Genomic DNA, 72089 nt, shown 5'->3' on the forward strand with positions numbered 1-72089 from the left:
GCATGTTGCAATCCCCTTGGGATGCTAGAACATGCATTGCATGTAGTTTTTACTTCTCACTGTTCCGTTTATCCCCCAACCATTTGAAAAACTATTCTCAGTTTGTGGGCTCTACAGAAACTTCCAGCTGGCTGGATTTAGCAGTGGGCTTTAGTTTACCCAACCCTGAATGGTTATCTGAAAAAGCTCCTCTGGCTGCTGTGGGCATGGTGTGGCAGCATATATTTGAAGGCGTGTGATCCTACACCCCAAAACATACAGTGTTGTAAAGCAGTGTTAGCTCAATTTTAAAATGAAACCATGACAGAAAACAGAAAGAACCGACTAAGGTAGGGGACTCCCGAGAACACGATGTGGAAGTTGTGGTGATCTTTTGTGTCCATGTGACTGGGCTCCAGGGTGCACTGATATTTGGGCAAATCTTATTCTGGGGTGTGTGTGAGCATGTGTTTGGATAAGACTAACATTGGAATCAGACTGTGGAAAGCAGACTGTCCTCCCAACATGGGCCGCACTCAATCAGTTGAAGGCCAGAGCAGAAAGACCTAGCAACAGGAACCTTCTTGCCTGGCTGCCTTCGAGAATCAGTTTTTTGTTGCCTTTGGACTTGAACGGAAACATCTGTTCCTCTGGGTCTCCAGCTTGCTGACTGGCAATCTTTGGCCTTCTTGGCCTCAATGATCTTTTTTTTTTTTTTTAAAGATTTATTTTTTATTTATACAAGAGCCAGGGTACAGGCCAGAGGAACGGGAAGGTGAGAGGATTCACCAGAGACAGAGCGGGGAACAGAACAGGCTGACTGACGAAATACACTGCTGAGGGGGAGCAGCGGGCGAGACAGGAGAGGTCTGCCACGCCTTGTGGGACCCTCGCCAGCCAGCCGGGATCAAACCGGTGCTGCAGAGGCTGCGGACAGCTTCACAGCACTGTGCTCAACCCGCTGCGCCACCGGGGAAGCCCCGGCCTCAATAATCTTGTGAGCCAATTATCAAGCCAATAATCTTGGAGGTGCCAGTGGTGGTTGGATCAAGGAGGCATTTTTAAATGGCAGCCAGTGTGAGCAGCCTGCAGCCTCCGTGCAGGAGGATAGAAGAGACAGGGATCAGGTTGAGGGGGAGGGGCGCCAAGTCGAGGGGGCTTTCATTGAAGACACAAGATGGGAATCATTTGTGTCGCCATCAGAGATCTTGACAGATTCTGTTTTAGAAAACATCACTCTGGAAGCAAAAAAGGGAACAGGTGGGTGGAAGTAGAGGAACCAATTCAAACTACGGTCTGGCGTTGCTCGTAAGGCGAGGTTTCTGGCAGGTGCCCATCTGCCCAGATGGGAAATCGCCTGCCTGCTCTGTAACATCTTGATCCACTTCCTCTGGTAGAGACTGGCCTGGGTGATAAGAACTCATGTGTCATTTGGGGAAAGGTAGCTGAGGGCAGCAGTAAGCAGCCCAGGAGTTTGTTAACCATGAGGTGCTTATCTGCCTTCCACAACCAAACAGCATGTCAGCCCGGAAGTGAACCCGCAACAATTTCCTGTTATCTACAGGGCAACTTCCCAGTTGTCAGACCTGGCCAGTGCCACCCAGGAGCTTGGATTTTGTTGTTGAAATTGTGATGGTTGATTTCTCGACCCTCAGGGCACTGCTTTTTAGCCTGTTTTTCCTTGCTGACTACTGGGTGACCCATGCCAGTTTTCACAAGGACCCTTAGTTGCTCATTGCAAAAGCAAGGATTCACCCAGAGGATGCCCAGAAGAACAGAGTGTGCCTAGGGGGGGACAACGAGACCGCAAAAGAGTGACGGGAAAGCAGCAGGGCTCGCACAAAGGCAAGGCCGCTGCTGGGGCACTGGGGAGGTGAGGCTGCACAAATGGGGTAGCCTGCCCCCCATTTTCTCCCCCACCCCAGCTTCTGTAGCACTGCAGGGCCCCCACCCTTTTTGCTGTAATTTCTTTGCGTCACCGGGACTAGGGGACCACGAGGCGGGGAAAGTGCTGTTTGTATTTGGAGCTCTAGTGTGCAGGGGTGTGACCGTACACACACTTGGCACCTAGCACCAGGGGAGCACCTCTTCCCCTTTGAAACACCTATGACTGCTGGTCTCTTTCAAGCCTTCCCCATGCCTGCAACTGCCTGTCCGGCCTTTGTCTGAATCCCCTCTCCCAGGGCTGCGCCTAACCCACCCTTCTCATCCCTTCTGAAAACAGGCATGTAGCCTTCAGATCAGCGTAAGACGCCATTAAGAAAAAAAGCTGTTCCTCACCCAAACACGCCCCCGCAACCCCATTTACTAACAGGCTGTTAAAATCAGTTTTCGTACCCAGTTTCATTTCCATGCAATAAAGTAAAACTACACCGAATTTCAAAGATCCTGCCAACCTCTCTAAAACTTCTCTTTCTGCACATTTCAAAACCACCCACCCCACAAAATCAGCAGTGACCCGACCCTGGAGTACCTTGGGGTGTGGAGCAGTTTCTCATTCCCCATTTCTTCATTCCACCTGTTTCAGAAACTTGCAATTGAGGAACTTTGACAAAGCACATTATGACTAATGTCTCTTAGCATACTTCTTCCACCTCGTGGGCGTGTGATACACCATTTGCTGTGGACTCAATTCCTAGGGGCAGACAGGGACAAGGAACGCCACCAGCTGCTATCTTGGACTCAAAACTGGTCACCTCCACCAGGGAGGGACGATCACGTCCATTTCAAACAGAGGCGGGGGAAAGAGTTTAAGCAAATTCGAATATATTATTCCTTATACTATTGACATAGAATATATTTCCCAGTTTCCACGGCCTTCTATTGTTTTAACATATTACAGTCTCATGCAATTCAATTTTTATGTAGCCAGTCACTTCCTTTGTGACTCATTCCATCGCTTTGGGATTTCGTATGTGTTCCCTAGTCTGGAGTCCAGATTAAAAAAAAATGTTTTGTTCTCATTTTAATTCCTTTTCACATAACTATTGACTATACTAAGAATCTATCTGGTGTCACCATGAGGTTCGGTGGAGTCCCTGCCCCAGTCACTTCATGTGACTTCACCTTTCCTTCCCCATGGTCAGATGATGCTTGTTTTAATAATGTCATCATCACTCACCCATGTTAATAACTTCTCTCCGCGTATACAAATATTTACAGGAAATTTATTCAGAAAAATCCAATAAAAGGACCCATAACTGCTATTTGGAAATAGCAACATTTGTGGCATTTATTCTACTCGTAAATACACGCTTCTTATGCATGCAACCTTTAAGGTCAGTCTGTCGAAAATAATCTGCTCTGGGTAGGTTACCCCGCTTCATTGATATTCAGGGTCGTGGGGCAAAGCCTGAACTTTTGTCCAGAAATTCTGACCTGTTATGTTCTTGAGGTTTAGCGAGTTTTCTAGTGGACTTCACCGCCCCCCTAACTTTCTTTGGAAAATGTACTTTTGGAATTGACTACATTTTACAACCTATTTTTAAAATGTTTGCTATTTCATATCCTTTTAAAATCACTTTAAATAACTACAGTGTTTATAACACAAGTGTGGCAAATAAATTACTCATGCAACCCCCTGCAGCTGGACTAATTTTTATTCTTCTAATTCTTGGGTACCTGTCTGACTAGTTCCTGGGTGGGGCAAAATTCTCAAGAGGTCCAAAGGCCAAAAAGCAAGCCTCTCTCTGGAAAGGTCACACCAGTCTGCATGCACTCCCTCTGGCAGTACAGCCAAGGGCATTTTTTTTTTAATGAAAAAAAAGGAAGAAAGGCCACCATCCTGGGCAGCAATTACAGCTCCTCTGAAGGAAAGGTGTGCGCTCCAATCCTGTGGTGACCCAAAGATGGGCTTCGGGTCATCTATATGCTAGCTGGCAGAAAAGGGGCCACTTAGAGTTAACAGATTCCTAAGAGCCAACTGAAAGTTTTTCTGGACACAGAACTCCAAGTACAGCAAGGGAAGTTACTTTTTAAAAAAACGGGAAGTTTCCCCTGGCTGTCTGGGGCTACCATGGTGATTTTTAGGTCTTCTGGCAAAGCAGCAAGGCAGCCAAAGTAAGAAAACCAGCCAGTTGCAAACCCCCCACACCATGCGTCTCCCCGCTGACCGTGGGCACCGAGGGGCAGACAGTGTCTGCCAGCTTCTACTTCCTGCCACAACGGGCTGCCCATGGGCCCGGTGGCCGTTCTCAGACCACAGCAACTTCAGGAGAAGGTATGGGAGTGGGGGAGCGCCCCAGCTGTTCATCATGTTTACAAACGTTTAGAAAAACCAAACGGTGGGAAATCTTTTGCTACAATCACCGAAACGTCATGAGAAAATGTTTTAGTGCAAAAAGGAGAGCAGAAAAAGAGGCCAGGTCACTCAAGTGACCCTGAAAACCTGCTGCTGGAAAGAAAATCACAGGCGAGAAGTTGCTTCTACTAGAGAAAACCACGTGGTCACAGGCCCTCTCCGAGAATCGGCTCACTGCAGTGACGATGGCACAGGGTGAGGCCGGCAAGGAGAGCTCTCTCACCTCAACTATACGAAATTCTCACCCTCTTTGGGTACCTATAAATGCAGCAAATCATCAAACGACAGGACTCAACATGTCTTGTATCTCCCAAGGGAGGCAGTGCTTTTTCCCCCTCTGGTAGAACTGAGGGGGAGAGCTTCCAGAAGTTACATAGGGGGTGGTTAGTCTTGGATTCCAGAAGTGCATGCAGATCTAACCCTGAAAGCACTCTCCAATCTGCTATCTGTTATTTTCTAATAAACGCTATTTTGTTGTTGGGAAAAAAAAAAAAAAAAAAAAAAAAAAAAAGAAATTCTCACCCTCTTTCAAGATTTAAAAGGCCCTCTGCCCAGGCCGCACCCTTAGCGGGGGCAGCGGACAGGCTGGACTCTGGGGCCGAAGCGCTCTGTTTGCTGGATACCCCGACTCCCCCTTTACTGCAGCCGAGCGGCTGACCCCTTCCCCCAGTACTTACCCTTGGAGAGGAAGTCACCTGGCTAGGTCTACGCCGCCAGAGACGCTGCATCAGGCAGAGCAGCGGGGGCTGCCCCTTGAGCCAGCGAGGTGTGAAATAAACACGGACACAGTTTTGTAATCAATGATCTTTTTATCTTTGAAAATGGAAGCAGGTGTTTTGACAGAATACTATGGCCGCTCTATAAGAGCCGATCTAGGAGTAATTCACTGGTTCTCCTCTGGGATAGCATGACTTAAAAAAAAAAATAAAGACAAAACAGGAAAAACAATCCACAACGCTTCGGGCACCGGACTCTGAGCCTGGCTGGGCATCCGCTCATTAAATAAGTCATAAGCTACACAAGACGATCAGGACCGCTTCTCTTGCCCTCCCGCTGCTCCTTCTACCACATTCCCATGGTGTCTCACCACCATCCGCACTTTTATTTTTTTTTTTTACTTAATTTGATATCAGAACCTTTAAAACATTTCTGACTCTTAAAAATGAAGGTCCTCAGCAGATTCCGTTGATTAAGAAACATGTACAGGTCTGAACACAAGTCACGGTAACTACTGCTTTCGTTACAGCTCATGATCCACTTCATTATTAAAATCACACACATGCACACGCACACACCACCACGTCACACGTTCCGATGCCCTGAAACCCTGGAGACAGCGACCCCGGTGTCGGTGAGGAACAGGTACCGTTCCCTGCAGACCGTCCCCCAGCCTGGCTGTCTTCCAGCCCACTGAGCTCATCCCGGTTCCCTGCACACACAGACGCGTCGGCCAGTCCAGCCCCACACCAGCACGTGCGAGAGGCCCCGGGGGGCCCAGTGGCACTGCACGCTTCAAATTCTGTCACAGACGCTCCGTCCTTTCAGAACAGAGGCTCTTTACACCTTGTTCCACAAGCATGCAAAATAAGAAAATGAAAGTGGACAGAAGTCCTCGCTAATCTAGATGGAACGGGGAAGCAGAGCTCGGTCTCGGCCCCCGGCCCCAAATCTGGTCTCTGTGCTCTGACACAGCTCTGGTGAGCTGGAGGGGCAGCAGGCTGGCCCGTGTGGATGGCGAAAGGGTACATGGTCCGGACACACCAAAGCCACCGCAGGGGACTGCACTCTTGGTCTCCCTTCACTCTGCACTACTCTCCTCAGTCTCAGCACCCAGAGCACCCTCGGCTCTCTCGTCTCAGCTGAATGCAGTTGGGGCGGACAGGCAGGAAGGCGAGAAGGGAGCCCTGAGAGGTGTCTGCATACGTGAGGGACAGGGAGGGCAGGAGCTGCGCTGGTGCGGGCCGAGCCCCTTCCTTCCCCAGTGCAGCCCGGGCCAGCAGGGGGCACGGGGATTCCCCTCCTGGGTCCCTAGTTTCTAGTCCCCCATTGGGCCGAGAGCTAGGCAAGCCGCAGGAACGGGCAAGAAGGAACACTCAACAGCACGGGTGTCATCCTGTCCCGGGCACCCTTGTCAAGTATTGACCAAAACCAGAAACGTGACGTTGAAAGTGATAACGCGATGGGTCCATGTGTTTAACAAAACTGCAGAAACACGTGCTAGTTTAGGTTAGATTATAATCATCTGAAGCACAAGGTAACCAAGAAGCAAAATTCCATTCTGATACAACCACCTAATTTCTAGAAATGAGAAAGGAAAGAAAGGCAACGACAGGATATGGACTTTTGGATCAAAGGAGAGGTGACAGGAACCCACGTGATTTTGCAAGCCCTCCTCCGGCGGTGCTGCCGAGCGCGCCGGGCGCGAGCTGCCCACTGCCTGGAGGCGGTGGCCGCGCGGATGGCGCGCAGATGGCTGCTTATACAAAATAATATCTTCATTTAGTTTATAAACATACACAGTGCTGTCCCTTTCAAATTAAAGAAAAAAAAAAACCACACACAAATACTGCAAAGTAGCAAAATACAAAGAAAAAAAGCTACTTTTGGTTTTGGCAACATTAAAAAAGAAGAAATATAAAAAGCAATGTGGCATTGGTCCCTATTTAAAAAAAAAAGTACTTGGGCATGACACTGAATCAGAATTGGTTGGTGTTCTAAAATTGAGAATATCTGGGATTTTAAAAGTAGCACTTTTATCTTTTGAAAGTTCAACAAGTCACATAACACTTAAAACATCAAAAAAGCTTTCTGATAAAAAGCTCAGCTTTTAAATCGCATTTTGTTTCTGTAAATTTGGGAGACGAATTGAGTTCTCACTGGAATGTGGCCTATCGCTGGCTGACAGATCTGAAATGGAATGTCTCCAATGGCAGTGCCTCCGGCTCGCCCTCCCGGGACCACACCAGCATCGGCTGCGAGCTCCCTGCGCGGGGCGGTCCTCAGGCTGCGATCTTCGCCATCTGCTGTTCTAACTTGGAAATGCGCTCGTCTTGATTGCAGATTGTGTCTTTAATAGATTTGATCTCTTTTAAAATCTCATCCAACTTGGCTTCATTTTGCTAAGGAAACAAAAAAGGTGGGGAGAAGATGGTCAAAAAATCTGTAAACTGAGATGTAAAATGTAGTTTTCTATTTTTCAAATGGCCAGCTGCAGCCGCTGGGCCTTGTGAGGGCATAATTTGGCCCTGGGGCCTGCGTGCCCGCCTGACAGTCTCTGGAAACAGGTAAACGCAGGACAAGACTGACTCCTTCAGAGCCTTTCCTGCACCCCAAGAGCCCTAGTGAAAGCTCCACCAGGACTAACCTCTCTGACCAATGTGAGGGGCGACCTTCCAGAGCCCCCACCATCTCCAGGGAGGGTCCTGCTCAAGGGTTAATCCCCGGTCTTGCCACTAACCCTTCTTCAGAGGCCCAGGCTCTCGGAAACCTCAGTCACCGAAGTCCTCATGGGGCTGCCTCAGTTGTCACGGCCCAAATGCCGGTTCCTCCAGGCACTTCACCGCTTCATTCTGCTTACCTTCTCTGACAATTCACAGTGCTGGCCCCCAAAACACCCCACAGCCCACCAACTCCCCATGGCCTCGCCTCTCCCCTCAGCAACGCCCTCCGGGGCTACCCAGCTCTTCAGTGCTGGGTTCTGTTCCCCTCACTCCACTGCCGCAGTCCCCGTGGAGAGGCTATGGTCGCCTCTGCTGCTAAGGCCCACACTGCCAACACATGGCAGCATCACAGACCTCTCACTCCCCTCCCTCCCTGGCGACTGTGACCACAGGCTCCCGGGCTCACTTCTTCCCCAAACAGTTTGAGGAAAGACAGTTTCAAAAACTCAAGAAGCCCTATTGACTCTCAGAGACAGTAGCAGAACCACTTCTATCCCAATCATCGTAAAAGTCAGAGTCAAAGGGCCAATGCGGCACCAAACATGAAGGTGACGTGCCTAGGAGGCTGGTGCAGACAGGATGCACCACTGTTCACTGAAAGCGCCGCTGGAAGGAGCTCCCTGTCGCCCAGGACTGGCAAAGGGACTGAGGGGCACAGGCCAAGCACGCCCCTGACCTCCCACAGGTCTTACCACACTAGCCGTGTCCACGGTTTTCTTGGGGGCGTTGATCAGGTCGCACTTCTTGTTTGCGCTGGGCTTGCTATCCAGAATGTTCTTCTTAACAACCTTGAGATCCCTGTTTTTGCCTGGAATGTAACCGTGCCTCAAGGAGATGAGGATCGGGTCTGCGTTCTTCCCCTCAAACCACTCCTCTGCTTCCAGCGCGGCTTCGGGCCCCGCCGTGTCAGGATATAGGTCATCTTGGAAAAGGTCTGACTGCAAAAGACATTGTGGGGAAACCCTTAGGCAAGGAAGAAGAAAGTCAGGGGTTTAATTTTTATCTCTTCAACACATGGGCTGCCTAGAAAGTCAGGCACTTACCTTCCTGGGGACAGTCATGATAATAGGCTCACACTTTCTCTCATGGAGTTTGAAGAACCTTCAAAGGGAAAGTAAAGGCAAGGCTGCATTAGGCAAAAGAGGAGGCCAAGTAACAGTCACAGCAGCTCTTGTACAGTGCTGTGCAGGCATGAAATGCTCTGCCTGTCACCTCATCTGACCCACCCGGGGAGCAGGCAGACTTAGCATTCCCATGTCTCAGATGAGAGAGCGGAAGCAGGACTCAGTGGGCTGGAGGCAAGAACCAGGCGGAGAGAGGTCTCCCCGTCGTAGTAACAAATTCTGGCTATTTGGGGGCAAATCAAATGTGGTGGAAATGACACCTCCACCGACAGTGAGTCACTTGGGAAGAAGTCACTGAGTCAGTAGAAGGGAACACACGCCTACGTGTCAGATAATATCTGTGCTCGGATGCCAGGATGCCAGGTCTCCTGCCAACTTGAGGAGGCTGAACACTTATAAGTGTAAATATGATTTTTAAAAAGGAAAACCACCCTAGGAATTAAAATTTTGGCTTCCAAGCAAAACACATCATGTCTAACACTCAAGAAAACATTTGGAATTATCCAAAGCGCGGACAGAATAGAACACGAAGCACAAAGCCTCTGAAGCCAGCACACTGGCGGAAATGATCGAGCTGGGTTTGACTTGCACCCACCACGTGCCCGAGCATGTGACAGCTTCACCCAGCCCAGAGCTCCCCGCCAATGAAGTGGGGATAAAGAGAGCTCCCTCAGGCTGTCAGAGGGCAGAGGGGAATCCACACAGCTTCCAGCACAGCGCCTGACAGATGGTGAAAGGCTGAGGGAGGGGGCACCCTGACTGACTGTGCTTATTACAGTCTCTTAAACCTTGGGGGGGGCGGGGAGGGCAGTAAAATAAATGTGTTCCTGATATTGGGTGTAATCTTAAACTCAGGTTCAATCTGTTTTTAACCACAGCTTGTTAGTCTGGTTTAAACTACAATTTTGAATTATCTGTGACAGTTTTCCTTTATTACTCTCCAGCTATTACAGAGCTATGTATTAAAAAAAAATCCATAGCGATTAATATAAAAAATACTCTTATTTTTATTAAGACAGAGATAGGTGTCCATTATTTCATTATGTGACCAGGGCAGACAGCCAGGATGATGTCTGGTGCAAGCACAGCATCACACAGATGTGTGCTCCAAGCTGGTGCCAACTAAGAGCTAACAGTGCTGACTCTTCCGCATTTAAAATGGCCAGTGGTCAGTGAGCCTCACTGATGACCTTTTGTTGACTACTGTGGGAAAAAAAAGGCCTGCCCCTCAGGGAGCCCATTTGCATTAGATGGGCCCATTTGCAAAATCAATAGACAGAGAGACAGGAACCAGATGACACCACAGGTTCCCTAAGCCCAGCTAGCAGGAGAACAGGCCGAGCTGGACAGCACTAGCTTCTCTAGTTCAGTTTAGCCTCCGTGGGGTCCACAAGCCAGTTTGGAATCTGGTTCACCCTCCTGCATTTCCATCCCAGGACAGCCTCGCCTCCTAGGGGACATGGCACAGTCTCAGTCTGAAGGATGGTGATCGCACTGTTTAAGAATGTGCATCTAACTGCAATCCTCGAAGGTATATAATCTGAAGAATGGAGAGGGACACAGTTGGATTAAAAGATTTTGAAAGTTCTTTACTGCTCTGAAACTCTTCTTTCCAAATGTGGGCAGGAAATGAGATATTAATTCTACACCACAGACAAGCAGAGAAAACTTGGGCACTGGAGAATTACTAGAAGCTGTATTGCTCTTCTACAACTCGGACAATAGAAATGATTTGAGTACCTTCCGACACGGATTCTTTACCTGGCAATCTCACATTTGTTGACATCAAGCCCCCTCTTGGACATGTACCCCATGCCTCTCTGAGGCTCCTTGCTGCTGAACGTGTTGAGGTAGTGGACATAAGGGGATTCGTCTGTGATCTCAAAATAGCGGATGCTGCTGTCTCCCTACAAGAAATCAGAAAAGTTTACGTTTAATATCAACTGAAACATCTGGTGTGGATGTGTCACTTCCCTTAAAACCCAGAGTTAACTGGGACTCTGTCACAGTGGCCAACCTCGTCATCCTCTTTAAAAAAAAAAAAAGGCCTGCCGACACCACATGAGTTAAGCTATCACCTAGCGGACCACGGGTGCTGTGCTTCTGAAGGCTAAACTCTGCCCCTCTGAGCCTGGATGCCAAGTCAAGAGTCAGGGCAAACAAAAGTTACCAACTCTGCCGACAAGTGTTCCCTTCCAAAATGGGAGAACACTAGAAGCTGTATTGCTTCTATTCAAGTCCAGCAGACAGACCAAGACCAGGAGGACAGCTGAGAGCGTGACTACGGACCCCACAGCACCATTGGGTTCGCAGAGCTGAGGGCACCACTGCCAGACAAGCAGATGCTGATGAAAAGTAAGACTTTTCTAATTAAGAAACAATTCCTTTCAGTGAGTATCCTCTAACTTCAGAAGGCAGTGCTGCCTCGTCACACATAAAATTCTATGACAACCTTGCTCACAACAGTCAGATTGTTTCTGGAGAGCTGAAGCTGATCCTGGTCTCCTTATGCACAAATAATCATCACACGGTTGCAAGCTGAACAGCGAAGGTGGCCCCGCCTGGCAGAGCGGGAGGCACGTGTCTGCTCCATCTGTACCTCTGAGAAGTAGCCAAACCATATTGCATCCTAACATTCCTCTCAGTTCTTATGATGCGGTCTTGTTCAATGATTTATATATCTAAAGCAAACGGGAGGAAGCTAAACACATAGCAGTTGTTTTCTGCATATTCGAAATAATGTTCTACCTCGTGTGAATAATTTCTGGGGAGCCTCTGCTTGTTTGTGTTGACGCAGCCATGGCAGCACTGGCCAGGGGAGGCCTGTGCACTCAACAGCTGTTAACATCAGAAGCAAGATGACTTTCAAGGAAACAGACAAGATCTTGGTTTCTAAGTAACTTTACATAAAAATGTAAAGCAGGTGCGCAGCATGCTCAACCAACTGTGAAAAAAGTGAAAACATCCCCAGCTTGATCCAGCAAGGGGCAATCCTAACGGCTCTGAGGCAACACATCAAAGCTCCCTGGTTGTCAATTCAGCTGTCTGAACTACAAAAGTTTCTGAGGAACACTGAACCTGTAAAAGAATATGGAATATTGAGGTCACCACCCATCAAAGGGGAATAACAACAACAAAGGCACCAACAGTTAGGCAGAGATCATGAGGCTGGAAAGGAGTGTTGAGTTCAGCACGGCCACGTCTTCCTGCAATAACTGTCACCTCTTGAAACGTTAGTCAGGCCACATATTTTAAGGTCCTGGAACAAGGACCTTCTGGAGAGTCGCTGAGGTCCTGAAAAGCTCCTCCACAAAGCCCTTCTCTCCTCACAAGTCCAGGCCACGCATAGTAAGTAACTTACTGCCAATTGTAGGCTACCTGATCGATTTTAGCATGATATATGGCAAAGTGGTTATTTGTCCCTGGCACCAATTCAGAGCAGCCTAACACCATCAACCACACAGCACCTGTAGGTGAAAACACGTCAGCAGCCTGTACTCCTTCTCACTGAACTGAGTGACGATTCCCGTCAGCGTTTGCCCCAACACCCTGACCCAGCTTCCATCAAAAACACGGAGCACAGTACGTTATCACCACACAAGGGGCAGGCCACACACAGTCCAGTCTGAAGACCGAAAACTAAGCCATCTGCCCTTATTCTCGCGCCACACACACAAATAGACGAATTAAAATATTAAAATGCAGTGTTATAAACCAATGTTACCTTGTAAAAAATGATACAATTTAAAAACAATAATATGAAAATGATTTAACATCCTGCTCATCTTCAAAAGCTCTGAAGGATAAACTCAGCTTCTTGAATTTAATGCCAACCATGAAAACCACTGTTTACCTTTCCACACAAGTAAATGATACTGGTGTCAGGGTCGTAGAAAGGCAGCAACACCCCATTGCTCGTGTCCATTTCATGAAGAGCAATCGGTTCCTGCATGTTTTTCTGGAGAAAAATTAAAATACAGATGGAGACATTTTTTAAAGATGAATTTCTATAACATTATTATACATTCTTTCATCCTGTTAAGTTAGCCATTTCCCTGGAATAATGGAAGTCTGGGCAATGCACATTAACATTCTGGCCTGTAAATAGCAACAGTGACATGAAATGGGCTCCAGCCCACTGAAAATCATGTTCACTGCACACGGTAATTACGGCAAATGTCACTGTGATTTCATGATGGAAATCAGAGAGGCCTTCTCCTTTATGACTCCTTTTTTAAATCTTTTTTCTTATTATAAAATAAATATGTTCCTTAAAAGATATAAGAAAAAAACAACAACAACAAAAATTCCATAATCCCCAGCACAGTGAATAGCAGAAATAACTACCATTTTGGTCCGTTTGGATCTTAGTGTATCTAGTTCAGTATTTTTTATACTTATGCTGTCACGATCATTTTCCCAAGCATAACTATTTTGATGTCGACACTGGATCACATTCTTTATAAAACAGAACCAAGTTCATTATTTTCCAAGTCTAAAACACACAATTCTTCCTGCATTCTTTTTAAAATATACAGTCAACACACACTGCTTAGGAGTACCAAGAATGTGTTTCTGAAATACACTTAGCAATGTTTCCAGTGAGAATAACAACTTCACATATCCAATTTAAGATATGCAGGAGTTCAAAAGAGTCAACCAAGAATCCTCACCCACCCAAAGACCCATCATAAAAGAGAAAGTGCAAGTGTGAGCAAGGGGGGGGCTGGGGAGGACGTACCGGGTTCCAGAGAGCCAGCTGCCGCTCGCTCATGCGGCTGAAACCAGTGGTAAAGACATTCCCATCTGCCAGGAAGATGGCCCTCATGGGCCTTGCTCCTTCATGCGCCTTCTCCTTCTCCTGGGGGCAGGCACATTACACATATTCAAACAGCAAGAAGGAAAGGGGGGGCTCACAAACTGAACCCAACCACACCCCACATGCCATTCATATGAAAGTGAACACACGTGTGAGCGTGCATGAGAGAGAGAGAGAGAGAGAACAGACCACTTCCCCTTCCCAGATGAGGAAACAGACACTAAGTGACTTGGTAAAGGCCCCTCAGTGAGTGAGCCAAGTAGCCAGGATTTCACTTAGAGTCTTACTCCTTCCACAAGGCCCTGCTGCCAAACTCAGTTCTTGCAATGCAAAAACAAACCAACCAACCAACCCACACACACGAATGAGCTCTGCCAAATGTCTGTATCCTAAGAGCATAACAGCATGCAGGCTGGACACCCCTCCAGTTTCTAGCACAATTCCTACTTCCTAGGACAGAAAGTCTGGCTAAGCCCTCCCTCTGCCTCATCTGCTCAGTGATGGCACAGCAGAACCACCCTCAGAGGTTCCAATGGGAAAAGCACGTCGTTGTACAGGGCCAGGCATGATCCTGCTGTTCAACAAGCCCCAGACACGACTGGGCCCAAAATCTTGAGAGGCTACAGGGCAGAGAACCACCATATCTCAGGGAAGCAGGCTCAAGGGAAGCATTCTTGGCTTTAACACTTGTCATTTTAAGCCTGACTGAAGTTCCAAATGTCCACCTCCTGTCATGAAATGTGGTTTTGTTGTAGTCTAGTTTGGGGGCAGAAATTAAAGACATGGAGGGCCTCCCCTGGTGGCGCAGGCGGTTGAGCGCCGCGCTGTGAAGCTGTCCACAGCCTCTGCAGCGCCGGTTTGATCCCGGCCGGCCAGTGAGGGTCCCACATGGCGCAGCAGACCTCTTTGTCTCGCCTGCTGCTCCCCTCAGCAGTGTATTTCATCCGTCTGCCTGTTCTGTTCCCCACTCTGTCTTTGGTGAATCCTCTCACCCTCCCGCGCATCTGGCCTGTACCCCGGCTCTTGCATAAACAAACAAACAAATAAATAAACAAACAAACAAATAAATAAATAAAAAAAATTAAAGACACGGAGCTGCTGAGAGGACTTACGACATTCTCGTAAGGCATCTTAATGGTTTTTGGAACAGGGTGGGGAACCAATCGATATTCAGTACTTAAGTCAAGAGCTGATCTAAACGGCTAAACTCTTAAAGATTCTAGTGCACTGATAAAAACGTTTCTTTGTGAAAAAATGGTTACCATGTAAGAAATAGGACTTGGATACAGGCGAGAAACAAACATCCCTGAAAAGAACTGATTTGAGATAGTCAGAAGTCCCACAAGCCCTTCCCGATGCCGGCGTCTGCACACCCAGGGTCCACTGGTGGCCGCCAGCCTCGCCCGCCCACCTTGATGCGTAGAAAGTTCACACTCACCAAAGTGCTACACATAGTCAGGGTTTTGGCCAAACAGTACTCACAGCGACAATTTCTTGTTTCCGAGGATCGATTACTCGCACTTTCTTGTCTTTGGAAGCTGTGCAGATCAGACTGCCATTCCTGTTCCAGCTGACGTTGTAGATCATGTCCGAGTGCATGTCGTCCAAGTTAATCAGGGCTTCCCCTGTTCCCACGTTCCAGATGATGATGGCATTATCACAGCCTGCAGCAAGCACAGCCCTCCAAGGTTAGAGACACGTATACGGCAACAGTCCTGAACACTACAGTCAGGCTGTACACCGCCAAGAAAGGGCTGGGTGTCACAAACTGAAGTGATGAGCAGCAAAAGACACTGGTGTGAAAGAAATGCTTAGTATGGGCTCATGAAAGAAACAAAGAACTATCAGAAAATTAAATCCTGTGTTTAAGAGTTGGGGTTGGTGGACCCCAAGTGATTATATAAGTTTCTTTTTCTAGTAAAACAAGCACCAGATCAAATGAAGCTTATTTTCTTTTCTAGGGGAACCAAAACACCCGGGTTTCAGTAAGTGTTTAGGACACGCTACAAAAACGCCGGGTGGCCAGTTACTCAAGTCAGTGACACACTGAGGACCATAGGGCTGGATTAATGCAGGGAAAGCACACGGTGGAAGGAAGTGCTGCCAAGACTGGCCTCACCGCCTGCTCACAGCAGATCTTTATCTTTAAAGTGGGAGAAAAATGGGCCAAGACTGGCCTGATTTGAGAACCCGAACTGGAATCCAGCAGGCTGGTGGATTCAGAACCTGACCCAAGAAGAGGCCAGTGTAGACACAGCCACAACCCCTCAGCTCATTAACTCCATTCTCCCTTCCTCCAAGTTCACAGGACCCTTTAAAAAGACATGCACTTAAAAAATAAATAAATAAATAAATAAAAAATAAAAAGACATGCACTTGTTGTGCCAGGACACTAGTTCAAGTTGAAGCAAAACGAGGACGGACACTTGGAGAGTGAAATTCCCACCCATAAACCCATCTTGCAAGTACTGTAGGAAAATAAGCCACTAACATCCAGGGCACCTGTTACCTAAGATTAGAAGTAGGAAATTTGGGGAAAAAATTGAAACAAAAACACCTGCAAAAGGGTATGAAAAGATGGAGCAAAATTCTGGGATGGAGACGCAACCTTTCCTCTGCGTTGCTCATCACCAGCAAATAGGTAACTTCAGTCACAGTGGATAGATCACATCGTCTTAAAATATGCAGAACCATGCGAGCCATCACTCTCCTCCACTTGTGAAGGGAGGAGAGTGAGGATCAGTCTCCTGATGAGACTTAAAGTCTGACCTAGATGAGAAGGGAAGGAGGGAATTTTCCATGATGGAATTCCATCTCTGGAAGTTTTTTCTCTCCTTGTCAGACTGTGGTCTGAGGACATCATCTGAAGGATTCCCAGGTACAGCCAATGGGAATTTAAAAAGAATCCTAAGTAATATCCTTTTCGAAAAGTCGTCCCTGGTTTCAATAAGTTCCCTAGCATTTAAGATTTAACTTATATCATAAATACCCTCTATTTCCAGTTAAAAACTGAACTGCACATTCTTCTTTTTTCTGGCGAGAAAAAAGACCTTAAAATCTACCACTAATGTTAGTGTTGCTTTTTTAATAAACCACTTTATTAAAGTGTAATTTACATAGAATGCAACGCACCCACTTGACGTATACATTGGGTAAGTTTTGACACATATCTTCCGTAGAAACAGAACATTTCCATCACCCCAGAAAGCTCCCTCCTGCCCTTTGTGTTGCTTTTATAAAAGAAGATAAAAACCTTCAATTCTGACAAAGGCAAAGAATTGTCAGACAAAATCTGGAAACTCCTCTTGTGGAAAAGCAGTAAGAACACCAGGGGGTTCACAGCAGAGCTGTTTAATAGCAAAAAAATCAGAAACTTCAATGACTAGAACTAGGGATCTGATTAAATAAACTCAGGAACACAACGAACTCTAATGCAGTCATTAAAAATATCACAGGAAGAACATTCAAAGGTACACGAAAAGGACCACAATGTGTCACTAAGCGCAGAAAGCAGATGATGTGTAAAATGTCTGAACCCATCTTCCTGTATAAAATTATTTATGGATGTGCACAAAAATTCCTTCTGGAAAAAGCCATGGAAATGGCAGGAATGATGCTCCCTCTGGAAGGTGGGATTTTTATTTTCTTCCTTTTGTTTATATATATTCTCTGCAACACACATATACTGCTCACTAAGGAGAAAAATGAAAGCATTTTTTTTTAAGGGTGGAGGATATTTGCCTAACACGATCACCCCAAATTGGAAACACCACCAGGGCAGGACCCAGAGCCTGGGTGCAACCCGTGTTCCTCCTACTATGTGAGGAATAACTGAGCCTCTAGCACGAATCAAGAGCCCTCAGGAACCAGGAATCTGCTGAAATCGCGGGCAATATGATCCTGCTCATTTTCCTCTGTAGGAGATCTATGTTTCGGTCGGATTATCAAAGCGCACTCAAACTCGAGGGTTAGGACACCACTCCCAGGATTCTTAATTATCTGCTTAAAACTGTAAAGTACACAATCAGAATGCATTTGAAGGTCCCTCAACACAAAGGGAGGTGAGGACCAAAAGCCAGGGCCCAGGAGAGGAGTGCTTAGCTCTTACCTGCGCTAAGAAGCACGTTGCGGGCTGTCGGGTGCCAGGCCACGATACCAACTCTCTTTGAGTGGCCTTCTAAAATCACCACGGGTTCGGTCAGGGAAAGGGTAAGTCCATTTTCTGGGATCTGCCACACCTGTTGGAACAGGAAGACAGATAACCTGTGTGAATACTGTCACCTTTATCACAGCTACTGTGACCGTCCAGAATACGCGATGGTGCTTGGGTGAGGCAGCATATTGTGAAACAACTGTGTAAGTTTGTTTATAAGATATAAATAGGATATTAAAAGTTGGAATAACCATAAGCCTTTACACGTTACAGCTCCTCTGTTATTTAATATTAGTTGAGATTTTAAATTCCCCGATAAGTTCAAAACCAGCCAGTTAGAAGCATGCAAAAGACTGAAAGATCGAATGACGAAGTGCCCAGGCGAAGCAGCACTGGGTGAGAACTCCTAATTCAGTCCATGGTTCCTAAGAGAAGTGCAAACTCTACCCACTAAAAGCTCTTAAGGGATGCTGTTGTTTCTAACACATCAATATTTTCTACGATTTTAACTTGGAGAATAAAAATATACCTAATAGCTTTGTAACATGTAATATAGAAATCTCACAGAAGAAAAAATTAATTGAATCTGGTTGGAACTAAAAACGTTCGTGTTTCAAAGGACACTATCAAGAAAGGTAAAAGACAAGAATGTCTTTAGAATGAATTCAGAACAGAATGAGAAGAAATGGTTTGCAAATCACATGTGATCAGGTCCATTATATAGAATATACTAAAAAAAAAATCTTGCAACTCAACAATAAAAGAACAAGTAACTCATTTAAAAAATGAGCAAGGGTTCTAAATAGACATATTTTCAAGACATACAAGTAGCCAGAAAGCATATGAACATAAGCTCAACATTTCAGTGATTAGGGAAATATAAGTCAAAACCACAATAAAATAGGAGGTTGGAATCAAGGAGTCACATAACAAGTCCTGGTGAGGATGCAGAGAAACCAGAGTCCTCACACGCTGCCAGTGGGGATGCGAAGCCACCCCCTCTCCCCCAACACCTTTCCTCAGGGCTGCCAGCTGACCAGCAATACTGCCCCTGCATACCTACCCAAGAGAAACGAGAAAGCACTGCATGAAAACGTGTGCACACATGTTTTCAGCAGCATTATTCACAATAGCCCAAAGGTGGAAATAATCCAAATGTCTAGCAACTAAAGAGAAGATAAGCCCACTATGACAGGGACTATCTGGCTACAAAAGGAAATGGAGGACTGACACGTTACATCGTGGCCTGGAAAGAGTACACTAAGGAAAAAGAAGCCAATCATACAAGACCACGTGCTATAGGATTACATGTACATGAAATGTGCAGAACAGGAAAGCACACAGAGACAGAAAGAAGATTAAAGGTTGTGTAGTGCCTACTGCTGGGGACCAAGGGGGTGACAGCTGTACATGCATATTCAGCCAGTGATAGCTGAATATACTAAAAATCATTGAAATGTAAACTTTAAATGGGTGAACTAATTGGGAATATTTCAATAAAGCTATTTAAATCTTGATGACTCAAGAGAAGATTTACCATATCTTATCTGGGGATGTGCCTGGGTGGTGGGGAATGACAGGAATAGGAAAAGCAGCAGAGTGGGAGAAACAAGAGACTTCAAGGCTAACAATGCAAGACCAAGCCGGCTTCAAAAAATAAAAGGACCAGGTCTTAGCTAAGCCAAAGAGCACCAAGAACCCTGTGGGAGGTCAGATACTGAGTAATGTTTAAAGTGATCATCTTCTTATATATGAAGATTACAGTATGTTAATTTCTTCTTATATATGAAGATCACAATCCATGAACTTACCCCCCCCCCACACACACAAAAAGATTTTAAAAACTACTTCATGAAAAATTTAGAGCTTGTCAGTGAAAAATCATGTTCAACAGTGGAACAAGTGAGAAACAGAATTTTCCTTTGTTGGGGTTTTTAAGAAGGAGACAAACAACTGTCTGTTTTCAATTGCTTGGTGGAAGGCAGAGATCTGGATTAGATGCGTGTTTACGGTTCAGTCAGTTCTGTTGTCCTGCAAAAAATTAGAATGAAAACTTTGCCATCCTGATAATGGGAAAAAGTCACGGATTTTTTATAGCTAAATTCTGCCCTGCTAAATATAACCCGCTAGGCAAATCGTGGCAAAAGGGAGCTGCCTCTTGAGGGTCCAAGTTTAGGGTATCACCTAATTTCCTCTGAGCCAGTCTCATCCTTCAGCAAGCATTACGCAAGGCAGATGGGAACAATCACAGAAGGCGCAGAAGGAAAACCTACCTGCCTCCTCCTGCCCCTCACCCGGACCAGTCTCGCTGGGAGCACAGGCAGCTGCTCCTCATCTCCCAGCATTACGTGTTTGCTTTCAACTTGACATGTGCTATTTTTATTCAAGGGTTTATGACAGTGAACAGCTCCAAATTGAACTTGGCTATATGCACATCAAGGAGGGCTGAAATTCTGAACAAAGGAACAGAAAGCAACTGCTGATATGATCAAAGCGTGAATGAAGTCATCAGAGAAATAATTATGAAATGAGACCTTAGAGACTCAACAGGAAATGCACTTTGCACGGAGGTCTGACAGGCGTAGAAGCGAAGAGCAGCAATACCACCCGCCATCTCCAGAGGGCACCATAACCATGGGGTGCGGCGGCGTCTTGCAAGGACTGTACAACCTTCTGTGCCTAACTCTGACAGGACCAAAGAGTGCATTTCCACACCGCCAGCGAGGCATGGTGTGATGGGAGGCTTTGGTTCCAATCAGCATTTCCAATCTTAAACAGTGTGAAAACAGAACTCCTAACAGAACTTCATCTTTCCCTTGGATGGCAATAAACTTTAATGATGAAGCAAAGTATTTATTGTATTGTTTTTTAAATGAGAAAAACTCTGTTCCTTTTTTATCTCATTTTTGGCAGATTCAATGGTTCCTTCAACGAGGTTTATGCATTTAATTCAGTCACTGAACCAACCGTTTTACTACCGTGGTTACTCATTCATGCTACATGTTTCTGAGCAGCCACTGTAAGGCAGGCACACTAGCAGGCAAGGAGGGAAACAAAAGTCTAGCAAACAGCAGGCCCTGCCTTCAAGGGGTGCACGGTCTAAAAAAAGGCAGAGACTTCTACTAGATTGAGAATCAAGGACAGCAAAGACAAGTGGTGTGACGCAGTGTGGGAGCATGCACTCTGGGGTCAAACTGACCCGTGCTCACCTCCCGCCCGGGACACTGACGTGAAGGTGCTGGGTAAAGAACCTGACATCACTGCACATAGGAAACGCCAGCCCTGTACTTTCTAGGGCTACTAGGGGGATTAAATGAATCAATAAGGCCCTCAGAACAGTACCTGACACAAGTCAGTGTCCCCCCAAAATGTAGCGACAGTACAGTGCAGTGGTTAAGACAATGGCTTTAAACTAGAACAGATTGTCCACTTCCTAATTTCACCGCCTGTCAGCTGCATGACCATGGGTCTGTTCACCTGAATTAAACCTGGACCTTAAGTTTCCTCAACTATAAAATGGGAGTAATAATTGAATGCACCTTCATGGGGGTTGTCTTCAGGTCCAATGTAGCAATATGAAGCTGAAGCTTTTAGAACAGTGTTTGGCATATGGCAGGATTTGGGTAAGTGTGAGCTACAGTTAGTGCTGCATATTCACCAGGAATCCTCATGGCACGCGACCCGCACTATGCCAGCACAGAAGCTGAGCGCCCATGGCATTGCGAGTGCCATGAGATCGCATCCACTGCTCCATTGTGGTATGTTCGGGGAGGCTCCCCAAGGGCACCACCTCTGAGGATGAACAGGAGTTGGGTGACAGGTGGAAGGGAGAAAGGGATGAGGAGGAAGGAAATCAAGTATTCAGTTTCAAAATGAAAAACACAGATTCACAGAGCAATTTGCTAAAAAGCACAGCCCCAAAGAGGCTGGCTGAGGAAAAACCAGGAAAAAGGCACCAGAGGAAAAACGCCAACACAGGCAGGAGGATTTACGGTGGGAGGAGAAAGTGACCGGGAAAGTCTGTGAAACTAGTTGAAAAGACGACGGCTCTTTGTTGTCTTTGCTGGTAAATAAAGATGGTGTTGTTCTCCACTGTAGACTGTGCAGAGAGCTGGGAGATGTGTAAGCCTTTCCACACTGGGCAGACACACCCCCTGGCTGGTGCTGCTGCCTGCGCTCACAATGAGGCCCTCACTATTCGGCTCTCTGCCCCTCTTCGGGCTGGGTGCTCCTTCCGGGCGGCGGTTTTCCAGTGTGGACTCAAGGGGGCTTGCCTCCATTTCAGCTCCAACAACAAGCGCCAGTCCTACTCGACACAAAGGAAGTTTCCTCTTCTTGTGCATAACCTGGGACATGCCCTGGTGTGGTGGGAAGGAGGCTGCCCTGGAGGTGGAAGACATGGGCTCCTGTCAGAGCTGGGACACATACTGGCCATGGCGGCCTAAAGAGCTCACTCTGGGGAGCTTCGACTTCCTTGTCTGACACAAAGGACAGCGTCAGCTCGGCTTGCTCGGGTCACTGGGAGGGTGAAATGAGCTCAGATGTTTTGTATGCACAAGCACTACACCACTGTGAACTCGGGAGAAGGACACGGGCTTTGGAGTTGCACAGACCTGGGTCCCGCAGGGCCCTCATCCACTGTGTGCCCCTTGTCCCCTGGCCTGTTTCCCGGGCTGCATGATTAATATAACCAAGTACATTACGACTTAGAACACAGTCCTTGACAACCCCCCTCACCCCCCGCCAAAGTGATTACTCTATGTTCATGATTGTTTTTCTTGCTGTTACTATAACCTCTAGGACTCCGTATACATTTTTAGGTCTATATATCAAGGCTTCTGAGTCTTATCTTTAAATATATTTAGCCCTGTACCCAGCTACCTAAATGGCATCATGTGTGTAAGTCTCCAGTTCATGCCTCGGCCAATGAGCACAAATGAGAACAGGTTTCCTCCCCCTGCAGGCCTGTCAGCTCTGCTCTGCTCCCTGGCTGCAGGTGAGGGAGAACTGTAGCAACTGTCTGCTTTTTCAAAACCATATATAGTGAGCAGAGAGGATGACAAGGAGCAGCATCTTCTGCTGTGCCTGAGCAGCTTCTCAGTGTGGCAGGAACGGCAAGTCACCTCCCCATGCACGCATAATGTTTTTTTTTTTTTTTTAATGCTGCCATGCGGCTCCTGAAAATTTCTATTTGGAAAACACATCACTATGGCAATGTTTTGTTTTGAAAGGAAGGGGAAAAAGGCAATCAGTCCCAAGGCTTTCCAGATGAAAGAGTGAATCAATCAGTGAAAACCCATCGTGGTTCTGGAAAAAAAAATCAAAACAACAACTTGACGTTCGTGCTAGAACTACAGCATCGTGGCATCGATCTGTGCGTGAAATTCTGGAATGTGGAAATTGGACGGCTCAAGAGAATAGTTCCAATGATGAAAAAGCGAGGAACATTAAGAAACTTGGGTTTCTTTCAAGTAGTAGTTTTAAATCCATTTGTCGGATGGTTTTGTTTCTCAAACAGCGAGAGCTAAAGACAAAGCATTTCCAGGCACCGCTTCCCTGTCCTTACAGCCACAAAAAGGGCCAAAACCCCTCTGCCCTGAAAGGTTTTATTTTTAAAGTGCTAAGGAAACCAATTCCAAAGGGAAAATGAAGGAAAGGGACGCTCTTAAGAGACAGGAAGAGGCATGAAGACCCTGAGCAGCTGCAGAAGAGCATGCTCTCTACGGAGGCCTTTGATCCCCCAAGCCAGGGGGACAGCCAGGACATTCCCAAAGAGCCATGACATGTGTGAGTGACAAAACGTTTGGGGAAATCAAAAACCCAGTACTGGGTGCTGATCTGCTAAGGGCACAATACCCACGGGCACAGGGCCCAAATGCGAACTGCACAAGATGAAAACAACAAGTAGCCAGCACAGGACTGGAGGGAACGAGAGCCTGAGGCACACACGCTCATCATCCACTACAAAGGCACTTTGGCTTTTATTTCAAGGCAAAACTGTATTAGGAAGTTTTACAATGGAAGCAAAAAAACAAAAAAAAAAAAAAAAAAAAAAACAGTGTAAAATCCGTAGAGTTTGGGGTTTTTTTTTTTTTTTTTTCATTTGATTTCCATAGGAGGGCGAGGCTGAGCTGGAAGAAGAGAAAAGCATCCATTTAAAACTAATTTGATCATTATCCTCAGGCACAAGTTGATCACCACTCAATACCTGGACTGCTACTCTCTGTATTTTTAAAACACTTATTTACTTGGAGCTAAAATTTCCCCACATGTATCTTAGTAGTCACAATCTCAAGAAGTCTCTCTGAGAAGTATCCTAGAAGAGAAGAACTCACAGTACCAAATGTTGGAAGACCTAGGAAGAGTACAGTTTCTGGGAAGAGAGTTTATATTAACTGTTATTTGCTGGTATAAAGTGGTGCTTCAAAAAATAGTAAAGGTAAACAATGCCAGTATAATTTACTTTGCAGCTGCTGAAAAGAGCCTGCCTGCTCTAAAAGATGAAGGCGCATATCATCGAGCTGGCACCCCCTCTCCGAAGACTGCAGTCCAAGTGACCTCACTGTCATGGGACGATGCTCAAAGTGAACAAGTCAATGCCGAATGCCTGGATCCCAAGAGAATTATAAATACAAAAAGCAGCTTCAAGTGAATTTAATCATTCCGCAGTTCCTTTGGTAAACGGGTTCTCCTGGAGTCTTTGCACTGATGGCTGCTAAGGCGACGATACGTTCTCGCTGCCAGGACCCGCTCCACATGCACACCAGAAGTGGCAGAAATGACGGCTCGTTACACATTTACACCTTCCTTGCCCCTCGCGACTAGGTTTTTGTTTCTGACATGTAAGGCACCTGAGGCTGAGGCCATTGAAGTGACCTGCATGTGCTCAGCCCTCCTAGCCTCAGTCTCCCTTTCTGTCCTCCAACTTGGCCTTGCTATGCTCTCTACTCTACCTCGTGTGCCACGACCAACACCCCAGAGTTGGGAAACTACAGAGAGCTTTCCTGTTTGGGTTTTTTTTTTTTTTAAGGGAAGGAAGTAATGGGAGTGGAAGGAAATGGTGTTTAAAACCATTCAATCTACTGTACGGTGTTCTTTTACCTTCAGGAGAGCAATGTGGAAAATGAGGCATTAAGAAACAGGTGGGGTAAGAGAAAACCAAGTATTTCTTTGAAACATTATTTTAATTGCTAAGGTATAAAAAGCTTCTTGTAATTACCCAATAATAATATGTGATTGGTGGAACATTAAGTGTTTAAAATATCAGTGCCAGCTTTAAGGGCTTTAAAAAAAGGTAACAAAACTAGGAGGAGGACTTACCCCAAAGCACTATTTAATTTCCAAGATGTTCAGTCTGGCAGCCCCAAAGAGGGCCGACATTAAAGGAACAGAGTAATGTCGATGGCAGCGGAGTGTTCAGATCTTCTCAAATTCCCTCCATAAAGATATAGAACAGGTGGGTAACAAAATAAAGACCCCGGGAGAATATTCACAGAAAACTAGGTGATTACCCCAAAAAGCAAGTAGGTGGAGGACAAACTAGCAGCTTAACCCAGCTATTACACCTCCAGGCATGGGGAACTCACAGGGCAGCCATCACCCTCAGGGACCAGGAAGGGCAGGCTCCCGCGGGAGCCAGGAGTGGGGGGCAGAAGCCCGCCCTCTCCAAAAGCAGGTGAGCTGGGGGCTGCTGCAATCTAGACCTCCATCCTCTAGAAGCCAACCAAGGATGTTTCCCTTACACCCCACAGAGAGGACCCATGTGAGGAAATATTCCAGGGGTTGGAATCAAATCTGAGCAGGGTAGAAATAAGAGGGACAAAGGAATGAAAAAGGCCAGGAACTCTCAGAAAGCAAGTCACCGTGTCTTCGAACACTGCCTGACAGTGACAGAAGGGGGAGCTCTGGGAAGCTGGAACAACTGTGAACCAAGTCAGCTTCTAAAAGCATAAAACTTGAAAACCATAGAATAATAATGAGACATGAAAATTACTCCAAGGTGAAAAAGAGATGTGGCTCAAAAAAGTCATTACAAACAATACAAGAGTGTTAACAACAGATGCTCAAAAAAAGAGATAAAAATTGTATTTCAAAACAAGATAAAAGATATCAAGAAAATAATACAAGACAGGGAACATTATAAATCAGAATTTGAAAAACTCAAAAGACAGAAGAGGCTAAGAAAAAGTTAGGATTAAAAGAAAAGTGACTACAGAACTGAACACTAGCCATGAAAGAACCCAAGGGCAAATAAACTTGACAAACAGTGCTCCCCCACTCTCCAGGTAAAAAGCAGAAAACATTCCATCTATAAGAAATGAACTAGAAAAAAAAAGGTTTGGAGAGAATCTGACAAAGACTGAAGACAGGTGACGAGGATTAAGTGTATGGATAACAGGATTCCCTAAAGAAAAAAAAAACCAGGGCCTCCCTGGTTGCGCCAGGGGTTAAGACGCAACCTACGAAGCTGTCCACGGCGAGTTTGATCCGCCGGCCAGGGAGCAACCCTCACGGCACAGCAGACATCTCCAGTCTTGCCCGCTGCTCCCCTCAGCAGTGTATTTCAGTAGATCTGCCTCTTCTGCTCCCCACTCTGTCTCTGGTGACTCCTCTCACCCCCCACACCTCTGGCCTGTACCCCAGCTCTTGTATGCGTAAATAAATCAATCTTGGGAGGAAAAAAGAAAAAAAAAACAAGGCAAGGACACAGAAGAAATACTAAAACTTTAATTTGAGGCAACCTTCTGGAAAAATAAAAACAGGGCTTAAAACTATATTGAAAGAGCATACATTGAACCTAGGATTACCAACCCCAAATGACAATATTCTGGTAAAACTACTTTGTTTAGGGAAAGAAACCTCATGAACATCCGAGCGAAAGCAGCATCTGATTTGTACTGGAAAGAAAATTAAACTTAATCATCTGAATTTTGTCAGCAACAGTTAATGCCGAAAAAAATATGGAAAAATATATTTAGATACTCAAATATAAAACCATGAGCCAAGGATTTTATCCCCAGAAAACCTCACCTTCAGAATAAGGGTCACACACAAGCTATTATTGGTACTAATTGACAAGCTCGGGTCACAGAGAAGAAATTTCAGAATATTGTTCCCATGAGCTTTTCCTAAGCAATCTGCAAACGGAGTTTCAGATGATTCAAGTGACTGCAGACCAGCAAAAGGGCTGACAGAGCACTCAGTGCGGTCACTTGTACACCAGGCTAGGAGAGGCTGTTAAGTAGGTACGTGACCTTGAAGAGAGATCCTGAAGAGCGAGACGCACATCATTTTAAAATAGAGGACAGAGATAACATAGGTTTACATGGGTCTTTAAGTAGTCATAATTAGTGATAACAGTATTTTTACTCTGAAACTATTGTAAAGTACACTATACTAAAGCAAATGAGATAAATCAGGATATGTTTATATCTTTTATATCTTTAGTCCTTGAGAACCAGGATTCTCAGTGGAAGGAGACAGATAAAATATTAAATAGGTTAAAACTCTAGACCTCAGTTTGAACTAGAAATATTAAGATAAAGCCTTAATATTACGAAGGCATTATATCTTTAAATATATATGTATATCCTAGCCCTTTTTATTGCAAATTCTTAAAAACATATTACACTGGAAGAGTATACCATGAACCTAGGACTACCAACTCCAAATGACAATATTCTCGCAAAATTGCTATGTTTAGGGAAAGAAACCTCACGAACATCCAAGCAAAAGGAGCAATGAACATTCCCAGCACCCAGACTAAGATCCAGAAATTCTATTTAAAAAAATATCATTTCTGAGAGAAAGGACTGGTCTGAGGTGTAGGACAAGGCTGTGCAGATGACCTGGGACACCACAGCACACCAGCTGGCGAGGAAGCTACAGGACCATGTCAAAATGGCTCCAGAACCTTAAAAGGCTCTCACTGACAGGCAGAATGATCTGAACTTTGAGAAGGGAACTGGATCAAAACCCATGGACTATGTTCAAATCCATAAACTCACAATGAAATAAAGGGGGGAGGGGCACCTAATCGGTCACCTTCTGGGGCTGACAGAGAATCAACTCGCTGCCTTGAAAACTGGATAAAAGAAAGGAAAGAGTCGAGCGTTACCCTGCTTGCCTCTCCTGCTTGCCTCTAGCGCCGGTAAATAAGAGAAAGTATCCTCTTATAAAATTTTACCAGTTAAATACTGAAAACAATAGAATTCAATATCACCATTTTGTGACCCCTAAAGAATTGCAGGGTCTAGGTATTGAACATTAACAGCTACACAAATCAAAAGAATAAAAACCAGCTGTCCTGACATCCTATGCCTTGGACAGAAGAACCTAAGCCAGCTTCATTCAGTCTTGTCAGAGGAAAGGAACCTGAATCTGGTGGCCCTTCAGGATCCAGCTGCCCATTCACAGGGAATTCAGAGAAGAGAGGAGCATGCTGGACTGCACCACAGAGTGATCAGTAAAATCCAGATTGCTGAAAGATACAGGTGAAGGATCAGACTCCAACAGATACACTGCCAGGGACAAGACAGGAAGACAGGATGGAAGAGGAGCCCAGGGGTTAAGAAGAAAACTTAACAAAGGAATAGCCTCCGTCAACCCGAAACAAACCCGTGGACTCTGATGGCAGAGCTTAAGTTTCCAGGAGGGCACATGGGAGCACAGAGGAGGAACAAGTGTGGGTTACTGTGCTGTGGTGGGCACGGTGCGGTGACAGCCGCCTCTGAAGAGATGTGGACCCATACTCCTAAAACTATATAGTGTTAAAAACCAATGTTACTGCAATAAAATCTACTTTGAAATTGACAAAACTCAGCTAGAGTGTCCAAAGATGCACAGAAAACCACAAAGAAAGGCAATGGTATATATACTAAAGCCGTGGGGACACTGGTTAGCTTTAGAGGGAGCTAGAGGACAAGACAGGGCACATGAGAATGTCGGCGGCCAGGAAAGTTCCATTTCTTGACCAGGTTGGTACAGGTCACTTTGTAATAAATCACTCAACTTCTTAATTAACATCTTCATGTAACTGTTTAGTGCGCTTTATAATACAGATTTTTTTTAAATGTTAATGCTGGAAACAAAGATTAAACCTGCATTTTCAAGAAAGGTTAAAAATGGAGTTGGCATCAATCTAACTAAGTAATGTTCCTTTTCCTTAGAAAAATATGTCTGCCACCATTAAAACGATCAATTTAGCAAGGCACATTAAATGGAACAATTCCTTTTAACAGCAGCATATTTCTTTAATATGCTTTGGCTGCCAAAATGATGAGATTACAGGAGTTATCCTCAGCCAAAAGTCCATGAGAAAAAATGGATAAATGTTTAAATGACATATTTCAGGAATTAATTTGTTTATGTAAAATAATTTTAATTAATCAAGCATTCCAAACAATGTTTTTCAGTTTGGTTCATTCCACAAAAAAAATGAAAAGGGAAATAAAAAGCAGGGTAATCCCCCAAGCTGCCCACCTGTTGTGTGAGACTGCTGGCAAGTGCATTAGGGACCGACTTCACTTTTTCAGCACCCCAGTCTGTGCTGTGCCTAACCATTTCAACATATTTCAGGCTATGATTAAAAACTGATCTAAATGAATGATTACATTTTAAGGCTAAGAAGACGAGCAGCTTTTATATCAGAAAGTCACCCAAAGCCTGGTTTCACACACAGCTTGTTTTTGGAATCTAAACAAAGGAATGTAAAGAACTTAACTTTAAAAATCTTCAAGCTGTTCATGTACCTGCATGTAAGGGACTGTCTGAACCAGGGTCCACTAGACAGAACACACCTTCTGATGCAAGCTTGGAGATAAGCACTTACAAAAACTGGTCACTATCTCCGTATCAGTCACACATTCCATTTTATCTGTATAACCTTTGGCATCCTACCTCACTAATATACTATTCACGCGAGCAGTGTTTTTCTCTTTGGTGGTAGTGGTCTGTGGGGGTGGGGTAGGGAGAATATGGTCCCAGGGCATTCACAGAATTATTGGAAAAGTCCTTTTACTTTCCCTAAAATCTTCCCACAGAGCACATATTTCAACTGTCAAATAGCATGTACACACACACAGTAGAAAGATAATATAGTACCACTCAATGTAAGGGGTTATAGAAGGCTTGTCTATAGTTAAACTTTAATGTTGATAAAATCCTTGTACATTTCAATGGTCAATTGAAATTGCTATGATTTTCTGCTTTTCGAGTCTGTCCACATACACTCTGGAAAGCATCAGGCAGCCTCACTGGCCTGGTCCAACGCCCCCCAACCCCGGGAGCTCACCATGACCGTGCAGTCCTCCGAGCCACTGGCGATGACCTGATCGTTGTGTGGGCACCAGTCTATATCCAGCACCGGTCCTGTGTGGCCACATACTGTCGGGTAGGATTTGTCGATACGGCCAGTCTGAAAGAGAGAACAGACCTATTACGCACATCAATGCCACAGAGTTTGTGTGTTTTCTCAGGCCCGTTTCTCCTGTATTCCCACCAAAACTCTTAGGCGTCCAATGTGGTGGCATTCATATTGGTCGATGTCAATTCTAAGAACTGTCACCTTTCATTTCTGGAAAGAGCTACTATTAAGCTCCACCAAGTTAAAAGGATCCAAATTTACAGAACCACTGTATTAATAGATTTAGTAAAAGAGACTACAAAAGTTTTTTCCCCCCAAATTCCATGATTATATTTTACATATGGCATGTTACAGTTGTTTTTACTATAAAAAAATTCGTATTATAACGCAGCATTCTAAGTCAATGTTATCTCAATAAAAAACTCAATGTAAAAAAAATTGGTATTATTCAATATGTAAAATATAATTTGCAATACACTAATATCCTTAACTATGTAAAATAACACTTCTGGAAATGAATGACACTGTGAACAAGCAAAGTTAAAGAAAAGTTTTAGCTATTACTTAAAAGCTAAAGGATATTCTATATTTTAATCTGTTGGTCTCTACTGCCCTCGATTAACAAAAATGCCAGTCAGACCATGTGGTCAACACTCACTTTGATGTCAGTCATTATTCAGTTCCATATCTCATTAATACAGTTTTTTTTTTTTATTTTTTTTTTTAAAAAAGATTTATTTATTTATTTATACATGCACTGGGTATAGTCAGAAGCGCGGGAGGGTGAGAGAATTCACCAGAGCCAGAGCGGGGAACAGAACAGGCAGACTGATGAAGTACACTGCTGAGGGGAGCAGCGGGCCGCAGGAGAGGTCTGCGTGCCATGTGGGACCCTCCTCCGGTGGCCGGGGAGCAGCCGGGGATAGAACCGGCCCTGCAGAGGCTGCAGGCAGCTTCGCAGCCCAGCGCTCAACCACTGCGCCACCAGGGGAGGCCCTCATTAATACAGTTTTTATTGCTGGTGATAAGCAACCTTCAATTTGCTCCTGTTAAACATTTGACTCTAATAAGCCAATCTGGCTTATCAGAATAAGTGAGTCAAACAAAACAACTGCTATTGTCCAAGTGCACAAAGGCTACTTCCTCTTTTAAACAGGTTAGGGTCAGCTGATGCTCAGGTTCTATAGGCTCTAAAAGCAGGCCTACAGAAAGGCCCACTATACCACACCCCCAAGTCCATCTGTTGCTGCTGCTGCAAGTTGTCACACTGGGGTGTTTTCTGGCAATTTTTCAAGGTCAATAAATTCTATGATATTTCCACTTTGACTCAACTGTGGGAATCTCCAGGGAAGGAGCGTGCTAACATGCCACGATCACAGGCCCCAGAGCCAGAGAGTTATTGGTTTAAATTGCTTGAACAGTATGTGACCTTACAAAATCAGGTAATCTCTCTGAGCTTCAACTCATCATCTGTAAAATGACACTTCTCTCCCGGGAATAATGTGAAAACTAAAAAGAACATTTTTAGGCAAATCATAACTTAGTATTATAATTATTTGTATACGCGCATAAACAATTTAATCATAGGACTTAAAATGTAGTGAATACTCAATAAAAAACTCATTTATTATTCTTCTAGCATATATTAATTGACTTCATGATTAAGAACTAGCAAATATGTATTATTTGTGAACATTTACAAACTAGACACTGTGCTGAGTGGAGATAAGAAGTGAACGGGGTAGCCCTGTGCTGGCTGAGCAAGGAATCTATTTCAACTGTCGGTTACACTGCAGCCTGAGACACGCTCTGCCAGCACAGGCACAGGAGTGGCGGGAAGACAGAAGGGCATGCGACCATGTTTCTGGGGCTCGTTGTCTTTGCGAGCACTTTTGTTGAGAAAGGTTACATCTAAGCTGAGATATGAAGATGGTCCTATCTGGAGAACCGAGGCCTGAGGTTTTTTTCACGTGCTCCTTTTTCCCCTTGCAAAACTAATTAAAGTCAGCTTGGATCTCCTAATTTGCATCACTAGAAAAGGAATTAATAAAAAGAAAATGCCAATAAAACACAGTATCATATAGGATCCAGGTGTTATAAACAGGGGCAACACAGGTTATTTATAGGTGGTGAAGCACAAATCAAGGAGAACCAGCCTGTCTGGAGCTGAGTTTGTGCTGCTTTCTACAATAGCTAGGAAGCCCCTGCCAAATTACTCCATCTTTCAGCCTTAGCTCCTCAACTGTACAATGAGAACATTAGAGTTCATTTTTTAAGAGCTTATGTGAGAATTAATTGAGTCAATCAAGGTAAAACACCTGGTACAGGCCTAGCACTGGTTATGTTCAATAAGTGCTAGTGAAAAATTAACAACTTCTACAATCCACTCTACTATATCCTGATTATGTCTTTCCTTTAAAAAGGAACTGCTACTAAGCACCTAAGCTAGGTGACTTTACCTAGTTCTCTTACTTCATCCTTATAAAATTCAGGTGCGTACTCTACCCTGGAGCTAGTAACCCTGGTAATCTGTGATGGCTCAGCTGCTGTTGGTGAACCCATTTTATAATGATAATATTATAATATTATATAGTATATTGTTATAATGTTATATATTAATGTATATATTATACTATATTATTACTATCTAAACTATAGCTATACTCTTTTGAACATGTGCTATTTCATAATTTAAACCTTCTGAAACAGGGAGGCCAAGATGAGGCCTGACACGCATTTAAATAGACGTTTTAGAAGGAGAAAATAAAGAGACTATAAGAGAACAAAAAACTGAGGGGACAGGGCCTCCCTGGTGGCGCAGTGGTTGAGCGCTGGGTTGCGAAGCTGCCCGCAGCCTTTGCAGCGCCGGTTCAATCCCCGGCTGCTCCCCGGCCACAGGAGGAGGGTCCCACATGGCACGCAGACCTCTCCTGCCGCCCACTGCTCCCCTCAGCAGTGTCCTTCGGTCCTTCTGCTTGCTCTGCTCCCCGCTCTGGCTCTGGTGAATTCTCTCACCCTCCAGCGCTCCTGACTGTACCCAATGCTTGTATAAATAAATAAATAAATCTTTAAAAAAAAAAAAAAAAAAACTGAGAGGACAATGGTTAGGAAATTTTCCAGGTTCAACTAACGTCATAAATCTTCAAATTTAAAGAGGCACAGTATAAGGAAAAGTAAATCCACATCTATTAACATCCTGATGTAATTTAGAACACCTAGAGAAAAAAGAAAAGTCTCAAAAGCAACCAGGGAGAAAAGACAGATTACCCACAGAGAGAATAATTTGGCTGGCTGTGGGCAGACTTCTCAAAAGCAATTACAGAAACAAAGACTTAAGAGGAAATATTTCATAAATGCTAGGAAAAACCACCACCCTTGCATTCCATACCCAGATAAACTATTATTCAAAAGTGATGGCCAAAAACAAACAAAAGATACTTCAAACAAAAAGAGAGAATTTATAGACTTTAAAGAAATAAAGGACTTATTTCAGGAAAAGAAAGTGAACTAGGGCCTCCCCAGTGGCACAGCGGTTGAGTGCTGGGTTGCGAAGCTGCCCACAGCCTCTGCAGCGCCGGTTCGATCCCCGGCTGCTCCCCGGCCACAAGAGGAGGGTCCCACATGGCGCGCAGACCTCTCCTGCCACCTGCTGCTCCCCTCAGCAGTGTACTTCGGTCCTTCTGCCTGCTCTGCTCCCCGGTCTGGCTCTGGTGGGTTCTCTCACCCTCCAGCGCTTCTGACTGTACCCAGTGCTTGTATAAATAAATAAATAAATCTTAAAAAAAAAAAAAGAAAGAAAGAAAAGAAAAAGAAGTTTAAAAAAAAAAAGAAAGTGAACTAGAAGAACTGTGATACCAAAGCGACAGGGAACCAAAAAAGAACTGTAAATGAGGTTATTTAAGCAGGCTATATAAAATAGAGGGAATTATGACTAACTGGAGTACATGTAAAACAAAGCAGAACAAAATTACTAATACGTAAGATAAGAGAGATAATCAGTGTTCAAAGGTTTCAGGGTCCTTCTCTAGAGAAAGGTAGAAAGATAGAACTGGCTTTAGATTAAGTCATGTGAGTATATTAAAATAAGAGTAAAAACACTAAAGGGAAAGACAATGTTTAACTTCTGAAAGCATGTGGAGTGAGCAGGAGGTAGGCAGAAATTACAGAGGGAAAAAAAACCTCATTCAACCCAATAGAAAGAAGAAATACATACATATGTATAAATATATACACATAGGTAGCTGTAGTAGAACAAATATACTTTTTTAAAGATTAATGTCACCGTGCAGAAAGTTAAGCTTACAAAAAAAAAATTTAACATCACTCTATAACATTTACAGAAACAGTTCACCAGGCCCGCAAACCACCGAAGTGGACGACTAGCAAAGGTGTGAGCAGGGGAGTCCGGGGGGCACTGAAAGCTCAGCAGATACATGAAGAGCTAGCCATCTCTCTGGCAGCCGGGGAACTGCAAATGACACAGGTAACATTTTATAACTAAGAAAACTGGTGTTAAAAAGTAGAAGTCCAAAGAAACAGAACACAAGTGGAGCTTGGAAAAGAGGAACTCAGAAAAAGCATTCATGGCAGACTACCCTGCTACAGCTTCTTTTCCGAGAAATCTGGAAGCAGAGGTGAGGATGCCCGCCCGCCTGCCCGCGGGCCTGTGGTCTGGTTAAGAGAAACTCTCCCACATTTTGCACCAGCTGGAGATTAATCACAGTTCTGTTGGGAATAGTGAGTGAAAAAAGCAGAAGCTAACTGTCCTTTGTTACAGGAATAAATATCACATGAAAGTTTCACACACCAAAGTAATAGTTTGTATTATAGATACAGGTGTAGTAAGGACAAAAATATGATCTATACTCACTTCGAGAAAACAATTACCTCTGGTGAAGGAGAGAAGGAAAGAGGGAATGGTATTTTAGCTACATCTGTTATGTCTTAGTGTTTTTGAAAAAGACAGATTATGAAACAAACACGGCAAAATATTAACATCTGTTTAATCTTGCGGGTGAGTACATGAGTGTCCTAGGTTTGATTTGTTTTTTCAATTTAATAAAGTTGAGAAACATCAATATGGTGTTACTAACCTTACATTTAAAAAGTCTTTGCTTCCAAGGGGAAAGGTTTTTCTATCCGAATTGTTTTATTTTTTACTCTCCCCAGCAAACTTCATATGGCATTTCTTATGGTAAAGCACAGTCACTGAACTCTGAACTTCCCAGGACACCAAAGAATTGTGGTTTTTTGTTTTGTTTTTTTGTTTCTTCCCCAATCTGGGCTAAGAAGAGCTTTTGCTCAGACATAAGGCAATTCTGAGGGGAATCTGGAAGAATTAATACTAGTTGTTCTGAATTACATACTGAGAGGCTTACTGCATGGTTTTCTCCTTAGGTTACAATTAAGCAACCCTGGCTAAAAGTTAATAGTTATTCATCAGTATTCTTCTGTCAAATAAGATATCTAACAATAGCAATCAGCAGTTCTGCCACTCAAGGGGCCCCCAAAAGTGTATGGCATGAAAGCACTACAATCAGAACATTTCCTTGGGCACATGAATGTCATTTAAAGGCAACTGTCACCTTCCCTTGCTCTGTATCAAAGACAAAAAAAATAACAATAGCACATACTTTTAGAGCCCTTACATTACATACTAGAAACTGCAGATCTTTTTATCTGCCTTCTCACTACTTTTATGATACAGCAACTTTATTATCTTCATTTTCTAAATAAACTGAGGTACAGAAAAATTCAAGAAGCAGAGATCTGAAATATCACTGACCATCCATACTAGATTTTCATAGGGAAATAAAATCTCCACTATGCCCCTGGGTCTGCATGAATGCCACAGAAGTAATGTTGACATTATTGGCAGTTGGTCATGAGACACACAGAGTTAATAAAAAAAAATCTTGCAAACAGCTGCTTCCTTTGGCTGTGACATCATCACAAATCCTTACAACAAATCAAAACAGGGAGAGCAGCAGCATATAACAGTTCAACAGAAAGGGACCAGCTAAATGTCTAGTAGTGACAAAGGAACAAAAAGGAGAAGAAAATGTGAGGGAAAATTAGAATTTAAATATACACTGATCATTTGACACAGAGGATGCTCACAACACACAGTCAAGATCAGCAATCTTGCTTTCAAGGGCCCATACCTCCGATGTCTTCTTACCCACCACAAAATCAAATCAGAAGAAAGGCACAAAAACACATTTCACCCAAAGACTATATATTATTAAAAGGTAGGAAGTGAGCAATTACAAACGGCCGAGAGTTCAAATCCACTGAGACTGAAGGCGAGCATTCAACAATGACCTTGTGTGACTAAGACAAGGACACATCATTTCTGAAAGACTCTGCAGTAGGATCTAATGAGAATGAATTTCTCATTCATACCCAGGACATAGACTCATTTATCATCCAGTGAATAAACCAAGGAGTCCATAGCTGACCCTCTCAGCTGTGAGGGGGCCCTCAGAAAGAGCCACCAAGACCTGCTGCCACAAGGGGTACCTGTACCTCTAAGCAGCAAGGGTAGATGATGCTGAGGCTGGGAGGAAGAGTTACCAGCTTTTAATGCTGGTCTTTATGATCTTCGTTGACTAAACAGTGATTTGAGAACACTCATCAATTTTCAAGACTTATATACAGAATAATTTCATCTCTTAACAAGTCAGGCCATGGTTTCATTAAGGAAGTGCCACCTCACTTGCATCATGGGGAATGTTTCGACTTTTCTAGCATGGAACTGGAAGCTTAGCTGAGAACAATTAGCCATTTAGACTAAACTTTTAATTTATTGATTACTTACTAGTCCCGGTCACATGTCATGAAAGAGCTTTACTGTACTTCTCTAGCAAAAACTCCAAGTGGTGGGAATTACCTGCAAGTCAATACAAGGGCCGAAAATGGCCACCAGCAAGGTGCCCAAAGGTTCTGGCCTAGAGCTCAGTTCCTATATGTGTGGGACTTTAGACAAACAGGTCAGGGCGCTGGCTCACAGGCATCATTATCTAAAATATCCAGTAGCTCGCCAGGGGCCAAGCAACATGAGCCAGGGGGATAACTCGGCCCCTGGGAGCATGTGCAGCTGGCACGAGAGACGTGACGGCACGATTTCCACGGGGTTGGTCTGCACTGAGGTTGATGCTTTGACGTGATCCAGTTAGCCACCCTCTCGGAGGCAGAAAATCTCCTAGATATCAGCACTCTCATTTGCTTTGGGTTTGGGGAAAGTCCTCAAAAATTTCAAAGCGGCCAAAAATGCTTAGTTAAGCTCCTGAAGACTGAAGCTGCCACTAAACCCACAGAGGGAGGCAGCCCTTTCCTCCAGTGGGCAGGAGGTTAAGCGAGAGAGAGAGAATCAAAACATCGGTGAATACATAACTTTATCTAATTGCTCTAAAAAGGAAAGTTCATAATTTCAAATAACTATAAAAACACTCCTCCTTAAACAATTAAATTCAGTGAACTCTTATGAAATGACGTGTTTAGTTGTAAGGATATTTCTCAACAGTTTCAATGGAAACCACAACTGCTTCCACATCTAACAGTATTTTGTTTATTTCTCGCACCTCATTTTGAAAAGGAATCCGTACGTAAGAGGTGCATTTGCCCTACATGCAGAGGCAGTAAATACTATGCAATTAAAAAAAAAAAACTCTAAATATATACAAACAAATAGATACAGAGCATTCCTCACAGATATGTTTCTACAAAGGGGTTCCACTCAGATATACTTTTAGGGAACTAATGTTGTTGCAGGTGTACCTGGAGACATTTTCATCTTCCCAAACCCACAAAATTCACACTGAGATCCTGCCAGTATGACCTACATGTTAGATTCAAAATCATGCAGAATGACTGTTTCTTAATGTAAGAGTGGCCCCTTCATGCAGCTTCCTCAATATTAGGAGAAGGTGCTACTGGCCCTCGCTAAGGACTAACCTGGTCACCTGCTCACTCGCCTGTGAAGTCCCAGCCCTTCTTGCGCTTCTTCATATGCACCTTGTTTCCACAAAGTGAAACAATTTATCATTCAAAGCAAATGTTCCTTTTTTTTAAGTTATTTATTTATTTATACAAGCACTGGGTACAGTCAGAAGCATGGGAGGGTGAGAGAATTCACCAGAGCCAGAGCGGGGAGCAGAACAGGCAGAAGAACTGAAGTACACTGCTGAGGGGAGCAGCGGGCGGCAGGAGAGGTCTGCGTGCCATGTGGGTCCCTCCTCTGGTGGCCAGGGAGCAGCCGGGGATCGAACTGGTGCTGCAGAGGCCACGGGCAGCTTCGCAACCCAGTTCCCCTTTAGGATGCTCAAGACAGTCCACATGTAATTTCTTTCCAATTTATATTCTGGAACTTAATCAGAGAGCCCAAACTCTTCTAGGACAGCAAGTTTCTACTGCTCAATGCATGGTCTCCCCTATCCAGTGCAGCACAGCGGCTCCCCGCGGCTTTTTCAACTTCTAACCTGCAGCCATCGCATTACAAAGCCATCTTCTAATCTCTATTAGAATCTGTACTTATTACCCAGCTGGTTACCCCACTCTCAGAGGTAAGAGCCTAAACAGCCCTCACCGCATCCTGACTCAAAGAACAAGGTATAGTTGAAGCCTTTCCAAACTGCTCACCCCTACTTCGTATTCAGACATATTTTCATTTGAGAAAGCACGCTCATGAAAATCATTTTGTCCAAGTTCAATGTGTTCATTATATGGTCCATAAATTATCTTTTTTACCGGCATTGATAATTCTTGACCTCTCAGCAAGAATGGCTAAGTTAAACATGTGCTTGGAAGCAAAGGAAAAGTTTTCAACCCAGGCATAAGGGCTCCATTCACACTGTGCACAGTTCAAAGACATCCGAAAAGGCTGAAGTGGGTTTTCCTTTTTTTGTTTTCAATGTCTTTTCCCTGCAGCGGTGCTATTTTGGCGACACATCTTTGCCGCTCCACAGGGAGGTGCTGTCGTGACTGCCCGCTGGTGGTGAGCGTGGCACAGATGCCCCGACCACGGATCCTGAGCAGCCAGAGACTGAAGCCCTGCGTGCGCCTTGTTGGCAGGGTGGTCACCGAGACTGAGGTTCAAGGCCCAGGACTAGAACATTCTGAGGTGGTTTTACTTTAAGGGAACCGAAACACCAAGCTGGGTGTAAGACAGGATCCGTGGAACAAGGAGGACAGATTGGATCACCTGCTTCTGTAAAGCCAGTGAGCACGAAAGCTGCCGGGGAGAGGCCACATCGGGGAGAGGCAGCATCATTCTGCACAGACCTCACCTGCCCGAGCGCAGAAGCGCAACAGACTCTCGGGGCACCAGGGAAAAAGCCAAGCTAATCATTCTGGTATCACAGGTTCCTCTTTAAAATCTGGGTTCCATGTCAAATTGACTATTTTTAAAGTCCAGTCAGAACCTGAGGAAAGTTACTGCAAAAATACGAATATTTTGTTATCAGAAAATAAAAAAGTGAGAGTTAACATTTTCTCACTGAAGTAAATGTAATAGCAACCAGAGAGACCACAATATTTCCGAACTTTCTGACTTAACAAAAAATTTACAAAGTGAAAATCTCATCAATACAGACAAATAAGTCCATGTGATGCTTCTGGTGTCAGAACAAACAAAAACTGGGGACCTAAGATGAGGTAGAACCCAGTCAAAACAAAATTCAGCTTGACAGCAAAAACTGGAAACCAAAAGAGCTATAAATAATTGTGAGTGCAAATATAGGATATTAAAGCAAAGCATTGGATATCAAATCAGAAAGGAGTCACCGGTTGCTGAGCCCTCGTACACTGGAGGTTGCTCCCAGGTGGGCCCTCTGTGAATGAATCAGAGACACTCCCTCCAATCCCCGCTAACCTGATTTACCACAAGACTCAGAGTAAAAACCCACCCTCCTTGAAATGGGGACGAAAAGCAAACTACTACAACATTTCTTTAGGTAAACGCCTTGGACTGCAGGACCTCGGCATCTCAGACCTCGGCATCTCACATCTTGCGGAGGTTGTAAACAAACGAGAGGACCAGGGGGTAGGTCCAATTCAGTAGCGTATCATTTACCCAAGACTTAAGCTCAGCCAGCAAAGAAACCCAGGTCACCATTCCTCTGCGAAAGCCAACACGTGCTCTCATGCTCTCGCTGCCCCCCCAGCTCAGCCCTCCCCCAGGTCGGCTCAGGCCCCACCCCTAACCACACAGGCAGTCCAATGGACGGGAGCAGAAAATGCACAGAACAGGGTTATAAGGCGAAATTCTCCAGCAATCTGTATTCAGAAGCCTTGTCTTTGCCACCTTTCCAGACGTGGGCCGTCAACGTTTATACACTGAGGGCCTGCAAGCACCTACCTGTGTGCTCAGTGAGACTCATGCTCCAGGAAACCAGGAAAGAGTTAAACGTTCTTTACACTTGACTCAGTGGCTTCCCTTCACCACACATTCCCAGATCCCACCATTCTCTGAGCTGTGCAGCCAATCAAAGCAAAGGAAGGAAATGATCCTGGCCGGCTGACAGCCCCAGAGCTCTGATGGCCATATATGGTAAAAACCACTGTCAGAGCCCTGTCAGGCCTGCGGGCCGGCTGCTGTGGACATATCAGTGAACTGCAGCAGCAGCAGAAGCTGGCCGAGGAAACGCACAAAGGACAGGGAGCCTGCTCATCTCCAAGGGGGAGGGGGAGGGAAGGGGGAGGGAAGGGCGTGTGGAAGCCATCATCTGCCAGGGCACACTCTGAGTCACAGGCACTGTAATCAAAAATAGCCCCGGGGTACATTGTGAGGTTCCTTCTGCCAGGACTTTGTGCTCCATTGTTAATTGGGGGTGAGTAGGGTGTCCCCCTCCCATCCCCCAGCAAAACTGTGGAGACACAGTCACTGGGAGAAAATGAAAAGGCCCTTCTGTGGCACTTCATGTGGTAATGAGGCCGTGCAGTGCTCGTGTGGCTGGCAGCTCGTGACATAATTTGGAAGTCATTGTTCTGCACCTGGTGCCCTCCCTCTGCACCCCCCCACCCCCACCCTGCCTCCCAGTCTTTCATGGCCCATACAATTGACAGTTTAAGGTGCCAGGCATGGACAGACAGCATCTATTTGAGGAGGTGGGGAGCAGCGTGCAGGGACGCATAGGACACTGGCACGGATTAAATCCCCGGCCCATAACACCCAAGCCACTATGTGCCAAATGTCCACATCTGTACAAAGGGCCACTGGCATGGCTCTGCTTGTCCGGCACGGAGCACCGCTACTTGTGGGAGGAGATCGCCTGTCAGCAGTGTACAGTAAGGGGGAGATGCAGCCAATGCAAATCCAGCAGGTGCTGGCAGTGACTGAGGGTCACAGAGAAAAGCACCATCGGGAGACTGCCATTCCTTTTGAACTAGTCCATGAAAGAAGGCACTTATCAGCACGGCGCCTGGCACTTAAAGGAAACCCTCAATGATGTGAACTGCTGCGATGCCACCATTGGCGCTGCCTCCTCACAAGGCATGGTATAGAGCAAGTACTTTGCAAGCCTGAAGACAATTCTCCAAGCTGACAGACTCAAAACCCTGACAAGCGAGTGTTTTTATTATTAAGCCTTCTAATCCAGAGAAAGAATGCAAAGGATTAAGTGTTGTCAATTAGACCACAGTTCTAAAACTTACACATTCAGTGGGGGTTGGGGGTTGTTAATCAAAAATACACATGCACAAATCAAATAAAGACTAAGAGACCTACGTTCTAATCCATGAAAGACCCCACAGCTCTGGGCAATCACCCCATCTGAGGTTCTATTCCTGCAAATGTAGGACAGCAACCTTATTGTGTACAAAAAATGGAGATTTCACTTAGAAGCGGACTCTCCAAGCAGATTCTGATGTCATTTTGGCATCTCATTTTTACGAATATGACATGAAGTCACTTTCTGGAAGATAAGCCAGAGAAAAGATCCAGTTATAGCAATAATCTGAAAATATAGAACGCTGCTCATACTGGTTCTTCTTCACCTAACAACCAAGGAAAGCACCAATTCTGCATGATACACAATGGAAGTGAACAGGGTGGGGAAGAGCGAAGAAATGTGATTTTCTACCAAACAGCTATTCTTCAGTTCATCAGAGACTCCATTCAATATCCCATCTCTCCAATAACAGAAAGTCATCTAAACTCCCAGAGACCCGCGAGTCTGAAGGGGCAACAAGGCTTCCACTTTTAGGAACACAGCGCCGCTTTCGACTCATTGGTGTGGTGAAATGGAGGCCCCTCTTCTGTCTTACCACTAGCTCCTACAGACAGGGGAAACCTCAACTGCAGTGGAACATTCTCTGTGATGTCTTGCATGACTGTAGAGCCTCCACTGGAACTTCTCTCTCACGCAGTGGTGCCAGAGCACTTCAGGCACACACATCATGCCCCACTGGAGAGATTAAGGTCAACTGTTATCAGAGCTTTATAAGAGCAAAACCCAACAGAGGTCCTGGCACAGAGCAGGCACCCAATGGTCTAAGGAATGAGCATGTGAACAAAGGAACACGGTTTTTTAAATTTTAGATTTCACTAAAGCTTAATCAGCTCTTTATTATGCTTTGGTAGTATTACTAATAATGCTTTTTTAATATAATTTTTACATGTAATAAGTTGATTGTAAACAATTTAAGTACAGATAATTATAAAGAAGAAACTAAAACCACCTTTAGTCTCACCATCGATGCTAACATTGCAGGCTTTTCCAAAAAACCAGTAACATAATTTAAAGATACACATAAGATGGTGATTATGACCTCATAACATTTTTAGGCCATATGACAGTATCAGGAAAGACAGAATAACCGTATCTTGCCATTTCATTTAACTTTCTTTTGCTACTGTAGAGGATGCCTCAATTATTCATTTTAAGATTTATTTAAGGACGTTATACCTATATGAATTTGTATATCCACATAATTTTTTTAAAGGAGAGAAAGAAAGAATATTTAAAAACACCAGAAGACATTTTAAATGCTCTTCGTGAATTATTTATGAACTGTGTGACCTAAAATAATTAGTAAGTTACTTTATTCTAAGAATACATGTATTACATGATTAGTTATCAACTGCAGCTTAACAAGCCACCCTGAAACAGTAAGTGTATATATATATATATATATATATATATATATATATATACTGCTTAAAACAATAAACATTATTATCTCACAGTTTCTGAGTTTCAAGAGTTCAAGAGCAACTTATCTGCACTGTCCTCACCCCAGGTGTCAGCTGGGGCTGTGAGGATCCACTTTTGGACTGGCTCACTCACAGGCTAGTAAAGTGGTGCTAGCTGTTAGTGGGGGTTCCTACGGATCTCTCTGCAGAGTCATCTGAGTGCCCTCATAACATGGCAGTCTCAGAAGTCACATTTCATCGATTCTACACAGGTCAAATTTCCTTAATGTGGGAGGGGCCCCAGAGAATCATGAATACAGTGAGATTCACAGGAGACCCTTTGGAGACTGCGTACCACACAAGGTCAGATTTTGGTACCAAGATTTTACCAGATTTGGTACAGACCCTGTCCCAAGAATCACAAATACCCATCCAGTTTGGTTCCTCCATCCAAGGGAAGAATGTCAAGAGATTAAGAGCACATCACTCTTATCTGTTAAGTGGCTAAAGATAATCATCATAATACAATGTGATTTGCAGCTTGTGGACTACAGACACATGGACAGGCAGCCAGAGGAACCCACAGGATGATTTCCTCTGTCTCAACAAGTCAAAGGGAACACAGACTGGATATCGAACGGTAAGAAGAGACATTTAAAATACTGACTCAAATAAATCAGGAATTTCTTTCTCAATAAATACAACTGAAAACACTCTGAAGCAGCTGTTGTCAACTCTGATTTCATAAATGAATTAAATCCTCAAGCCCTAAGGCAGCAACTGTGCATAAAGAATTAATTTCTCTCCTATGCATCTAAAAGGGAGAGCTATGTGCCATGATTTTCCACAGGGCTGAATTCTCTCACAGGACCCAAGCTGAGAAAGACGACAAAACTGAAAAGGTGGTTCACAGACATAAAGCAAAACTCCAAATGGTTCCAACACAGTTCCTGTAACAAATGGTAGAAATGCGACTGTGTAGAAAAAGGACTGTACAGCTATACCAGTGAAGCCAGGAGGAGGAGGGGGAAGCAGATAGTGACCCAAAGATTAACAGAGACCTGGCCACACCCATCCCATTAGGGCGCAGGGCAGAGATGTGCTCTCCAAGGCAATTACTGGCAGGATGAAATTAGCCATCACTCCAATACCCCAAAGGAAGGGCAGCCAAGGGAGAAAGCAACCAGAAGAGAAAGGACCCTCCAGTGTGCATCCTCCATCAAGAGAATGTTAAGAGATCAAGAGCATATACTCTAACCAACTCCCCCACCCTTATTGTTTAAATTAGGATTGATAGTTTCAGTGTGAGCTGACGTTTTGGAGTGTGTGCACATGCATATAAGCACCTACCCACAATCCCTGTGGGTGCTTGTGTGAGCCACCACCGTCATTCACAACAAGAATGGGGAGGCCTCAGCCTCACATCACGAGTGTGGCTAGTCTGCACAGAAGAGGCCTATTCACGCCCACGTGGTAGCCTGCACAGGGGGCTGAAATCAAGTGCAGTTGTGGGAAAGGAAAAAAAAGAATCCCTGGAGCCAAAACCACAAAGCCAACTTCTGCTCAGCAAGACTGCTATTATTCATCCTCTGAAAGACCAAAGAGTAAGAAAATGTTCTAAGCCACACCTTGAAAAATCATGACAGAACAGCATGCCACAGCTTGTGGGAGCAGCACAAAAGATCCTGAGTCACACCACCTCAGGGCGAAGTACTCCCCATATTCCTCTAGCAGTGATTTCTTAAAATCCCACTTTCTCTAATAAAGCCTTCCTAACAAAAACCTCATAAACCATACACTTAAAATATACACATTCCTTCCTGACTTACCTCCTGCTGTGTGTGTGCTTAATGTACTTGTCCCTACTCTCTTTCCACTTTCAATTCCAAGTCCTGGAAGACACAGACTGTGACTGACCCAGAAACTAACCACAAGTCTCATGAGGCTGCACTAATAAGAGCTACTTACTGTGGACACTAGCTGGCTTTGAAAAGAAATTCATGGTAGGCCATGTTTGCAAATGGCAGCCTTACATCTTAAGGCATTATTAATATCTACAGAGCCCCCAAGTATCACCAAGACAAACCTGCCAGAAAGAAAAACGGGAGGGGGGAAGTACTACAGAAGTCTCTGATGTAGTCCTTTAAAAACCAGCCAAATCTCCTACAGTTCATGTTTGAAGTGATCCCAGACCGCTTGTAACACATGCTGGGGCCTAACACACACCTAGAGCGTTGCCTCCTGCAATCTGATTTCAAGCATCACTTTATATCATATCATATGTGGGAATAAGGCTTTTTTTTTTTTTTGCATTTAAGCAAAAGCAGGATATTATTATAAAACTATTTCAAAGTTGCCAAGACACTGAAGTTGTAGAAATTTCTTTTCCAGGACACAGTCTTGTATTAGGATTAATGGGTTCACCATGTACTTAGAACACCTATCACATTTCTCTTTCAAGGCAGCGCTTAAAGAGGAGACAAACACCTCAGTCCCGCAGTCTTCTGGGGTAGATTGGGAAATGACCGCAACAAAAACTAGAAGCAAGCGCTCTTGGAGGCAGAGACCCACCCGGCAGACCCAGCACCTCCAGAGGAGCGAGCCACCTGACCACATGCCAACAGTAGGAGAACAATGAAGACTTGTATGTACAATATCACCTGTAAAAATGTAAAACTTATAATCCTTATCAAATAGTCTTGGTAATACCACAACCATGAGGCAGACGCAAACACAGGCTTCTTGACAATGGAGAACGTGGTTCTATTTTCTAGAAGTTACCGATGCCCAGCCTAGGTAGTAACTAGTCAAGAGACAGGGTCCCAGGAAGAAAAGAAACAGGAGTGTCACCTGTCACTCCAGAGGTTACGGGCTTCAGGCCCTCCCACCACACCAGGTCCTCCCAAGAGCTTCGCAGGCACAGAACTGCCTAGATGGGCCACAAGACCCCCTCATTCCCTTCCTGGGCAGGGCTCAGCCTTGACCTTGGTGGAAAAGCAGCCATGAGTAAAAACTTTCCAAAGTTATGTACTGGCACTAAGGAAGGAAAAACTAGAATGACAGTATTTCCTTTGCTGAATTTTGGGTACCAAACCAGCTGCACTAGAAGTCATTTTATAATTAAGAATCATAGAAGATGAAAGATATTTCTGAGATATCCAATATTTCCAAGGCAGAAACTCACTTTAATATTCCACCTCTAGAGCAAGGGGAGAGAGTGACACATAAATGTCCCACTACTGATCAGTGACTCAACCAGAACTGAACATCGCAGGCTCCCCAACTCCTAGACCCAAGTTCTTTCCTCTATGCTACACTGACCCTCAGGACTACATACACACATTTTACAACCCCACACAGTATATGTCAACCTGTCGATTAAAAAAGCCAACCGCCCCACATTTTGACCTTTTTTCCAATGGGTGTAACCTAGTTTATACGCCAAGGTCACCTCCAAAACAAATTAGTATTTAAGGAGCAAAGTCACACAGACAGTATGCAGCCCAGGAAAGACAGCCCGTGGGGCAACTCAAACACCAGTACTTTATCCAAACATGATTACATTTAAAGCAACTTACTCTACCCGAGTTCCTGCACAGCTGGTTAAAGAACAGAATGCTAAAATCTATTGTCTGCAGGCCACTTAGTGTGAGTGAAAACCAAATCATAAGATCCAGTTAGCTTGGGGTCTCCCTTAAATGGTATAAATGAAACTCAAAAGTTTCCCAGGGTTTGTAACAGCAAAGATGGACTCCCACAGCCTTTTGTGGAAGTGGAACTTGAAGAGAACTGTCTGAACTCAGAGATTAGCCATTCAAATGTTTATTTTGGGCTTCTTAATTGACTTGTTCCATGTCTTTGAAGAAAAAAAGGTCTTAAATTTATCCCTCAGTCTATAAAAAGGGGGAATAAAGACAACTCCAAAACAGATCACAGTGCTCCAGTGCCTGGTCTTGGCTGACAAGCTGAGGCGCCTTGTCAGTCATAAAAACCCACCACTAAAAAGTCAGTTTTCCATATGCTCTTTGCTCTTGATAACAAACTACAGAGTTGTAGGAAACAAATACAACAGGCATTAAATTCAAGCTCCCACTCCAAAATCAGGTAAACACAGCTATTATAGTGTAATGTATTATTCTAAGAGCATTTTTCTCCACAGACATAAAAGTATCCAAGTAGAAAATTAAATTTCAATTTAAAAATGATCAACAACTTTATCAGTAAGATGGCACATTTGAAAACACTTAACAAATGTGTTCCTTGAAGGCCTCCACCTCCCATTTCTACAACGAGATGGTTCTATTGTGTAATATCACGTGAATCAGGCCACTAGAGTAAAAATCAGATGCTAAATTAAAACAAGTTAGTCGTGAGCATCTGAGAAGAAAGAAAAGTACAAGAGAATTGGAAGTTTTCCCAGTGAGAGCTTTCCTAAGGAAGACACACCAAAATATAATGGGAAACAATACTCTGACAGAAATTCACTTTATTGTAATCCCTTTCAGAATCACATGGTCCCATTATGACAAGACGCACCCTAATATGCATGGCTCGGCTGCAGGGGCCCCACCGTTCTCAGCAGATTGGAAACGGCTAGAACATGACCCAACATCTGCATCCTCACCAGCGCTGAGCCCTTATCACTAATTAGCACTCAGGACTCACTCAACTCATTTTCCTCCTAAAAACTAATGAGAAAGTGACTCTTTTCAGATCTCTTCACAGCCCCTCACCCCCATTATCCGCAATTCTGGGATTTCCTTTTGAAGCAACTATAGTTTTCATCTACAACATTCAAGAACAGTCAGAAAACCACAGATTTCCCATCTTCTCCCCCATTTGGAGAGGGCGGTCTAGAAGGATAACATTGGGAGGAGGCCTCGAGGATTGGGAAGTCTATGAAGTTGACGGTCACATGGAACCACTTTCAGTAAGCTCCTTAATTTCGACCACTTGCTGACACTCCTTAGGTCCCACGCTGGAACTTACTATTGTCCGGGCTAGAAGCGTGCATTGTTTTGGAACATTTTCTTGAGCTCTTGCCCTATTTACCATTCAAAAAACCAAAAAGTCTCAGTTCTCATGACTTCACCAACAGAGAGATTATATTACATATTTCTGCCCATTTAAAAACATAACTTTTTAAAATTGCACATTTTGGGAAAACTTTGTGAAAACTGGAAGATTACTAGCCAAATCATGTGTGCTTGCTCATGCTCACAGCATCATTCTAAGAGTCTTTTTCATCCACAGAGGACATGCCCAGAACAGAGCTCACCATTCTGTTTAATGATCGCTGTTACAGAAAAACTGATGTGGTTAGTAAGGTGTGTGGGACTTAACCTCAGTTACATCAGAGTCTGACGGTCTGGGCGTCACCGAGTTCTCAGCGAGCTATCAGTCGCCAAACTCAATCTATGAAGGAGCAAACAGAGACAACAGATGTCCAACAGGATGGAAAGTCAGATTACTTACCTTGTGCAAAGGGAGCACAAGGAACGCTCCTCCCCCACTCGCTTCTATGATTATGGCAACAAATCTGGGATTGACAGCGCAAAAGGAACTATCCCAGGTCACACGCGAAACCCGGATGTCATCATAACACTGGTCATTTTTCACCGCTTGTCCAAAGACATGCCGAAACTTGCTCTGTCGTACCACTCGCCTCATCGTGTCTGTAGAAGAGCAAAGATTACATTAAAATTTATACACCTACCTGCAAGCTTTACTTTTACAAATGAAAAGCTCAAAGTAGGAAAAAACAGAATGCAATGGCATTTTGTCTGCTCTCCTAAAAAGTAGCCAAATAACAAATCCCAATTTCCTTTAGCAGTGCATACCCAGAGAAAACTACAAAATGCGTCAGGGAAAGAATTACAGGGAAATGAGAAATTCCTAATTCAAGATTCAGAAACAGTTCATCAGTTTTAATTTCAGGAATAAGATCAAGGCAAAAATTAGCCCCTAAAGGTAGGGTGGGAACTGAAAGATGATTCACTTCAACCCTTCCCACTACGCGTACAGATAAGAAAATTCCAAGGTGAAGTTATATGGGAGATGTGAAACTAAAGAAAATCCCCATGCAAGTTATGAAACAGTGGCTTTTTCCTGTCTGCCAAGGTAATTTCTCTGTTTTTAGACATTTTCCCCAGACATCAGCACTCTGCCTGAGCGCTGTGCCTGCTCACAAGCGTATCCACAAGCCCAACTAACAACATGTCGCAGAAAACCCAAGGGGAGAAGCTAAAAGTGAGGCACAGAGAGGCCGTGACGACCATGGCAACAGCAGCTAGACAGTGGGAAGAAGAGCTTAGAAGGGGGACAAAACCAGGATGGAGGTCATGAGAGAGTTGCTCATTCTCCACAGTTACTTTCCAAGTAAACCAGGGAACCTGGGGCGGGGGGTAGCGGGGTGACACTGAACTGATGCTACCTGGGCTTCCTCAGAGGTCATTTCAGAATAGTCTACTAGATTGTCTGATACCCACAGGCAATGAAAGCTTCGTGCTTTGGCTAACCAGGCCCCACCTGACGGAGGTTTCCTAGACTGTGCTCACTGTCATTTGCCTGTCTGCTAAAGCAGGACATCTCTGCTCACACTGACTAGGAGGGAGGGACCTGGAGAAAACATAGGTGGAAAGGAAATCTGGTCAAACCTTGATGACTCAGCTGAACGAACTCCAGTCCTTCTGACCCTGTGTGCAGCAGAGAGCTAACACCTGTCCACTCACGCCAATGGGACATATGGTGGACTGCTGCCAATTCTCTGATTTACTTCCGCATGGCCCTGAGCCTATTGCTAAATGCAAAGGGAAAGAATTTATTTTTGCCAGAACCTCCGTCTTCCCTTCCAAGACATGTGCTAAAGTGGCCTCTCTGCAACCCTGGGGCATGTGGCTGGGCTGAGGCAACAGACCCTTGGCAGGCAGAGCTCCTAGCCCAGCTGCCAGACCTTTCCAGCTGACTGTCAGGACCATACATGCAGAGTACTAGGTACAGAGATGCCTGCACTTGGCCGGGGTCCTGCATTTGTTAAACAGTATGAATACCTCCCAAGCACAGTAGGCAAGACAGCTCCCACAAAGTGGGGAAAGTCAAAAGGAAAGCACATCCATATACAAGCCAATGTACAGCCAGTAGTCTCAGGACCCCTTTCCTCACACAACCATCTGCGGGAGTTAGCAAAAGCTACAATCTCCACTAGTGAGTGTTTCAAAAGTAAGTTAACACAGAAGAAGAAAGGACTGTATCATATACCAAACAGTTAATATCCTGTATATACAAAAAGTTTTACAAATTCAAAGCATGAAAAACCCCATGAGAAAATTACAAGAAGGACATGAAGAGGTAATTTACATATGAAATCCAGCGTGTATCTCCACTCTACCTTGAAACCCTAGTTAAATGACTGCAAAGGAATAAAAACAGGTATCAATACCAAAGGACAAAAGAAAACGGCCTAGAAAGAAGCCTGCAAGAGAGCAAATGTAACAACAAAGTCTGGAAGACTTATAGCCACAGTGTCTGCGTATGTGTGACTGTCCTGTCTGAAGCGTGAGCGTTTACCCGTTCGGTTCACAAAGGATGGCCAGGCCTACTGTGAAACCCCAAGCGCTGAGCAGAGAAACTCTCCAAAGACAAGGACGTGGGAGAGGGGCTGCAGAGAACTGACTGAAAGCTGAATTAGGAGCAGTTGACACGCAGGTCCCCTCCTCCAGTGTTGCACAATCAGGAGACTACCAACACTTTCCCAGAAGCCACACCAAAGGGCCCCTACACAAGACAACACCCAGCACAGGTGAGCACAGGTATAAGCAGGTGCCACAGTGACCACCTGGTTCTGTACAATGGAACCTCCAGGCCCCTTGCTCCCAGGGCTCCCAGAGCACTGACTGCAGGCCTAGATGCCACCCACCCACCCTGCAGGAGATCAGACCTCACTGCCCTCTCTGAGGTCCACCATTCGACCAGTCACCTCCACTCACACAGGGATCATGCTGGCTTTCTGCACCTCACTTTTAATTGTGAGTGGACATTTGCGGCTAGCTTCTAACTTGAAAATGAGAAAAATTTTCCTCTTCATTCAAATAGGCTAGATAACATGTAATCTCACCAACAATATGAATATTAACATAAACTTGTAAAGAACTTTGAGAGTCTTCAATGATCACACAAATTACTGGCTCATTTATACACTAGTGTTTTTTTTAAGCATTTCCATGTTACACCTGGTGAGAACTTATTTTCCTCCTAACTGCATGGGGTCAGAATGATAGGCCCTGATGCTACACCCATGGAGTAGGGTGCCCACTACAGAGCAGAGCGGTGAGAAAGGCCAGTGCTTCTACGGCACTGTGCTTGCTGAGCAGGGATGTCCAAGTGGAGCTGGAAAGGCAGTGTGAGACCATTCAACTCCAAAGTGGAACCTGATCTGGGCTTAGATGACTACGTGTGACCTCTGCTTTGGCTACACAGTGTCTTAGGTTCTCCAGGTACACAACAGGGAAAAGCAATTAAGAGGGCAGGTTCGAGAGTCAGGCTGCCTCATGAGTGAGTGAGTAAGTGATTGAGAAGCACAGCCGGGCCCTTTACTTCTGGGCCATGGTTCAGTAGGGCGAGTCACTGATTCTCCATTTAGTGTTGGATTCTCTGCCTGAAAATGGGTACAATACACATAAAGCTCAAGTAATCATTAAATGAGCACTTCGTGATGCGATTATGGCAGGTTAATATGCTGAAGCTTGTATGGTTAGAAACATAACAAATCACACAATAAAGTCAGCTACTGTTACCCTAGTACTTGACATAAGGTAATCTATCTGGGTTCAAATCCAGCTCTCCAAGGGGCCTCCATGGTGGCGCAGGCAGTTGAGCATGGCACTGTGAAGCTCTCCGCAGCCTCTGCAGCACAGGTTCGATCCTGGCCAGCCTGCGAGAATCCCACATGGTGAAGCAGACCTCTCCTGTCTTGCCCACTGCTCCCCTCAGCAGTGTATTTCATCAGTCTGCCAGTTCTGTTCCCAACTCTGTCTCAGGTGAATCCTCTCACCCTCCTGCACATCTGGCCTGTACCCCAGTTCTTGTATAAAAATAAATAAGTCTTTGGGCCTCCCCGGTGATGCAGCAGTTGAGCGCTGGGTTGCGAAGCTGCCCGCAGCCTCTGCAAAGCCAGTTCAATCCCCAGCTGCCGGGCGAGGGTACCACATGGCGCGCAGACCTCTTGCTGCCACTCGCTGCTCCCCTCAGCAGTGTACTTCGTCAGTCTGCCTGTTCTGTTCCCCACTCTGGCTCTGGTGAATTCTCTCACCCTCCCTCACTTCTGACTGTACCCAGTGCTTGTATAAATAAATAAATAAATAAATCTTAAAAAAATTTTTTTTTCTGAAAATAAATAAATCTTTTAAAAAATAAAATAAAATCTTATAAAAAAAACAAAAAAACAAAAATCCTAGCTCTCCCTAGCTCTTTGTTTTAGCAAATTATCTAATCTTTCTGACTCTCAGCTTCATCATGTATAAAATGAGAAAAATGATACCTATAATAAAAATTAAAAACAGATGGCTTCACCACTAAAGTCTAGTAAACATTAAAAGAATGTCAATTCTTCATATTCTCCCAAATATTAAAAGAGGAAGACACATTTCCAAACTAACTTTATGAAGTATTACTGATACCAAGATCAAAAGACATCACAAGAAAATGAGGCCTATATCACTAATGAAAAGATGCAAAAATCCTTAACAAAATACTAACAGACCAAAATTAGCAACATAATCAAAAGAATTATACACCATGAGCAAGTGAACTTACCCTAGGAATACAAGGTTGGTTCAATATCTGAAAATCAACAATACAACATATTAAATAAAAACACAAAAATCACATAATCATCTCACACAGAAAAGGCATGACAAAATCCAACACTCTCATGATAGAGAACATTCAACAAACTAGGAAGAGAAGTGAATTTCTTCAACCTGATTATGAAAAAACAATTCCAAATAACACACTATTCAGTGGTGAAGATGCTTTCTCCCTAAGATCAGAAGCTAGACAAGGATTATGTTCTTGCCATTTCTATTCAGCAATGTACTACAGATTCTAGCAAGAATTAGGCAAGAAAAATACATGAAAGACACTCATATTGGAAAGAAAGAAGTAAAACTATCTCTGACTGCAGATGAAATGATCTTCCATTTCTATAGAAAAGACCAAGGAATCCACTAAAAAACTGTAATAAACAAGTTCAGCAAGGTTGCAAGAGATCATTATGCAAGAATGATATATGTATATTTATAGCAAGTAATATGAAACTAAAATAATTCTATTTATAGTAGTATAAAAAGCATAGAATACTTAATATAAAAAAGTCAATTACTAGTCAAGAAGATGAAACAGTTCTACAGTAAAAACTATAAAATAAATAAATGAAAGACCTTTGTGGTCATGAATCAGAAGACTTACTAGTAATATGACAATACTCCCCAAACTGAGCTATAGAATTAATGCAACCCCTGTCAGACTCCCAGCTGATTTCTCATGAAAATTGACAAACTGATTCTAAAATTCATATGGAATTATAAGGGATACAAAATTAGCCAGAATAACCTTGAAAAAGAAGAACTGGTTAAGAAGATTCATGCTTCCTGATTTCAACTCTCAGCACAAATCAATGGTGATCAAGACATGGAGGCTCCTGGACCAGGATAGATATATAGATGAATGGAATAGAACTGAAAGTCCAAAAATAAACTCATACATCTTTAGTCAAGCAATTTTCAAAAGGGGCACTTAACCCATTCAATGGGGGAAAAAATAGAATTTTCAACAAATTCTACTGGGACCACTGGATAGATAGTCCACATGCAAAAGAAGTTGAACCTTGATCTCACAACATACAAAAAATTAACTCAAAATAGATCAAGACTTAACTGTAACAGCTAAAACTATAAAATTCTTGGAATAAATCTTCTTGACCTCGGATATGGCACAGGGTTCTTAGGATACCAAAAGTACGAGCAACAAAAATAGATAAACTGTACATCATCAAATTTAGAAAGGATACCAAAAGCCCAAGTGATAAAAGTAAATAAATTAGACATCTTATCAAAATGAAACTTTTGTGCTTCAAAGGTCACCATCAGGAGAAAAGGACATCCCACAGATGAAAGAAAATTTTTGCAAATCATTTATCTGATATTCTGTATCTAGAATATATAAAAAAGTCTTACACCTCAATAATAAAAAGACCAGTAATCCAGGGCCTCCCTGGTGGTGCAGCGGGTTGAGCACAGTGCTTTGAAGCTGTCTGCAGCCTCTGCAGTCCAGATTTGATTCCCGGCCGGCCAGGGAGAAACCCACATGGTGCAGCAGACCTCTCCTGCCTCGCCCACTGCTCCCTTCAGCAGTATCTTTTGTCCATCTGCCTGTTTTGCTCCCCACTCTGTCTCTGGTGAATTCTCTCACCCTCCGGTGCCTCTGACTGTACCCCAGTTCTTGTATAAATAAATAAATCTTAAAAAAAAAGTCCAATAAGTACATGAGAAGAAGCTGGACATCATAGATCTTCAGGGAAATGTCAATCAAAACCATAGTGACATACTAATTCACACCCACAAGGATGGCTAGAAAAAATCAAAAGGTTGGAGAATAACAAGTGTTGATGAGGATGCTGAGATATCAGACCCCTGCACACTGCTAGTGGGAATATAAAATGATGCAGCTGCTTTGGAAAGCATCCTGGCAGATCCTGAAAGGATTAAACACAGAGTTACCATACGTCCCAGCAATTCCATTCCATCCAGGAATAGAAAATAGGTATTCAAACAAATACTTGTATGTGAATGTTCACAGCAGCATATTCACAATAACTCAAGGGTGGAACCAACCTATATAAGTTATCCAAGGGCAATCATCCAATATCCAAGCAGATATATCCAATGGATATTCATTGGATGAACAGATTTTTAAATGTGATACATCTATACAGTGGAATATTATTTGGTAATAAAAAGGAATGAAGTACTAATGTACAGTACTACTTGAATGAATCTTGAAAATAGTATACTTAAAGAAGCTAATCACAAGTCTATGATTCTAGTCATAATAGTATTATGATTCTAGTCATAAGAAAATCCAGAAAAGGTTAATCTATGGACATGGAAAGTAGATCAGTTGTTGCTGAGGGGGAGGGGAGAGAGAAGAACAGGAGGTTACTGCACAAGAAGACAGGGCTTCCTTAGGACGTGATGAAAATGTCCTAAAATTGACTGTGGTGTTGCACGTATATGTGAATATACTAAAAACCACCAAACTGTATACTTTTTTTTTTTAAAGATTTATTTATTTATTTATTTATTTATTTATTTATACAAGCATTGGGTACAGTCAGAAGCGCGGGAGGGTGAGAGAATTCACCAGAGCCAGAGCGGGGAGCAGAGCAGGCAGAAGGACCGAAGTACACTGCTGAGGGGAGCAGCGGGCAGCAGGAGAGGTCTGCACGCCAAACTGTATACTTTAAATGGGTGAATAGTATGGTATATGAATTATATCTCAATAACTCTGTTTCTAAAAACCTACAAGGTGCCTAGAATAAAATCTCTCCAATAAATGTTAGCAATTATTATTTAATAAGAGTCCACTAATAGGTAGGTTTCTTTATCTACTCAGAAGGGAGGGGGGAACAAATCAAATCCCTACTTACTATGGGACAAGAACATAATTTTCACATGAGAGAACCAGCATCAAAAACCCTTACTATCAAGACCTTTTACAAAAGTTTATGTTCTTGCACCTCAGCACAGTACTTACTACAGGATTATTTTCATGAATTTAAAAAAATGTTCATTTATAAATTTTCAAATTAAGATGTCACATCATACTTTGTTCTTTTATTAAATAAACCAAAGTATTCCCCCAAATTAAAGCATTTTATAAATAAATGTAATTCAATAATATTTTTTAAAGCAAATGAAAAAATTCTAAACTAATAAACAGACCGAAGTTGATGAAAATACTAGGTACACCTTTAAAAGTCCTGTCAGAGTTCAACTCTGGAGAAGCTGTCTGCTCATTAGGTCTTTCAAGAACAAATTCTTAACACTGCATAGGGCCTTTTATTTGCAACTATAGAATCACCTCTGTAGTAAAAAAGCGAGATAATGTAGAATAAGTCATTCACTAGGCAAATTAAAGAATTGTTTATAAATTTCAAAATAAACTGACTTTAGATGGGAAAAAATGCAACATGCTCTTTAATTTCCACAAATTGTGGGAATTACAAACCTTACCTAAGCCTCAGAAGATGTCCACCAGACGGCAACTACTGCAGGATGGTTTTTAGAATAAGAAAAACCGACACAGGTGCAACCATGAAACCCTCTCTCTGGGGTTTTATTTTACTTTTTTAATTTTATAAACATGGACAGCCATAGCCCTTGCCCAAGTTTCCAGGTGATATTGAAGGTCCCCCCAAAAAAGATGAAAGTTTCAATCTTAACTTTCCAGAACCATAATAAATTTCTAATTTATAGATAATATGCTCCAGTTGTTAACTTCAAATATTCAAATAAAGAAAATCTAAAAGTTGGGCCTCCCCTGGTGGCACAGAGGTTGAGCGCTGGGTTGCGAAGCTGCCCGCAGCCTCTGCAGCGCCAGTTCGATCCCCGGCCCCCGGTGAAGGTCCCACATGGCACGGACAGACCTCTCCTGCCGTGCCCGCTGCTCCCCTCAGCAGTATATTTCATCAGTCTGCCTGTTCTGTTCCCCACTCTGGCTCTGGTGAATTCTCTCACCCTCCCGCGCTTCTGACTGTACCCAGTGCTTGTATAAATAAATTAATTAAAAAAAAAAGAACAAACAAAAAAAAAAAAGAAAAGAAAGAAAAGGCTGCTCTCAGAACAGAAGCTCCATCTCACAGTCAATCAACAATCCTTGACCTCTAGGAGAGCATGTAGTTTGTTTCTTATGGAACTGCTATATAGAAAATTTATTTCATTAGGGCATGCAAGATATATGCTGGGGTCTTAGGAGGAAAAAATGTAGACAAGACAGTGTGTTTACACAGCAATGGCACCAAATAAAATACACTCAAAACACCTGAGTAAATGTTACTACATTTTCTCTATTCTGTCTACTTCCATCAATCTCATTAAAAATGACCACAATTTTGACATTTTCCTGTTTGTTGAGAAGTTATCTGTTTAAAGATTCCAGCATATGGTTCATACGAAAGGAAACACATCCTGCTGGAACACATACAGGAAAACCCCTACTAGTAGCAAAATCCTGCTCGGCACATTTGCTGAGTCTGTTCCAGAGCGTCAGTCACTCAGAGTGCTCAGTAACTAAGAACAGTCTCTCAGTCAGCAGCCACCACAGGAAGACTCCAGAATGTCCCAACAGGGAAAGAACATGTTCCCTCTAAGTTGCCTCTAAGTTGCTGCCTTTGTTGCAGGCATTTTTTAATGTGGAAGGATTTTATGCATTATTTAATAGAAAATGGTAAGGAAGATGGCAGATGAGGAAACAAATGTCCTCAAATCATCTGTTTAAATAGCAACGCCAACTGTTAAAAGCTTATTTTAAGAAGCTGGAAATGTATGTAATGTATAAGCCTACCTAGAATACATGTTCACAAGATCAGATACCCAAAGTAAATGGGGGGTGAGGGGGTAAATCTAATCAAATCAAAAATTCCACATTCATCAGTTCTGACTGAGATGCTAAGTTTTGAATTTTTAAAAATAAAACCTACCAGTGACACTGAAAGAGTTCACCTAACAAATCATGTTCACAGCATCCAAGTCCTTAATGGACAGATTCATACATGGGATACTCTTTAAAAAAAAAAAAAAAAAGATTTATTTATGCATACAAGAGCTGGGGTACAGGCCAGAGGTGCGGGGGGTGAGAGGACTCACCAGACACAGAGTGGGAAGCAGAACAGGCAGACTGACTGAAATACACTGCTGAGGGGAGCAGCAGGCGAGACAGGAGAGGTCTACTGCGCCATGTGGGTTGCTCCCTGGCTGGCCAGGGATGGAACTCGTACTGCAGAGGCTGCGGATTGCTTCATAGTGTGGTGTTTAACCCCTTGCACCACCAGGGAGGTCCCTGAAAACCCTTAGGTTTAAGCCAGAGAACAATGTGCTAAACTGCACAAGGAGAGAACAGCATGAAAGGACAGAAATAAAACACTGGAAAAACATATCAAGGACAATTTCTCAGAGGTGAGGCATAATGAATAGATTTATGCTTTTTAAAGCTTTCTAAGAAGACAACTCCCACTTATACATTGGGCAATTTTGTACCCCGTATAGCAACTTGTTACAAAGAGAAGTGGGGACCGCCTGGGGACACCAGCAGGAGCATTCACTGACGGCTGAGAGTAGACTGCGAGGCTATGAAAACGATTGCTAAGAAGGAGCCTGACAGGAAATGAAATGCCCTCTCCATAAATCAAACCATCACAATGTACACTTTAAATATTTTACAATTTTGTGTCAATTATATCTCCATAAAGCTGAATATTTTTAAAGAAACAAAATAAACATGATATAAATAGCAAAACAGCAACATACAAAGATCCCAAGTACAAAAGATTAAAATATTCAAATTAACTCTCACACTTGTATTAAAGAGACCCTTCATAACTAAAAGATGCCTAAGATGACCCATAACTCATTTTAATTATAATAAGGTGGGCAGTAAGTTTTGCAGTTACTAAAACATGAGATTATAAGATTTAAGGGGTGATCTCTAGCTCTTCAAGACAGAAATACATAATTTTATTACACTACCAAAATAAGAACAAAATCTTCCCGAGATAATATACAAGGATGACACGTTTACAATCTCTTGTGGCTGCCAATTTACTGCTTATCACACCAGCATCTTCATAAACACAACCACATCTACCCATCCCTGGAGATATGAAAAGACATTGCTGAAGAAACCTCAATCGTGAAGACAGAGGCAGGCACCACAGAACACTGTGGAACCACGTAAAGTCGTCAGAGGCTGGAGTCATCTCCCTGGAGTGCCACCACAGGAGACCAGGTTCAGAAGCTGAACGCTGCCAAATTAATCCCAAGAGTTTTCATACAACTGCAGAACTTTTACAGACATTACTGACCCAACAATCTCACTTAAAAGTTAATGATGACTGTGGGCCTCCCCGGTGGCGCAGCGGTTGAGCACTGTGTTGCGAAGCTGCCCGCAGCCTCTGCAGTGCCGGTTCGATCCCCAGCTGCTCCCCGGCTACCAGAGGAGGGTCCCACATGGCGCGCAGACCTCTCCTGCCGCCCGCTGCTCCCCTCAGCAGTGTACTTCGGTCCTCCTGCCTGTTCTGCTCCCCGCTCTGGCTCTGGTGAATTCTCTCACCCTCCCGCGCTTCTGACTGTACCCAGTGCATGTGTAAACAAAACAAACAAACAAACAAATAAATAAATAAATAACATGCCTCTATTAAAAAAAAAAAAAGTTAATGATGACTGTGTTTTTAAACATGTTTTCTGAACAGATGACCTACTTTTCTTATCAACAACTGGTAAAAAAAAAAAAAAAGCACACCATGTATGACTGTTCAAGCTTGCTAAATCTGTTTCCACTATTTAGTCAGGTGGAGTATCTCTTAGAATAAAATTTTAATACTTCTTTGGCAATATTCTTATATCAGGAAGTGAAATTACTGTATTCCCAGGTCTTTCTGCTTTTAAGGCAAATATTTTTATGACCCTCATGAGGACAGTCACTGATAAAACTAGCAATGTCAAAAATCAAAGTAATCACCTTCAACTGAAGAATTTCATTCTTCCTTTTTGAATATCCTCTACCTAGGCAAGCAGTGATTAAATAAACATAAACTGCTGGCAGCATGCAAAGGAACATGAGGCAGAGTAGGAAAAACTCTGGCTTGGATGTCAGACACAACTTTATCCTGACAGTCACCTACCCACGACATCATTTTGGTCCCATGGTTGTTGGTTTCTTCATCGATAAAATGTGAGAACTAAAATGGTTTCTAGAGTCCTATTATAATCTAAAGCCTACTAGTCTACAGGGAATACTTCTTTCACTGGGATCTTGTCCACGACTACCCAATAAAATACACACAATCCATGGAGTACTTACTGAATTAGCCACCAGCACTCTCAGAATTATACATACAACACACAAACTCAACTGTGAATGCTGCTGAGATCTTTAATCCAACTCATTCATCATTCATCTACCCAGTGACTATTTATTGAGCTTTGACCGTGGCTGGCATCATGCTAGATGCAGCAGACATAGTGGTGAGCAAGCCAGCCTAGCCCTGTCCTCGCCCAGTTTAGTCTACTGAGGAGACACACCAAACATAAATAGTCACACAAACACTAATGAGCTGCTGTGACAAATGTTGGGGTGCAGAACTACACAGGGGAAAGAAAAAACTATACAACAAGCAGGGCAAAGAACTAGCTCTTAGCAGTAGCACCAAATAACCTTCTCTTTACAAGTACAGTGTCTGAAAACAGCATAAAACTTTGGGGAAATAATTACTGACTGTATCTTTTCTGATTAATAACTGAATCTTTGACTTTAAAATTAAGGTGTTTTGCCTTAGGTGCCCAGTTTTGAAGGTAAACAGACATGCTGAGCATGCTACTTAAAAATAAAACATAGATTAGAATAAAAATCTTCCTATGTTTCCAGAATTTTCAGACATCCCAAAGAAACAGTAGATCTCAAAATCTTATTGCACCTTATGACAAATCATCTTGACTGTCTGATCCTTTTTGGTAAAATTTTAATTTCCTTAGTAACACATCTCTCCTCAGAGGAGGAAAAACAGAATATCAGTATCTACAACAGAGTACAAGAAGCTGTAAGAATGCAGCTCACTGGGGAAGAAGTAACTACCATAAATACTTTACCACCGTTAGCTTCCAAAGGTCTCAGGTCTTTAGAAAGTAAACACCATGCATCCTATTTTGCCAATAAAATGAAAATACCTCTACCTCTATAGAGACAAAGACACATGGTCCACTTTTAGGAGGAAACATCTGGGTTAAGTATTTGGGGAGTGAAAGTTTTCACCAGCCTTATCTACTAAATCTGTAGCCCTAACCATTCCTAATCCATTTTCTTTCCAAACTATGATGATTTGAAAAGAAAATCTTAAGTCCTTATATCAACTGGACTGCACAACAGTAATTAAAATAGAAATTCTATAGGCCTCAAATGAAAGTAGGAAGAAGCTTTTAATTTTTCTTTTAAAGATTTATTTTATTTATTTATGTATACCAGAATTGGGGTGTTACCAGAGGTGTGGGGGGTGAGCGGATTCACCAGAGACAGAGTGGGGAACAGAATAGGTGGATTTACTGAAAGACACGGAGGAAGGGAGCAGCGGGCAAGACAGGAGAGGTCTGCTGCGCCATGTGTATAGCTTCCTGGCGGCCAGGGATCGAACTCATGCTGCAGTGGTTGCGGATAGCTTCATGTGCTGAGACTTAACCCCTTGCACCACCAGGGAGACCCACTACAGTCAGCCTTAAAGGACAAGAAATTCCAAAAGAGAAAGACAGTAAAGGGAAACTCAGCTTTTCCAATGGCTACCTTAACTTTAAATCCTTACTTTGATACAAATTATGTTTCTCCCTTTATTTGTTGTGACAAAATTCTCAAGATGAAAGCATGCTTTCCCCTTAAGGATGTTACTTTATTGACTCTTTCTGAAGAAAAAGTTGCTAATCAGACTACGAAACAAGAGTAGTAAGGACCCCATGCCAGTATGTGCAAATTTAGTCAAGAAGTCAGGTAAGGATATATGAAATGTAACATCACACAAATGCTTTTTTGACAAAATAGGTTAAATAACCACAAGTCCAAAATTGCTTTACAAATAAAACATGTTTCATTAATTGGATGTATCCATATGTGTGCGGGCACACACACACACCCCCCTAACATTTATGAAGAAAATTATGAGGTTAGCTTACCATAAGATAATAAGCAAATGTTTATGACAGTCATTCTATACCAAGCAATTTCCTCCTAATCCTTTCATCTTCTGGGAAAATGGGAAGGCTGATCATCTATCACAAGTATATCAGGTAAAACTAATTCAATTATTTAACTAACATTTATTAAGCACCTACTGTGTTCCAGGAAATGTACTGAGAAAAGAAGGCACAAAAAAATTGGAAACATCTCTGCCTTCAAGGAACACAGAATATAGCAGTACTGGTGTATGCTTCACACACTGGAAAGCATGAATCCATACTTACACTTCATTTTAAATGTTTAACCATTGAACCCAAAACATAATTACATAATTACAAAGAGATCATTAACACTATGATACCCACAAGTTCCACTTTCATTTACCTTTATTACTCCACATCTAAACTATACATGTTACTCAAGTACATTGTATAACCTTCCACAGCCTAGGCCTTCTCACCTACTCACCTTATACTGCTCTGCCCCAATCACTCCTGAGCTGAGTCAGCCCAGTGCTCTCAGGCACACCCCTAGGCAGGGCCTCATCCTCAGTGGCCCACAGACATGGACTCTCAATGCCCTGTCCTCTCTGCTCCCACCGAGCTCAGCCTCAACACACAATTCAGCATCAGGAATTATATACTTGAGGGCCTCACTGGTGGCCCAGCACTAGCACCGTGAAGGCCTATCACAATGGCCTCAGTTTGATTACCCGGCCAGGGAGTTAACCCACATGGCGCAGCAGACCTCTCCTGTTTCGCCCACTGCTCCCCTCAGCAGTGTGTTTCAGTGAAACTGCTTGTGTCTATTCCCTACTCTGTGCCTGGTGAATTCTCTCACCACCCCCCGCCCCCACCTCTGGCCCACATCTCAGTTCTACACAAAATAAATAAAAATCTCACAATATCACAATAAAGGAATAATCCTTTTTAAAAAATGAATTATACACTTGCAAGCTAGAGGGACTTCATAATGTATGTGTATGTTTTTTTTAACTACTGCACATTTTAAAAGTAAATTGAAACATTAAGCCTGCCATTAACACTTTGTGAAGACTTTATAAACCAGGAAAATCAAGTCTCTAGTCATAAAACGTTTGAATGAGAACAGTTCTTGAAAACCAGATAGTCTAAACTCTTCAAAGAAGCAATAACAAAGAGAGAGAGAGAGAGAGAGAGAGAGAGAGAGAGAGAGGCTGATTATTTCCCAGTGCCTGAGGGGGAAAAAGGGGCTTTTCGGTAAAAGTCTATAAGGAAATAGAAATAAAATGGCCATGAGCACCTGGCTCGACCAGTACAAGCTGCTGTCCCAATTTATAACCACTAGTTTGTCCTGATCCACTTCTCAAAGGTCAGAGGAACCAAGTCACTTTGATAAAACCCAAGATCCTTCAAGCTATGGTTTCCAAATGGAAAGAGGAGGGAAAAAAAGGATCATGAATAGTTTGCAGGGGGAGGGGAGCCTTGACAGATTCACTGATTAGGAGATGACAGGAAAACCCGGTCAGGCTTCTCCCCCGACCCCAGGTGCCAGGGGCTACTCCTTACATGGCTCTGCCTTATCTACCCCAGTGCCTTTGCTTCCACTTTCCCCTTGAAATCCTGTTAGGCTAGCTGAATGCCAAAATTTCACAAAGAAAATCTGTTTATCAGTAAGGAACCTCCTTTTAAAATATATTAATATTATACCTCTAAAGGAGTTAAGGGATGTTAGCGAAGTAAGATAATATCAATAAAGTCCACAGTCGCCCTAGCACTAAACAACAGTGATAGTCTTCAATTGTCATCAACCAGGCACACAGCAGTGGAAACGAATTTGAACCATTTGCTTTGCTACCGCTATTTAAAGGAGATCAGCTTAACCCGGAGAGTACAAGCTTCAAATTAAGAGAGAACAAGGAGGAAGAACTTGGCGGGCTGCTGTGGCACGAGGCCACTGGGTGCCACAAGGCAGGCTGCCTAGCAGTACTTGGGGACAGAGCATATGGTCCCTTATGTTTTACTTCCAAACACCCAGCATTCTGCTATCACCATTAACAAGTTTCAAAAGTTATTCTGTAAATTAAATAGATCTCTTCAGTATAGGCTGGGAACTCTCCCACCACTTACAATAACGAATCTATGCCCACCCTCCCAAAATGCCATCTGAGTTCCAAATAACTAAGTTAGACTTTGGAGCACAATTCATTCCTGAGTTGGGGCTGAATGTACACAATGTCTCCAAAACAGAACCTGTGGTTCACTTGTAGAGACCCACACAGCTCACAACTATTCATTGTGGGGAAGGTGTCCCACTTGACATCATCTGTCCCACTTGACAATGCAGCCCACCCAGAGCACGCAAATGTCTATCCTCCATAAAAAGATCATGCCAGGAACCTTATGGTAAAAAATTTTTTTTTTAAAAAAGCCTTCCAGTTCTCTTTCTCTACTGCAGCACTGTAAAGCAGTCCAACACACAAGAGCCTAAAGGACAGTCACTCAATTTCTAAAACAGACAACACCCATCTTATTAAATATCACCCCAAAGAGCTGTGGCCAGCACTTGTTGGCTCCAGGCTCTCTCTTGCCGGCCAAGAAAAACTAGGATGACAATGTTAAGCTAAAGACACTACTAACCACAAAATTATTTCACCATCTAGCTTATAAAGTGACTAGTTTCCTAATAAATCCTTCTGCTTACCAGAGACGATAGCTCAAGTTTGCATGTGTTTCTCAGTCACCACTTGAGCAGCATTTGAGTTTTTAATAATAAATCAGCCTCAATTCTTTAAGTTTCTAAGAATGAAAAGAATTAGAATCTTTAACCAGAAAAGAATGCTTGACCATTATGAAAAGGAATTTAAGTATCTTTTATGTGAAGTAAGCAAATAATGGAGATTAAACATTTGTTCTAAGGAGAAGGTTCTTGTGAGTTTTGTCAAGAACCCCTACAATATCAAGAGTAGAAAATACATGCCCCTCCCCTCACAACAGCTTAACTCCCCCCAACACTTCCTTTCTCACTTGTTTATGGCCTCTCATGAAAATGGAAAACTACAGCTTTATTCATCCAGGAGGAAGATATCAGCAGTTGTTGGAACATGGGGGTGGGGGAGGGGAAACACATCTGACGCCTGATGGGGAAAAGAGGCTCATACACCAAACTGCCAAGCACCCAAATGCTGGGTCTGTCTCAGTTCCCAGAGATGGAAAGACCATACTGCGCAGCAACGATCAATTTCCGCTAATGCTAAGGGGTTTCGTTTAGCACCATCTACGCAGTTTCAGGGCTGGACTGGGGTTGTTCACGTCAAACTCGGTGTGTTCATATACAGACGGCTGAGAGTGCCAATGATGATGGCAAGACACAATTCTAGCGGCACCTCTGCAAGATTCATGAGTCTTTAATACTTAGAGCCACAGCTTATATTAACAGTCAGATAACAAGACTGAGGGAAATAAAAAGAGATTGATAAAATATGATCAAGGAACTTTACATTAGAATAGGAACAGAAGTCTCCCAAGGCTTATCTAAGAGATTCCCTGGATTTGCAAGTGTCCCAAAAATGCAGTCTAAAAAACCTTCTGAGGGCTTCCCTGGTGGTGCAAGAGGTTAAGACACAACCTATGAAGCTGTCCGTAGCCTCTGCCGCACGAGTTCTAAGCTCGGCCAGGGAGATAACCACATGGCACAGCAGACCTCTCCTGACTCGCCAGCTGCTCCCCTCAGCAGTGTATTTCAGTCAATTCGCCTGTTCTGCTCCCCACTCTGTCTCTGGTGGATCCTCTCATCCCCCCCACACTGCTGGCCTGTACCCCAGTTCTTATATGCATAAACAAATCTTTTTGTTTTAAAACTTTTTTTTTAATAGAGGCATGTTTTTATTTATTTATTTGTTTGTTTGTTTGTTTGTTTTGTTTATACAAGCACTGGGTACAGTCAGAAGCGCGGGAGGGTGAGAGAATTCACCAGAGCCAGAGCGGGGAGCAGAGCAGGCAGAAGGACCGAAGTACACTGCTGAGGGGAGCAGCGGGCGGCAGGAGAGGTCTGCGCGCCATGTGGGACCCTCCTCTCGTGGCCTGGGAGCAGCAGGGGATCAAACCAGCGCCGCAGAGGCCAAGGGCAGCCTCGCAACCCCGCGCTCAACCGCTGCGCCACCGGGGAGGCCCGCATAAACAAATCTTAAAAAAAACAAAAATAAAAAATCTTCTGAAAATATGGATCAAATTTCAGTTTAATACATGCATAATTTGAAGATGTGAGAAAAACAAACAAATATAGGTACTAACTACCAATTGTGGTGATGAACTGAAGATACACGCTATGGAAGTAGGCTCAGTTTATAGATCTGGCAAGAGACTACGGTGTAAGGTTAGGAGAAAACTGCTGCATTGGGTAAAGGACTAAAAAGAGAAAGTTCTATCAGGTTCACACTGTAAAAAATTAAAAATAATTCTTTTAAATCCACACAACACTATAAATCCACATCAACAAATAGGAGAAGGTGAAGGGGGTTGGGCGAGGAGGGAAGGAAGGACCCTAACTCCTGGGACCACAGTCCCCTCATCTAGAAGGCAGGTACTCCCAGCCTGGCTGAGGCTCAGTCACCCTGGAGCTCAAGCCCAGCTAGTATTTATAAAGGTCTCCAGCTGATCCTCAGGGACTTCAAGAATGAGGATCTCTGAATCAGAAATATCACCTCCCAATCCCCCTAAAATGAAATGTACTTTTAAAAGTTGGTGAGACGCTGGTGCTATGATCCATTATTCGTTAATTTTGTAAAAAAGTAATGTGGATAACTGCGTGACCTAAGGGTGAAAAATTAAATGTATATTGTGAAATCACTGCTTTCAGTCACAAAATATAAGGCTTCCTACTCCCATTTACAAGCCAGCTTCTTTCTCATTCTGACCTTTGAATTAATTTAATTTCTCTTTTCTGTGGCAAACAGGAGGAACCATTTTTGTTATTAATTAATGTAAGCCTCAAATGACGGGCCCAACTGAACATCCCAGGAAGCTGCTTTTCCCACACAGTGTGTCACACCTGACCACAAAGCTGCCACGCATGTCACAACCAGATGACCATCTCGGGCACTGCAGCGCAATCTCCCTTCAAATCCTAAAAAGATGAATTTTTCCCTGCTGGACACTAAACCTTTTTCTTTAAGATAGACCAACAGATTGAATACAAGGATCACGCCTGATTAAGAGAAGCATGTCTGAACAGATAGCTCCAATTTAGATAAGTGGCAAAGAAGTGCCTCGGTTTTTGCCAACACCTCTCTATCCTAAAATTAGACATTTTTTCCTTTTCAGTGATTCAACTTTGATTCAAAGTCTAAAATGCTGTGGTAAGAGTGGGACTCCATACATTATTTCTAATGTTAAGCTATCACATAAAATCACTTTATGGGATCTTCTGCAGTTCCTCTCTTTACACAGTGAGGGGTGAAAAGCAAGAGCTTACATATTTAGCCAGAGCCTACTCACTATTAGGCATGTTACATATTTTTTTCTCATTTAATTTTGACAGTAATGCAGCAAATGCAGCGATGACCACTAGCAGCACCATGCTACACTGGGGGAAACTGAGGCTCCAGGAGATGAAGTAATTAATTGGAAGCAAGAGTAACACCCCGCCTAGTCCGGTTCTGAAGGGTTTCACTACCTTGGTTTTTCTAAACACTAAATTCACTGAGAGCAAGAAACTACATACGGTAAGGATAGCTCATTAAGCCTAATGAGACAAAAAAAGAAATCTGATGTTTATTTTTTTCTTCTCTTCTTTACTATCTTGCCCCAAGTCAACCACTTTAATGAGCACACAAAAAAAAGGAAAACGTTCCCAAAATGGCCAAGTGATTTCTTTCAATTCTCAGGAAGATACTTAGTTTAGCATTTTTAATTAAAGTATTAAAAATGAACATAAGAACACAAATTATAACTAAAGTATACTACTTGAGTCAGAGGCTCCAGGAGAAGAAAGAGAGCATGCCCAAAAGAACGAATAGGAAGTATTCACCCTTAAAATCCAATTTTCCCCCCATTATCAGATGTGCATAGGGGTGGCTCCAGTAGTGGCTGATTGATAACATCAATACCATGACCAGCCCGCTGTGTCTGGTGTGGCTAAATCCTACCAAACTAAATATGCTTCCTGGCCACCAACCCCACAGAGAGGGCTGTGTGCCAGCTGCTGCTGTAGATTAAGGCGAAAGAACCTGAATGAGAATGTTCTTTCAGACTGTAATATCAAAGTCAGGTCCAGTTCCTTACAGCAGTGATGAATGTAGGATGTCCGAGGACAGGACAGGTATGAGGACAAGGCAGGGCTCGTGGAAGATCTCAAAGAACAGAGGGATTCAACTCTTAGAGAGCTGGCAGAGTAACAAGTGCATCACCGAAGATCTAAGGCAGGGAAGCTTCAGGAAGCGGCAATGGAGATGAAAACATAGGAAAGAAAGTACTGACAAATGAGGCAAGTTGAAATCAGAGACTTCTTGCTTCACCACTCCATTAAGAAGTCTGAACTTGAACTGCAGACAGTGGGGCAGGACACCACCCGAGGATGACTTGCTCCTGGATGTATACTTTTGGATCTCGAGCTAATTCCAATCCTTCCCTAACTCTTTCACATTTGGTTTTTAATTTATGGAACTAAAATACTGGCGAAGACATGATTTAAGGTCTAAATAATTTCCAACTCCATTATTATCAATTTCAACTTTACTATGCATAAATTAGACTTCACCAAAATTCAAAATTTCTGTGCTTCAAAGGACACTATCAAGAAAGTGAAAAACAACTCACAGAATGTGATTTTTTTGCAAATCTCTTATCTGATAAGGCATTTGTATCTAGAATATATAAATAACTCAATAACATTAAAAAGATAACCCAATTTTAAAATGAGAAAAGCACCTACATAGGTTTTTCTCCAAAGAAAATATACAACTGTCCACTAATCACATAAGATTATGCTAGACTTCCCTAGTCATTAGGGAACTGCAAATCAAAGCCACAATAGGATACCACATCACACCCACTAGGATGGCTAGAATCAAAAAGTCAGCAAATAACTAGCTTGGCTCAGGATATAGGGAAAATTTAAACCTTTATACATGGCCAGTAGGGATGCAAAATGTTACAACTGCTTCAGAAAATAGTGTGGGTGTCCCTCAAAAGGTGAAACAGAGTTACCATATGACCCAGCAATTTGATTCCTAGGTCTATACCCAAGAGAAATGAAAACATATGTCCACACAGAAACCAGTACACATGCTCAGAACAGCATTGTTTAATAATTGGCCGAAAGGGAAACACCGAGATATCATAATTGATGGTTAAACAAAACATGGTATATGATACAATGAAATATTAAATACACATATAACAAAACACCTATCAATGGTACTACATAGATAAATCCTGAAAACATACTTAACAAGACATATCCACAAAAGATCACATACTTAACGATTCTATTTACCTGAAATGTCGAAAACATGCAAATCCATAGAAACAGGAAGTAGACTGGAGCCTAAAGCTGGGGTGGGAAGAGCATAGTTGGGTTGGGGGTGGGGAGGAGGACCTGCTAATGGGTGTGGGGGTTTTTTGTGGCTGATTTAAATGTCCTAAAATTGTGGTGATGGCTGCACAAATCTGAATATGCTAAAAACCTCTGAATTGCACACTCTAAATGGGTGAATTGGATAGTGTGTGAATTATAGCTCAATAACATCGTTATAAAACAGAAAAGATTCCATTATGCACTGTTGGAAGACAAAATAAGCTGGCAAAAGGGAGTACAGAATCTTGTTCCCTCACTTTAGAGCATCCAAACTAGGGCACTGAAAACCCAGAGAGATTCTATTACTTAACATTCTAGGTACTAGGTCATACTGAAATATTCATGAGGATTTCCATGTTTTAATACAGAAAAGGCATCTTAAGTTTAAAAAGACAAACCCACAAATGTCAGGAAAGAGTAGGATAACAAAGGGAAGTCATTAAATGAAAACAAATATTTATTTGTACCCTGAATAAGAAAGTAGCACCCAAATTTATTACTGTTCCACTTCTGAAATAGTCAAAGGGGAAAAGACCAATTAAAATGTTTTTAAGGCACAGCATTAAGAACTAAGTATTTTACCATCATAAAGAACTGAATTTCCACATTTCCAGTTATATAACTAAGAACCAATAATTTATCCTTTTGAACATTCCATTTCAAAGGCATTAGAATGACTTTCCTCCTCACAGCTGGATCCGAAAGTAAGAGATGCATTAAACATAAAACTTTAGTCGAAAAAATCTAATAATGTTTTAAAAATGCTATTTGTGAACTCTAGTTCTAAACTACATATCAAGTAATATACGTAAATACTGATTAGCACAACCTACAAGGCAAAGCAACAACTGATGGTGAAAAATTCAATACTGTGTGCAGTGATATCTCATTGGTATTTGTCTGTTAAAATTCATCAGGCTTTAAGATTACTTCCACAAATATCCAAAAGCAAATAGAAACAAGGCACATTCCAAATTTGTCAAAAAGGTGTGTACTGACCTTTACACCAATCTTTGTTCAATCCTCAGTACACATGACTATCACCTATCACAAAATATTGTGCCCTGAAACCTAACCTACAACACAATTCCCAGTTTATTTCATATTCTTTTCTGATAAATGCAACTTCTCAGACCCAACGATCACTCTAAGGCTTCATATCCAACACTGTGACTCTGAAATTTACTTCCAAGGCAAAAATATTAGTAGTCTGAAACATACAGAATCAATTCCAAAATAGATTTCCCCACTTCTTCAGTTTTACAAGGAACGTAAAAGTGAAATAGTATAAACAGATAATAGTATAAACTATTTGCCTTCACCACTGAAAAGACGGTATAAAGCAACTGCTTAAACTTAATCGTGTTTCTGTCTATTCTAGCTCGCCCTGGTGTCAGGATAGAGTTCTGCCAGATAAGGACAATGAAATGCATTATGATATAGAGTGACTGAGAGTCCCACAAGTACTGTTTTAGAATGCAACCAAGCAGGAAGGCTGCAGGGTAAAAGGACCTAATATTTGGGGAAAACTGTTTCCAGAAGTAAATATCCTCACCACCCAGTACTAGTTAAAAAAACAAACAAACAAACAAAAAAAAACACGCACTATAGTCAATTCTTTTTAAATGCTATATAGGAAAGAAAGGCCTTTTATTATCTTGCTTTCCTGGGGGAAATGAACAACTTGCAATTTGCTTCTCACTCGGAATCCCACGTTTGCAACATGTAGAGCAAGGACTTCAGACACCACAAAACAAGGGCAGCCTCCATGAAGGCCAAATATAGGGTGCGATTCTAAACCATGATGCAGTAAAGGCTACGTTTCCTTTTCCAGCAATCAAAACCCTTTGAGCACTCCCAAAAAAGGACGGCAGGGCCAGCGCCTCTCTCTAAGAGGAAGCCCCTTTCTTCTTGGCTCTCCCAGCAGCCAGCCTGCCACTTCCCCCAGCGCATTCAGATCGCTGGAGAGACCGAGAGCTCGTGTGTGCGCCTGTGTGGACCCGCGGGCGGGCTCGGCTCCTGCATTTCCAGCCTCAACATCTGACCTCATCCTCAGTCATCTGGGCGCTGCGGAGCCCCACCTGCACCTCTCCTTTTCCCTGCGCCCCCGTCCAGCCGCTCCGCAAATCGGGGAGCACCTCTCGGGGCCACCCCGTTCACGCTGCCCTCCAGGCCCCCGGCCCTGCAGGGTCCCCGCTCGGCCCTGCCCCGGCCAACCCCGCCAGCCCCAGCCC

The 72089-nt window shown here is 43.3% G+C and overlaps 1 protein-coding gene across 1 annotated transcript; it reads right to left on the bottom strand.

Annotated features, from left to right (window-relative positions):
* Nucleotides 1-7278: 7278 nt before the first annotated feature.
* Nucleotides 7279-50292, bottom strand: CORO1C (coronin 1C; the record flags this gene model as incomplete). Its single annotated transcript, XM_084253764.1, is given in 13 exon segments — nt 7279-7398; nt 8412-8657; nt 8763-8820; nt 10605-10750; nt 12697-12801; nt 13585-13704; nt 15145-15326; nt 17771-17900; nt 30108-30230; nt 48787-48986; nt 50158-50173; nt 50177-50196; nt 50199-50292. Coding segments are annotated over 13 exon segments (1560 nt in total).
* Nucleotides 50293-72089: the final 21797 nt, after the last annotated feature.

This window comes from Talpa europaea (assembly GCF_964194135.1).
Source record: "Talpa europaea genome assembly, chromosome: 14".
Taxonomy (NCBI): Eukaryota; Metazoa; Chordata; class Mammalia; order Eulipotyphla; family Talpidae; genus Talpa; species Talpa europaea.